Source organism: Chelon labrosus (genome assembly GCF_963514085.1).
Source record: "Chelon labrosus genome assembly, chromosome: 12".
NCBI classification, from domain to species: domain Eukaryota; kingdom Metazoa; phylum Chordata; class Actinopteri; order Mugiliformes; family Mugilidae; genus Chelon; species Chelon labrosus.
Genome location: NC_140345.1, coordinates 24011780 through 24083868, shown reverse-complemented (window position 1 = coordinate 24083868; position 72089 = coordinate 24011780). Strand labels below are relative to the sequence as shown.

Genomic DNA, 72089 nt, shown 5'->3' with positions numbered 1-72089 from the left:
TGATGTTGGTCGAGAAGGCCTGGCTCTCAGTCTCCGCTCTAATTCATCCCAAAGGTGTTCTATCGGGTTCAGGTCAGGACTCTGTGCAGGCCAGTCAAGTTCATCCACACCAGACTCTGTCATCCACGTCTTTATGGACCTTGCTTTGTGCACTGGTGCACAGTCATGTTGGAAGAGGAAGGGGCCCGCTCCAAACTGTTCCCACAAGGTTGGGAGCATGGAATTGTCCAAAATGTTTTGGTATCCTGAAGCATTCAATGTTCCTTTCACTGGAACTAAGGGGCCAAGCCCAGCTCCTGAAAAACAACCCCATACCATAATTCCTCCTCCACCAAATTTCACAGTTGGCACAATGCAATCTGAAATGTACCGTTCTCCTGGCAACCTCCAAACCCAGACTCGTCCATCAGATTGCCAGATGGAAAAGCGTGATTCATCACTCCAGAGAACGCGTCTCCACTGCTCTAGAGGCCAGTGGCGGCGTGCTTTACACCATTGCATCCGACGCCTTGCATTGCACTTGGTGATGTGTGGCTTGGCTGCAGCTGCTCGGCCATGGAAACCCATTCCATGAAGCTCTCTGCGTACTGTACTTGGGCTAATCTGAAGGTCACATGAAGTTTGTAGCTCTGTAGCAATTGACTGTGCAGAAAGTCGGCGACCTCTTTGCACTATGCGCTTCAGCATCCGCTGACCCCTCTCCGTCACTTTACGTGGCCTACCACTTCGTGGCTGAGTTGCTGTTTTTCCCAAACGCTTCCATTTTGTTATAATAGAGCTGACAGTTGACTGTGGAATATTTAGGAGCGAGGAAATTTCACGACTGGATTTGTTGCACAAGTGGCATCCTATGACAGTTCCACGCTGGAATTCACTGAGCTCCTGAGAGCGGCCCATTCTTTCACAAATGTCTTGTTTCACAGTCTGCATGCCTGAGTGCTTGAATTTATACACCTGGGGCCAGGCCAAGTGATTAGAACACCTGATTCTGATCATTTGAATGGGTGAGCGAATACTTTTGGTAATATAGTGTATGTCCAAGTGTCAATTTCTTGGATAAGTTTCGTTTTAGTTACTTATTTGACGCTATAGAAACAGGATGTTACCAGTTGCCATGCCAACCTCTCCATAAAGTGGTCCCCTGGGGTTGTGAGAGTTGTAAAAACTAGTTTTAAAAATAAGTACAGTGTATAACCAAACATTTCCTTGTAACTGGTGGAGGTAGAGCAGAGTTGTAGTATTAATTAAATGAAAACACAAGCGAGTCTGGAGGAAGTGTGCTCAGGTCGTCGATATCGTGGCTCCGCATGGCTCCACTTTCAAACCGTACTGCGCAGACTCAGGCTCCAAAGTCGCAAGATGCCCGAATCCCTGGGAAAATATTTTCAGTTTGGCCGATTCAAGGAAGTGGGCACACAGCGTCCATATTTATATACAGCCTATGCCCAAGACGATAAATCCCACTGAGTAGAGTGATCCCCTGACTTTCCTGACACCACAACTTGGCCACGTTTGTTTAGCAGAATCTCTCTATATATTAGTTCATGAATAAATAATGACATTCCCAATAGTGTTCACTGTAAAAAACAAACCAGGGGGATGAATTTTCAAAGGGTGGAAACGTCACAGAAGACATAAGCTAAATTTTTTAAATAAACGTAATTGCTGTTCCTAACCTTTCCACAAGGGGTCCCACTGTTTTAGTAAGCGTTGCGGACGTAGGACAACACTGAAACCTAGAACTAAACTGTAGAAAGGATAGTTCATTAAATATAAACACTTCCATCATGTAATTCTTTGCACAGTTCATTTTTAGGTTATTGTCCTGTTGTGTTACTGGTTCGGCCTGCTAGAGACCAAATTGAGCTGTATGTGACCCCTGAGCAAAATCGAGTTTGACACCCCTGTCCTAAACTGTTGTCTTCTCCCCTGCTCTTCCTTTCAGAGTGACTCTAGTTACACTAGTTACACATTGTCACCGCAGCCAAGCCTTCTACAAATACTCAAATCTGCCACCACCTGTTTGCCAGAACGTACCCTCTGTGGCAGTTATTCTGTGCGTTGAGTCTTTGTTTGCAAGTTGCTATGCTGCGTCAGAGCGTTTCCTCACGCCAGCGTCCTGACCCTTGCCTCTTCTCTTCTGCAGCTCTTTCTCCACCTCTTATCTCCCTGGCTCCCGTCACCATTCCCATGCTACCTCCTTCCCCGCTCCATGTCAGCACTTCCAGTCCGTCTCTGCTGTTCCCCAGCCTATCATCTTCAATAGATTGTCTGTTTCTTGCAACCTTTCTCCCCTTGTCTGTGCCTGCACCTGGGTTTAGTGGTTCAAAAGATCATGTTAACCATGTTTATTAACAATGCTAAATGGCACATGTAATCATTGCTGTGGAATACCAGATCTTCACTCTTGCACAGACAAAACCAGCCAAACTAGATTGTAAATCTAAATACATGACTGCGCCGCTTAAATAGAATGTTTCTGCGGCTGGTTTATTGTCTCTAGACTATGCAGAACTCTGCAGCAAAACCTTTTTTCTTTACGATGAATGAAAAAGATACCAGAGTCACATTTCATTCTTTATCGTTCTGTGTCTCTTTTGGGCTTTCCATCTAGTTGTCTGTGATCACGCTGTATAAGTGTCACTTTGTGGTTGCTTTGCTGCATCTTGTGTCTCTTTTCGGGCATAGTTAATCTCTTATCAGTTTTCTGCATCTTTTGGTAGTTTTGGTAGGTTGTTTTGATCTGATCTCTGGTCCCTGTGCCAACGCCAAGCCTATTCACTAATCAAACCATGGTCCGCGAACCTCTGGAACAATTTTCCCAAATAGCTGGAGGTGTCTGTGATAGTATCAGCTTTCCAAATCCTTTTCAAACTCCTATTTTTTGGAAATTATTAGAGTCTAATAAGTAATGTGGTATAAATGTGTTTATTCTCCCCCTTTGGCCAAGCACGTACTTTACGAGTGTGTTTGTGCGAAAGTATTGCAACATTAATATGAAAAATGTGCTTCGTCTCGACTGAAAACACATCAGTTCGGGATAAATGATACTGAGGCAACTTCCCGTAAGTTCCCCGCATCATCATCATTCAGGAGAAATTATGGCCATGTGTGCTCACCGTCTCACTTTCTCTCTTTATCTGCTTCCTTTGTTTCTAGACATTCGCAGACATTTTGCAACGCATGACAAATCCATAAAAGACGTGCCCAAAACTGAAATGAAACCTCCCCAGAACAGAGGCACACACAAACACACACACACACACACACATGTGGCTCGCACAATGAAATGCACATTACATCTGTTTAGCAGCAACTACAACACCCCGCATTGGAGGGGGTCGAGGAAGAACTTTTGCTGCACTGATTGAAAGATCACGTTGAAGTGAATGGAAACAGAGCATATAATTCATTCATTCATTTATCTTCTTTACCCGCTTAGTCCTGTTAAGGGTTGCGGGGGTCTACTGGAGCCTATCCCAGCTGTCATCGGGTGAGAGGCGGGGGTACACCCTGGACAGGTCGCCAGTCCATCGCAGGGCTAACAAAGAGACAGACAACCATTCACACTCACACCTACGGCCAATTTAGAATAACCAGTTAACCTAATGAGCGTGTCTTTGGACGGTGGGAGGAAGCCAGAGTACCCGGAGAGAACCCACGCAGACACAGGGAGAACATGCAAACTCCACACAGAAAGGCCCAGCCGGCCAATGGGTTCGAACTAGTGACCCTCTCGCTGTGAGACATCAGGGTATATCATGACTGACCGACTACAGGGCATGATATTAGATCAATGTCCATGTGCCCATACGTCTACTGAGGAATTCTTTTGAAGCTCAGTGTGGCGGCTCTGGATGTCACCAACCAAGCAGTACCTGAATAAGTCTAAAAGCTCTTTTAGAGTATTGCAGGACATAGACGCCGTAACTTGCAAATGTAGCCTACGCTGGTGCGAGCCATTTATACTTCCTGCTAGTCGGCGTTGTGTCTTTTTTGCCGGTAGGGTTAATTTTTGTGTCTACTTCCTGCTTCACCTTCAACAGTGGTGACTGAAACTCCTCAGTTAACCTTTCCTCTATATATTCCATCTTTATTAATGCAAAACAATCAATTCGAGCAGCCGGAAATACTGAAGCGGAAACACGCTACTACCAAGCGGACCAATCACAGCTCTTGCGTCGCAGTGGCGTGCATGTCAGCTACGCCGCTAGGGTCTGTGTATGCTCTGTGCTGTCACCATAGCTTCTGCATCGAGTCTAAATTCAGGCCGAATTTAAAAATGGCAAAATGGGTATAGAATCGGAATACTTTATTAATCCTTCAAGGAAATTGTTTTGTTGCACTCTGCCTACAACTTCCTCTTCACCGACCTATTCCTACAGCCTGACCTAAAGCCAAGAAATGTTGTGTTCAGTAGTGGCTATGAGTGTTAGCAGCAATATGACATGGGCCAGTGGACACAGCCCCACTAATGGCAGCCTCATGATGCTAGAGGATGTGGAGCTGACTCCATTAGAGTATCGAGAGTGTTTTCCACTGCAAAAGAGTTTCTTCAGCTACTACTACTGCAAGGTCCTAGTCCTCATGCAGCCCACTTTCTCATCTTCCACTACCAAGGTATGGACCACCACATGCCCAAGCTCAGAACTCAATGTTGCCAAAGAGTTTAGAGAGTTTAAGAATATTCTCACACAAAGTTTTAATCAGAGAAAGGCACCTTCCTCTTAATTATGCATAACTTAAAACCTTAATACAATGTAGACGGGTGAGTCATGTAAAGAATCAGCCCCTGTGCTTTTTTATGATTGAGGAAATAGAGGCCGACACTGCAATGTCTATTTCTGCTTCGGCTTAATTTTTAGCCCCAGACGTCGCTGCTCGCCAAAGACACAAGATATTAGGTGAAACCGAAAGACATTACCTATTTCCTTTTTTCAATACAAAAAATGGTATTGGCGTCCTCATGATCACAGCCTTGCTCGGACTGAAACAGCAAGGGTACAAATGCAATGCAGCACAAGCACTGCAAGTGTTCTTTGTGTGTGTTTGCTTCACTGGTGTTTTAAATAACTCCACCCTAAACTGATCCATGTTGTCACCATCTTGACCTCTCTGTGGAGTTACAGCCGGCCAGGTTTCACTAGGAAGAGATGACCCCGACCAAAACAAATAACCCCCACCAACCGCCACTACCTTCACCAGTCAGCCGGGGGAATAAATGTTCTCTTTCCTGTTACAAGAGGCCCTTCCGCAACAGCAATCTGGCAAGGTCGCATGAGTTGAACTTCTGTCTGAGAGTTTTTCTTTCGTGTTATATGTCTCACACAGGCTTTGTTTTATGTTTACCAACCCTTAAAAACCCATGTCACTTTCCCATGGTGAATCATTTACTTCAAGTACTTCCTCACTGCTTCCTCTCTCTCACTGCCTTCTCTATCCTACTTCCTCTTTTCACGAGAAATATCGGCCGAAACACCTCCATGGATGCAGACGTAGTCGAGGGCTTGTCACTACTAACTATAGTAAGAGCAATTAGAATTTTAACATCATCAATTTGGAATTTTAATATCATAATTTTCTATCATTTCGTATTAAATACATCCATGAATTATATATGCAACATAAACTGCACCGAATCCTTAAGATAGATTTATTTACCCCGTGGGAAACTCCAGTAGCGTCTGACCTCTGACCTTTCTTGTACACTGAGTCCATGTTACCTGACCAGTCCAGTTTGTGATCCAGCTGTAGACCCTGGTATTTAAAGGTCTGAACCACCTCCACACATCAGTCTCCCATTGATGGTTACAGGCTGCAGGTGTACCACACCACTGTTCCTCCTGTCTGATTGAAAGATCACGTAGAAGTGAATGGAAACAGGGTATATCATGAAGATTAATAAAACAAACCGACTACAGGGCATGATATTAGATCAATGTCCATGTACCCATACATCTACTGAGGAATTCTTTTGAAGCTCAGTGTGGCGGCTCTGGATGTCACCAATCAAGCAGTACCTGAATAAGTCTAAGCTCTTTTAGAGTATTGCGGGACATAGACGCCGTAACTTACGAATGTAGCCTACGCTGGTGCGAGCCATTTATACTTCCTGCTAGTCGGCGTTGTGTCTTTTTTGCTGGTCGGGTTTTTGCTGGTGCGGTTTGTTTGTACATATTAATCTTCATGATATACCCTGTTTCCATTCACTTCTACGTGATCTTTCAATCAGGCAGGAGGAACAGTGGTGTGGTGGTTAGAACTGATTCCTCACAGCAAGAAGGTTCTGGGTTTGAATCCATCTGGGGAACTTTCTGTGTGGAGTTTGCATGTTCTCCCTGTGTCTGCATGGGTTCTCTCCAGATACTCCAGCTTCCTCCCACCGTCCAAAGACATGCTCATTAGGTTAACCCATGATTGGCCGTAGGTGTGAGTGTGAATGGTTGTCACAATTGCAGGGTCGTCTGAGAACTTCTCCAAGTTATGCTTGAAGTCCAAGGTGTACAGGGTGAATAGGACAGAGAGCACAGTCCCTTGTGATGCTCTAATGCTGCTGACAACAGTAGACAATAGTCTCCAAATGCGTCTCCAGATCCAATGTCAGTTTTGCGCTATGTATGCAAAATAAACCCCGACATCATCTACGGCTGCTCCAGAACCTAGAACAGAACATGCGATCCAGACCACCTCCGAATGGGGTCAGGGAACGGATGTCTCAAATGCATCCTGGGGGGTGTTTACACCTGTCTTTTATGTGATTGTATCGCCCAGATCGGATCCTAATGCAAAGGCTGAACAGGCCCTTTGTCTCTTTGTCTCTCAACAGCAGTGGTACCAAGACCAAAGACATAACTAGGTATTAAAGACTGAAAGCCACAGACAAACAGACAGACACTTTGTTTGTTCATGAATCTCGGTATCTGTGGGACTGATGCTTATTACAGACATTGGCTAATAAAAATAGTTTTTTAAAGCTTCTTCGCATTGACTCTATGGTCGTTGTCATGCAGATGTCATAGAAAGAAACAATGTCAAAAATGTGCTGATTTGGGGTCTTGCAGAACCATCTAATATCAACTTTGATGTCTGGCACTAGGGATGTTTCAAGGGATTTAGACAATAGGAAAATTACAGAGCAGCTTCAGCTCCAGCCTTTGAATCCTGGTTTGAAAGCTCAAGAATGGTATGCTGTGTCTTCTGAACTAAAAGAAAAGCATACGCTCTTTAATTACAGACAGTAACGAGCATTAGACAAAAATGCAAATAGCGACACGCAGCGTGAACAAAAGGCCGTCATAAATAATCGAGCAACAAAAAACGTAACGAAACACCAGTCATATTTTGCCTTTCATACGGACTCTTCGTTTGAAGAAAATAAACACCATTCCTCTCACTGACTTTCTCTGTAGTAATGATGTGTGGCACAAATTACAAGTGATTTATTACGGCGCGTGGAAAACTTTCTCTGATCTATTGTACCAAAATGATTTAGGAAAATCAAACCAGGCTGCGGGAATAATTAAAAGCAAACTTGAAATCTTTAAATTATAGAAGAAAAGTCTGAAATTGAAGGCAGCGTGAGAACGCCCTCCCCTCCCACCTCGAGGGGTTTTGCTCTGGCTGCAGAAAGAGAAATGCAGAGGTTAGGCGGCAGATTAACAGCGGCAGCGGGGAAATCACAGGGCGGCACCTTGCGCAGATCATGTTCTGCTGACTGATGAGCCCCTGCTTCCCTGTCGGCTCGGCCAGTCTCTTTCAATTGTATAAAACTTGTGCAACATGCAGCATATTCCCTCCTCATATGTACAGTATGTCAGAGTCCTTTAATGTGTTGCTTGTCATTCTGAACCTTCACTGCTGGGCCTTTTATTCTCCTTTTTAATCTTTTCTCCTTCAGATCTCCACTTTAAAGATCTGGATCTTTTTTTTTTCTCGTTCCTTCTCCAGCAGTATTTCTCTCAGATCAAAACATCTCTTGACTTTCACTTACCACCATGACGGTTGAGTGTTTGAGCAGCTGTCCAGCTGTGTGTGTGTGTGTGTGTGGGTGTGTGTGTGTGTGTGTGTGTGTGTGTGTGTGTGTGTGTGTGTGTGTGTGTGTGTGCGTGCGTGCGTGCATGATGGCTTTGCCAGACGACCGTAGTGCACTCCTGTCCTGCCAGCTTGAGAAATGAGAGGAAGCATTTTACAAGCTGTGTGGTTGTACTTCCATAACCTGACTCATGCTGTACATCTCAGCTTCCACATCCAGCTTCCACAACTGAATGCAATGATTGTCTGGCACGTGGAAAAAATAAAATCTAACCTTTAAAACGCCACCCATCATTGCAGATGTGTGAAAATGCTTGCGCCACCTATTGTGACCCTGAAGACTTTTATTCAGTCTGTTATCATTTAAATCAAATGATTGATTTCCAAATTAGATATATGTTTAAGCTTATTTCAAAACTCAGAATGTATGGTCATTAAATGCCATTATTTAGTCACTTTACTGACTCCTGCTCCTCACTATTCTTTCCTAGTGCAATTGTTACCATATATTTTACATTAAAGCATTTCACTGGAGATATCCAGAGATGTCTGGCTGATTGTAAGGATCAAATCTTGGCTCATCCATGCATATTTTAATGGTTTGGTCAGTTAAAATAAAACAATGTGATCTCTGGAATTGGACTGGATTGGAAATGTGTCCTGGAGAACTACTTAAGCGTTTAAAGCAACCAGGTTGGGGCTGCTGAGGGAATTATATAACGTTCCCTCATCAGTTCAAACTTCTCCTGAGGCGTTTAATAGGACCGTTCAGCATTGATATTATTTAATATGCTCTGGTTTCATGAGTGCCAGAAGAACAAATTCCTCATCATCTGCAGCCCCAGGTACATCCAGCCTTCCAGTATCAAAGTGCACACGACTCCGAACCCAACTCACCGCGTTGAAACAGTGACGCAGCCTTTCAAACGGAACTTTTGAGCTCGTAGCTACAATTTAGGAAGTCGTGTACACAAAGTGTTGTTGCTCAAGTGTTCATACCAGCTGTGAGTGGTGAGAACGCCTCCGCTAAGCAAAAATGATGAAAAGTTTAAAGTGTGGTGTCATGACACAGGAAATGTGACTGGAGTGAGACTATTCATATGCAATGCTATGATATCATATAAACCGATCAGCCACAACATCAGAACCACTGACAGGAGAAGTAAATAACACTGACCATCTTGTTACAACTCAGTGTTCTGCTGGGAAACTTTTGGACCTGGCATTCATTCATGTGGATGTTACTTAGACATGTAACCTAGACCAGACCAGGCACCCCCGCCCCATAGCGATGACACTCCTTGATGGCAGGATGCAGCCTGACACAGACACACACACAAAAACGCTTAAAGAAGAACTAAAAAAAAACATGAAGAACAGCACAAGGTGTTGACCTGGCCTCCAAATTTACTAGATCCCAAACTGATCAAGTATCTGTGGGATGATCCACAGAGGCCCTTCCCCTCAAAGGACCCCCACTAACAACATTCTGTTGCCAGACATCACAGGACACCCTCAGAAGGCCCATGTCCATTCCCTGATGAGTCACAACTGTTTTAGAGGCACAAGGGAGACCTACACAGTATTAGGAAGGTAGTAATAATGTTATGCCAGATCTGTGTATATATATGATGTACTGTGTACAAGAGAAAAGAACATCACACAACGACTCTCCATGACGTCCACCATCCCAGCTGTATGGCTCCTCAACAAGCATCCTGTACAGTAAGTGGAGCCAGGAAAGGACTGGCTACACATGTTTTATGACCTGTGTGTGTCAGTCCACATGCAGGTACGTGCAGCCATGTTCATTCGTCACCACATTTGTTTGTGTGCAGACTACATCGCATTCTCTCCGGTCCATGAATCACGCTTGAGAGCAGACATGAGATTCCCTCACACCAGGACCCACAGTCTGCAGATTCCAAAAAGCAGAAGTGAAAGGTCAAACCTCTAAAAGCTAAGTCAAGCCGCGACATTTGATGTCTGAGGTGCACCGCAGACACACATTCACACAGCCCTCAGCCAGGGAGGAGGAGGAGGAGGAGGAGGAGGAGGAAGAGGAAGAGGAGGTAGCAGACAGTCAACGAGCATACGGCAGTGAAACATGGAATTACAGAACCACAGACGCAAGAGGAGTTCAGGCTCAGGTTTTGGATGAATGTAGCTACACAAAATCTTACAGTAATCACACAATCATTTCCTCAACCGTGTCAGTGTTCATTAGTGGCCTTTGGTTGTATAATGACAATCATCTGCTGCAGAGAGACTAAATACATTCCACATAGCTGAATGATCCTGAACAAGCATATTAAAAGCAAATGTTAAAACCAGAAGCATTATGAGAATCGCAGCAATAAGCACTTAACACATGCAATCACTTCAGCTGAACTAAATAAACAACATAAACAACATCTAACTTAAATTCTGTTTATATCATGGTGGATTTTAGTCAAACTGTTTATGCACGCACCAAACATTTGTGTTTTAGTCACATTATAAGCTTGTAAATTTAACCCAAAGAAGAATTTTATATCCAAAAAAAAAACAACAAAAAAAAAAACAAGCTGAAACAAAGGCGATTGGACTTGCAGGGCTTTTTTCACAACTCACCCAAGTAGCTTCTTCAGTTCTTAACCCTAATTTTATCCTCAGTGCTGAACAAATAAAAGAGAGAGACACCAGTGTCAGCTAACTACTAACTTCCTCAAAGAAAGCCCTTCTAACTGACGGACTAAGCAGTGTCACTGTGTTATTTAAAAAGTGTGAACACAGTAACGGTTGTTTGAGTTGCATGTGTGGGTGTTCACATGACATGCATCTTTCATATATTAACATTTACACTTTGGTGCTGAGTTAACCGCTATTTACAACTGGAAAATCTGGTGAGTTATATGACATTAGTTAAAGGATATGATTCACATTATAATCGCTGTGAGTTGGTGCAACAGTGTTTTGCTTCAGCTTCAGCCAACCACATCCACGTTCCTTACAAGCTTGGTGAAGTGTGTTCACCTAAACATCGCCTTCTTCTAATTATAACTAAACCCAACTGGAAGTATAAAAGTACAGCTGAGGCTGATGGGAATGTCGTTGGTTTAGTAGGTAAGTGAAAACTCTGAAAACCTTGATTATGCATGTTTGTCCAGTGGAGAACATATATTCATTCATTCATCCATCTTCTGTAACCACTGGGTAAGAGAAGGGGTACACCCTGGACAGGTCGCCAGTCTGTTGCAGGGCTAACACAGAGTGGCAGACAACCATTCACACTCACACCTACGGCCAATTTAGAATCACAGATGAACCTAACTGGAGACTATTGTCTATGTTGTCAACAGCATTAGAGGGTCACAAGAGACTGTGCTCTTTGTCCTATTCACCCTGTACACCTGGGACTTCAAGCATAACTTGGATAACTTGCAATTGTGGGTCGTATCAGGGATGGACAGGAGGAGCAGCACAGGAACCTGGTGAACTACTTCATTTCTTGGCCTTCAGATCATTCATTCATTCATTCATTCATTTTCTCTAACCGCTCGTCCTCTGGATGGTCGTGGGAGTGCTGGACGAGAGGCGGGGTACACCCTGGACCTGGACAGACCCTGGACCAATTTAGAATCACCAATGAACCTAACCAGCATGTCTTGGGACGGTGGGAGGAAGCTGGAGTACCTGGACAGAACCCACGCAGACACAGTGAGAACATGCAAACTCCACACAGAAAGGCCCCACTGATGCATGGATTCAAACCCAGAACCCAGAACCTCCACCACTGTTCCGCCTGGAGACCACGTATGTATGTATACGTTTTGTCCCAGTTGAAAGCTATTGTATTTTTGCAAAATAGTAGCAAACTTGTTTAAATACTGCACATCTTTGGGGGCCAAAATAACCAAATTTTATGGCAGTTCAAAGGTTTCAACCCAGACCAAAGGTTTGGACTGGCCAATCATGTAGCTAACACTTGCATAGGGTAATTCCTGTTTACCACAGTAATTAAAATGTGAGCTCCTTTCTAAAATTTGACAAGTAGACCTTTCCTTTTTTTCCCTTTCCTGTGTGAGTAAATACTGTTTTGACAAGCTTGCATTTCTCAGCAATTTTAGCCCATTAAACTTAATGATAATAGCCGTTTCACTTTGCATCCAAAGTCCAGCTCCTCTTACTCTTTTTTTTTTTGTGTGCGTGTGTGTGTGTGAGTAATGTCGTGTTTGGCACAAACTGCTCCACTCTATCTCTATCCAAAAAGACCCTGCCCTGCTCCGCTGCCTTTTCCAATAACGCCTCCCTCTGTGCTGCTGACGTCTGTCTTTCCTGCATCCTTGCCAGGAAAAGGATAAGTGATTAAGTAGAAGAGGAAATGCAGGAAGAAAAGATTATGTCAAATGGCTTTTGCTTCACAATAACACAGATAGAGGATAATTTCTATTAGAGGATTCTTTTCTACTGTCCAACATGAGTTGCTCAGATCATCGCTTCCTGTCTTGTTTTCCTCATAATACTAATGGTGGTTTATGGTTATATTAACAACACTGCTTCTAAGTTTTCTCTGTTTATGGGATAATCTGATGAATGTGTAGCAGAGAGGGAGTTTGTGTACTTGTTTTACAAATGTTATGAGGGTATAAATCTGTTTATGTGGTCGCTCATAATGTTTAGCTTTGGATTAGGATAAAAGTTAGGTTGGAGTAGTGGTAACTCCATGAAATCAAGGAATGCCGATGAATATAGGGGTCGTGTTCTTTGAAGTAATGCACATACTGTGTGTGCAAGTTTATTGTGTGTGCAGTGCAATGCATGGACGTATATATTCCAGTTTTTGCAGGGCCTGGACAGCTCCTGCAAGAACTGTGGTTGCCACATATAGACATAAATACAAACACATACAGAAACACGCAAAGACGCTCCATATGCTCCTCCACCCACTCTTATCTTATTTGTTCCCACACTCAGATTACTCCTGGCAGACTGACACAAGCTACTGTTTAATTAGTAGGGTTGATTAGGTTGGCTATACGTGGCGGCAACACAGGATCACAGGAAATGCCAGTGAAAGCTCGTGTGTGATTTTTATTTTTTCAAATGCCGCATCCATTGTCTTCCCTCTTTCCCGTCTGTGTTTACTCTGAACTGACTGATAACAAGGTGAAGGCCTAGCTGACATCTTTAACGCTCGCATTTGAGTTTCAGTCGCTATCATTTCCAGTGCAGTTACATAAAGGTTGGATCACATGACCAGCAAAGGGTGCTGGTAAAATAGTTTGGTGAGATGTCTGGGTCTTGGTACTTACACTCACACACAAAAATAGCCGCGACAAAATCAGACTGAAGAATGATTGACAAAGTTTAAAGAGCAACTTTCTAGTTCAACTCAAACAGGTCAGCAGGTTTGACAGTAAACTTGCTGTATCGGCTTTCTCTGAAACACCTGCCGGAGCTGAGGGGAGACTGAAACTCGGATTGTTGGATTAACCTTAGTACTGAGGACTGACCTTGAATGAACAGAGGCTGTTTGACGGTGGCATTAGCAAACTCCTTTTAACAATACAGATAAGCATTACTGGTACGTGCTAAAGACTAGCTAGTTGCATGGAGAACCTGGAGGAACTAGTTGCTTAGAGTTGGACAACCTGAGGCCCCATTAGCATTAGCTTCAAAACATTGCAGGTTAGCTGCCTAATCCAACACCAGCTGCAGGGGTAAAGTACAGAGGCTGTGAATGGGAGACGAGTTCCCTGTTGCAAGTCAAAAAGTTTCAGTTAATTCATAAATTGCTATAAGAATTTGGTTTTAGCCATATTTATTCCTAAAATCATTCTGGCATTGGCTTTGGCGCTAGCTGAAACTTCTTTTGGGGGGTTTAAATGTTGTTGTTTGCTTCACAGAATAGTAAGTCCAATTTAGAAAAACTCATAGGAAGTGGGCGTATCCAAGGGGAAACTCACATTAATGATTACTGAGAGTTTTAAATGTTTTAGATCGGGTGCACCACCTGTTCAATCCAGTTTGAAAGTTGCTATTACAATAAGCTAACATAGGCTGCATGTTTTGGGAAATGAGTGGCACCAACGGAAGGCTTTAGCAGGTGTTAGGGTTTGGCTTGAACGTTCAAAATTCCTGGTACAGTTTTTTTCAGAAAACTTGGTGATTAAGTTGACATCATGTTTGTCTGTGTGTCTCCGAAAGCACAAAAAACACATCCTGGCGTTCAATCATCAGTTCCTGTTTTCCAATAATTGCTAACTAGTTCTAATCCTCAAAAGACCCCATCAAAAAACAACAGAGGAAGCCAAGATGATCCCTGGATTACTTCTGAGGCGGCAGCTGCTGCGTTGCAGTTCTCCCCAGAACCTGCAGATTTAATTGCAAAAAAAAAGGGTAAATTTTACCCCCTCTCTGGTTGAAATAACATGTAAAGGAGTTTCTAGAAACAACAACCTACGATAAAAACCTTTAACATCTTTCAAATATATGTTCCCCATTAATTCCTCCTCCTTCTTAATTTTTTTCCCATCTCCCTCTTCTTTAGTGCTCCTCCTGTTTCTTGGCTCCAGGTCCGGCCCTTCCTGTCAGCAACATTCCTCTGGGCATACCGAGCATCCCCCCCTGCATAAGATGGTTGCTGTAAAGAAAAACACTCTCTTCCCTGGGCAAATACGGCCAGCATGCAGGGGTCAGTGCGGGAAGTCGATTCCAGTGTTGTTTGTCTTAGAAAAAAGCACGAGCTAGCTTTCTCACAAAGTTGAAATTATCAGATGGAAAACCATACTTGACGTCCTTGACCTTTGATCTACGCAGATTTCTCACAGTATCTTCAATCCGTGTTTGTTTGCCCTCCTGGCCTTTGTCCACCCACCTACCTCCCAGACAGGACAATGGTGTTGTGTAGCAAGTGCAGGGTGGTCTGGATGATAGGAGTGACCCTGATACACTCCAGGTTTCCACTTCTTCCTCTGCTCCCGGAAAATGCATCATTCCTACTGTGCAACACGATCAACTCCATCCACAGCATTCTCTGTGGAACGTTTTCCTGTCTTTCTGGAAATAAAGACATCTTCTGTCAGGAAAAAATGTGTGCAGACGCAGCTACTGCAACAACTTATTTCTTTGCTCAGACTATCTGGATGAGTCTGTAAATACAATCTTTATTTACAGTTGGTCACTTTGACAGATTTACTGATAATTATCGTGCTCTTACTTAACCAAGAAACTTAGGCTACGCTGAACTACTAACTAATTTAGGCTGCGGTTCAGTACAGTAGTGACAATACAAACTTAATCATCTCAAGCTGCTTCATGGAACGGCCTTAAGCCCCAGGAACAAACACATAATAACACTGCTCTGGATTTTACAGGTTGCAGATGAAGAGAAGCTGAAATATGATCTGATGTAATGTCAACTCATGCAGCATACACCGACCAGGCATAACATTAGGACCACCTTTCTAATATTGTGATAAAAGTCTCCCTTATGCCTCCAAAACAGTTGTGACTCATCAGAGAATGGACATGGGCCTTCTGAGGGTGTCCTGTGGTGTCTGGTAATAGAATGTTGATAGTGCAGGCCTTTGGGTCCTATTGGTTGAGGGGAGGGGCCTCTGTGGATCATCCCACAGATACTTGATCAGTTTGGGATCTAATGAATTTGGAGGCCAGGTCAACACCTTGTGCCTGTGTCAGGCTGCATCCTGCTGGGGATGGCTGCTGCCATCAAGGAGTGTCATTGCTATTGGGTGAGGGTGCCTGGTCTGGTCTAGATGGGTGGTACATGTCTAAGTAACATCCACATGAATGAATGCCAGGTCTAAAGGATTCCAGTAGAACATGATTTGGCACAAGATGGTCGATGTTATTTACTTTTCCTGCACTGGATTGTTTTGGGCTATTGTGTCATTTTGGTAGTGAAGAGTCTGTCTGTAATTTGATGCAAACTCTGGTCCCCTGCAGGAATGAATATTCAACACGCCAACCCACCATCCTGACCATTTCAGATCATACAAAAAGGGCACGCGATTTCCTCCATTGGCATCAAACACTAAATATGATAAAAACAACTTCTCAGTTACTGGGTTGTGTATTTCACATCTCCACGTTGCAAATATGAAAGCAGAAGGAGCTAGAGACAGACTTCCAGGATTGGTTAGAGAATGTGTTATACTTGCTTTGATAAAATGTGATATCCTAAAATCTTTGGCTATGCATGGTCCTCATAGGACATTTCCCTTACTGATTACATGTAACACATCTGGCTATTTTCCTGTTTGACTATTTTCACAAATATCATCTAACAATAGTGCCTGCAAATGCATGCATACAGGTACGTGCATGTTCCCCAGTGGGCGAACACTTTGTTTGATTTGTAACGCTTTAGTGCTGCCAAAGGGGAAACACATTTGTATTTACTTCATGCAGTTTGGAATGACTTCATGCAGGAATGCTACAAATGAAATGGGTTACAATTCTTTTCCACTGCATTTCCCACAAAGTCAAAGATATTTGACTGAACAATGCTCCTTCCTTAAAAACAGCTGGGTGGAGGACACTGATGGGTGGGAGAAGAATTAGGGGTGGGGGTGGAGGGTACTTCCCAAAGCATTAAGAACTGCTGAGTGAAGGCACGATGAAAGGGTATTGAGTTTCCACTGGAGCCAATGGGAAGTGAATGACCCCTAAATATTTTCTGGAGAATGACTCCATTCTGGACACGAAACAGCACCGTGAACAATGAACAGAGAAGCAAAACATGAGGGGGAAAAAGATAGAAAAGCAAGTATGTGATGGCCAGTGTCAGCTGAAAGCAATAAGAGTAGATTGTTGGACCTCTGCATTTTGTATTCTGGTCATTTAATTTTGGATTCTGTGTGTTTCACCGCAGAGCCATATGTTGCAACATTAACATTTCCTCAGCAGGACAACAGGTGGACATGCTCAGCTGTGCGCTTATCAGCACACTGCAAACGGCTGCTTTCAATTAGTGGTGTGAATGTGTGTGTGTGTGTGTGTGTGTGTGTGTGTGTGTGTGTGTGTGTGTGTGTTTATTTGTGAATCCAGACCAACCAGGACTTGCGTGCACGCCCATTTCCGCAACTCATGTGTCACACTAATCACCTCGGGGTGTGTAGATTAAAGAGTTGACACAATGACACAAACAACTGCATGCGTGTACGTGAGTGTGTGGACTCATGCCGCTATCTTTCTGATCACCGGTTTGAGTTTTACACCACTGGAGTGAGGACATTTGTGCAAAGTGAGGACATTTTGGCCAGTCGTCTCTTCTTTACGAGGGTGTTTGAGGGTTAAGACTTGGTTTTAGGGTTAAAAGGTTACAATTAGGTTATGGTTAGGGTTAGGGTAAGGGTTAGGCACTTAGTTGAGATGGTTAGGGTTAGGGTAAGGGAATGCATTACGTCAGTGAATGTCCTCGCTAAGTTATTTGTACAAACGTGCATGTGTGAGGAGGAGGGTGAGACGGAGGCAGTCTGCATTGGGTTGAGTAATAGAGACACTTTAGGAAATTTTGCTGGAAACAGCTGTTGAGTCTTATCTCAAGATCCTTCTGAGTTACAACAACGACACTCAGAACGAAGCTGAGTGTTTTCATTTTCTTTTTAGGCAGTTATTTAAATCCCCTCAAAACTCTCCTACTTCCTGTCGTGTTCAAAGAAAGACGAGGCACTGCACTTTCAAGACAATGGCATGTATGGACTTGTCTGGAAGTGGGAAGGAGTGAGCAAGGGAGTAGGTATTTTTCTTTTTCTTGTGAAAGTACAACAATCAGACATAACATTATATTAATGGTCTTGTGTTCATAAAGTGCTTTTGTACTTATTGGTACTAAAAGTCTTTTGCAGTCACAATGACACTTCTATATCCATTCATACAGACAAGTGCACACATTTTCACTCACCAGTGCATTGGGAGCAACTTGGGGCTCACTGTCTTGCTCATGTGGTGAATGTATCAGGGATCAAATCGGTAAAGGTCTGTTTTGTGAACAAGGCAAAGAAAAATAGGCAAGGGGAAGGATTAGAGCAACTTTCAAAAAGGGAACAATTCTGATGGCTCGGCATTTGGATCAGAGCATCTCCAAAACTGCCGATCTTGTGCGTTGTTCCCAGTCCGCAGTGGTCAGTACTTATCAAAAGTGCTTCAAGAAAGGAAATGCGGTGAACCAACATCATGACTCACTGATGCTCATCCAGGTGGTCCAGTCCAACAGACTAGCTAACGTATCTCAAATTGCTGGAAAAGTTAATGCTGGTTCTGAGAGAAACGTGTCTGAACACAGATTGTTGCGTAAGGGGCTGGATGGTTTGATCTTCCACGAAACAAAAATGGTGCTGGAATTGGTTTTAGGAACATATCTAGCTAAGGTCAGCACATATGTGGGATAAGTTGATAAACAAGACAGATCAAATGGAGACCCTTACCTTGCAAATTGCAGGAATTAAAGGACTGCTAACCACTTTCAGAGGTCCAACAGAGTCCATTCTCCAATGGGTCAGAGCTGTTTGGGTGGCAAAGGAGTGACCAATACAACAGCAGCCAAGAGGTCCTAATGTTATGGGTAATCGGTGTATATCCAGTGTCCGGAATACTGTAACCAAAACACTCGAGATGTAGCTCAAAATGATGACAGAAGGTATGTGTGCACCAGCCAGAAGCTTCACCAAAGACCAATTGTGTAACACAGATGTAGTGTTTTTAATTTAATTTGCATCCTCTAGCCCCCAGACCCTCTCCACATCAACTATCCGCAGAATCAGGCAGTTTCTGTGAAAACTGTAATCCGTTACTCCATCTTTCACCATACAAAGTCTTCAGTTCACCACAGTAGGACTTTTTCTCCAGTGTGTACCCGAGGCCAAACAAAACCAAACAAAACCAAACTCAAAACCACATTGGAATTGACAAAAAGTGTGGTAGAACAGTTCCTTGAGGCTGAAAGTGAATCATTCTACACAGACCACCATTTTAAAATGCTGTGTGTGGTTGGGGTGGTGGGTGTTGTGTAACTAGTGCATGAAAAACAGTTGGGAAGCCTCACAGGTAGCTAGCCATCAGTCTATCCATCGGCAAGATGGCGACAGCCAAAGTCGCCACACTGGGCTTCGAAAACCGCTCTTCAGAATCCCTTTGGGTAACGTCACGGGTTTCACCAGTCATTATAAAGTATGTAGTAATTGGACATAACATATAAAGGTCTAACTTTAAGGTCAGTTTATGTTTGTTTTGTTTTTTTCTTAGCACGAGCTGAAACACGCCCCATAATGAAACCCCAATGATGTGCTATCAGAGAGAGATCTGACTCCACTCACTGTGACCCTGACATGGATGGACACGGGCCAAGTGACTTGAACACAGATGAATTGATGGGATGTTTGCTCCTTTTTAAAATGTTTACACAGACTCAAGTGTTTTCCGTGTGTGGGTGTGTGTGTGGGCGTGCATGTGTGTGTGCATGTGCGTGCTTGTCTTACATCATGAGGTTTGGTTTCTGTGTAAATTCTTGATCATGTCCACAGCTGTTCTCAACATTCCTTATTGGAGTCTGCTGGACTTCCCGCATGCCCATACACACACAGACACACACAAAAACACACAAACACACAGACACTTACACGTATTGGCTCATTACTGCATCGTGCCACTATGCACCAAGGCTATCTGTGTTCTTTGGTAGCCATAGTTAAAGTAATACTGCTAATACTATGAATAATTGTAAATGTGTGTTTCCTTGTCAACCAGCAGTGAAGAGCTGGGGTGGTGCACAAGAGATTACTGCTACAACTGTTAATTAATTTGGATCAGCTGCTAACATACAGTAGATGATTTAAAACCGGGGCTCAGTAAGCAGCTACTTGTTGAGCATGTCGCCTCAGTGACAAGTGAGTACAACTTAAAGGAATGCAAGTTTGTCTGTAAAGAGAAACAGAGAGGAAAGGGGGCTGATCTGACTCATTCACAGTCATATCAGAGATGTGTGATCAATGTGTGTGTGCGCGGGGGTACGTGCGCGTGTGTGTGTGTGTGTGTGTTACATCTTGCCTACGTCGTCAGTGGGTTTATGCGCTTTGGCTGCACAAATAGGGACTTTACATATCAGATAGAAGCAACACACTTCACACCACATGTTCACCCGACCAGCACCAAAAAAAACCTCTGCAGCTTCCTGTAGACGTGTCTTCAGTTGTCAGCTCATTAGTGCCGACAGGTAACAACGTCTGTACACCTCGATCTATTTCCATTAGGTGCATGAAGACACTAAGACAAGTTCTGAGGCATGTCTCCCTTGTGCCTCCAAAACAGCTCATCAGAGAATAGACATGGGCCTTCTGAGGGTGTCCCGTGGTGTCTTGCAACAGAATGTTGTTATTGGGGGCCTTTGGGTCCTATGGGTTGAGGGGAGGGGCCTCTGTGGATCATCCCACAGATACTTGTTCTAGTGAATTTGGAGGCCAGGTCAACACCTTGTGCTGTTCTTCGTGTTTTTTGAGTTGTTCCAAACCCACGTGTGTGTCTGTGTCAGGGTGCATCCAGCTTTAGATGGCTGCTGCCATCAAGGTGGTCAATGTTATTTACTTCTCCTGTCAGCGGTCATAATGGTATGCCTGATCGGTGTATAATGTGTGGGCAGTTAACATTTAGCATCAGTTCAGTGTTGATGCAGCTCTCCAGTGTGTCGACCTCAGACCAACGTTCACAGCTAGAGTCTGGTGCACTCTGCTCTGTGGTCTACTAATGTTAGCTGCCAACGCTGTGATTGAGGCCACGAGTGTTTTGCTCATTCAGATCTCTATCTATAGCCTTAGATATCCTTGATAGAGGTTACGCCGTAGGACAGCGCAACGGCAGCAGATCTCTAATCAGATATATGCAAAAATATTCCAACAACAATAATACTTACTTGAAAAAGTGCATACATATTGGAGATCTCCCCGCCAAGGTTGACAGGATACTGAAGCACTTCCTAAACTAGTTTTGATCTGGGCATATGTAATTTAGTGTCCCACTTAGCCACACTGGGGGTGGGCAAAGTGAAACCCAGATGTATTTACCCATTTAAGGCTAAAATGGGACTGGATTAGGTTCTCTAAAAAGTCTCATCTCACTGTTCATGCGGTTGATTTGCAGTCTGCTTTTCTTATCCCTCAGAGGACTTTATAATTTGTACAATATGCAGCACTTGATTTAGAAGAAGAATAAAGAGAAGCAGGCAAGTCAGACAGAGGCATGGAAACTTCAGAAACGGCAGCAGAGGAGGGATCCCTCTTCCAGGAAGCATGTGCATGTGTTACATATACAGTCAGGAAGAGAGAAGAGAGAGGAGATAAGCGAGTTTCAACACCTACATTTGCAGAGCACGGTGAGGGAGGATGACGAGCTACATCCAGACGCTACCGAACAGTCCCAAGTCGTATGATCCTCTCCAACATGAAGAAACGGAAACAACCACACAGAGTGAGAAAGCGAGAAGACTAATATGCAAATGTGCACACAAGGGAGAAAGCGAGTTTTGTTTCTTTAAATCCAGTCTCTCTTCTGTGAAAGTGCTTATTTAGAAAGAGATGCCTCTTTTGCATCATCATCATCGTCTGTGGTCAGAAACACAACTTGCACAGGCATGAGGGGAAAGTTTTTGAGAAGCGTGTAGTTACAGTTTCACATGGGCCCCCGAATTGCAGTACAGTATGTGACCTGAAAAAAAAAGGGCACGACAGCGGCAGATGCTATCTAAGAGTGTAGTTCATAATGAGACTGCGATCTGTGTGATAAACAGTAATATGCATATCGCGCCTGTGACTTTCCACTGCTTCAGCTTTCTCTTGAAAATCCCTATGGCCGTCATCAGTTAAGAAAATGGCATCCTGTTATGATGTCACCCTTAAAGCACTCCGAACACATGAACACAAGAGCAATAAGACAATAACTGGAGGGAAGTGGGATCGGCAGACAGGGTTTTGGTTTTGGTTTTGTTTCGGCGCTAATAATCGTGATAGGGCAAAGCTGCCGTTACGACAGGAGAGGCAGAAACAGAACTGGTGGCGTATTCCATTTATAAATATCCCTCAAAAACTGAATAAAATTAAGTATGTAAACATTCACGAAACATTATGGTGCTCAGTGTTTCAGCCTTATTAGTTATTTTAAATTTAAAATTTTGGGGTAAATGCGTGTAGTTCCCGTCTAGTTGCTGTTGTGTAGGGGACATTAATTAGTGAGACACACCATCAGCGCACATTCTGCATCGTTAATTTGCGTTTTAGACCATGCAGCCTGTGTTCTTGGTAAGCTGTGATGATTTATTGCTGAAAATTCTGTAAAAATTGCAATTTTGTTTAATGTAACTGCAATTTTTATGTTTTTTTTTTTTTCCCGCCTTAGGGAATTTGCGGGAATTTGCCTACCGCTTCGTGTCGCTCACTGCCCCTTCAAGGTTCAAGGTTCAAGGTTCAAGGAGTCTTTATTGTCCCCGAGGGGCAAATTGTTCTGCACTCCTGTGGGAATACGTAAACGTAAGCGGGAGCGGGACGGAGCTGGAGATTGAATTAAAAAATTACGCATGTATAGCCTAAGTGTAGCCTAAATTTCCGAGGCAACCTCAGTGATTTGACCGCAATTAACCAAACATGTTACAGGGGGGCAAGTTGGGCAACAGAGTCTGATAACTTTAGACAACAACGGGACGGGATTTGGGAGTCTTTCTCTCGGGATTTTGAGGGACAGGATTTGTTGGGGGGGGCAGTCACGTGATTGGGACATGACGGGAGTCTTTTTGTGGGCTCAGGATGTTTGGGATGGGAGCGACAATTGAGTCCCGTGTCACCCTCTAGTTTAATAACACGTATTTCACCTACATGTATCCATGAGAGCGTATTGTTGACCTTAACAACAATGGTCCCATTTCCTTTGAAGCCATATCACGTCCAGAAAATGTTTCCGATAGGTTCTCGTAATCGTCTGCTGTCTGTTGTTGGTGTTTCAAGCAGTTCCAAGCAATTCCAGCCCAATGACAAATCAAGGACTTTCCAAGAATCCTAAAGGAAGCTTAAGTTGACTTGCCTGTTTCCTTGGAATCACTGTCCTTCTGAAAAAGTCCACTGATGATTAAGCTTCAGTTTATGCGCTTATCACAGTCTGGTATTTCAAAGAGTTCATAATGTCAGTTACATTATGATGTTTACCAGTTCCTGCAGAAGCAGAGCACCCCAACAACAGCATGACACCCACCTCCATGACAGTCCTACTTACAGCAGACATACAGAGTCGCCAATCCCCTGGTCCAGGCAGTTACAGTTTGGTCTCATTACTTTATAAAGTAAACTTCATTTGCACTGCCAACAAGGTCTTAGTCTTCCTATTGCAATCAACTAGGGGTTCAGTGGGTGCATATCAATTCCCTGATCGCTCCTTGCTCCTCAATCCTTGGTCCACACTGGTCTGTCATCATGAAGGCCATTCCAGTACACTGCTCTGAGAAGCTAGGGCGGATCTCTGAGGATTCATTCAATCACTGAAGTGCTTTTGCCAGTTGGACTCACCTCTCCGATGAAAGAACTGACCCCTAGAACTCTACGTGTCTCAACTTCAATGGGATTTTGGTCAAAAAGTGGAGTGTGGGGTGGTTTCTGTGCATCCAGTCCTTGCTCGAGTTGCTTATACAGAAACTTTTGTTCCCGTCTTCATCAGGTTCTCCTGCAAGTCTTTCGCAGTAATTTCTCCGATGTTGTTTTCAACCACCAGCCTCCCCTTGGAGAAATCGAGCTAATCCTTCCACACCCTGGAAGATTTGCCAGATTTGGAAGTTGCGTATGACACTGTGAGCTGTAGCGTTTGGATCTTAACGTGCAAATTTGTTTTTAAAACCTTTGACTTTTTCATCTAATAAAAAAACATTTATTGTTTTACTACTGACATTTATAAGATAATTGGAGTTGACTTATTATACCATGACTAAAATCCAAAAATACACATTCAAAGAGGCTATGTTTCATGGTTTTATTATCGGCTGCCAATGAACTATGCCACTCAGTCTAATTTAATCCATGCACATGTAGATCAGTACAGAACCTTTACATATGTAAACCCGTGCATGTTCAATTGGATTGAACCTTTTTGATTGCAAGTACCAATCTCCTCATTCTGATTAAACCAGATTATCATTCACCACATGGAACAAATGTGCTACAGAGCGCTAAATGGATGCTTTCTGTTTCAGAGCCAGTCCCTCAAAACATGGTGTGTCTGTTTATACACCTCCTGGGGCCAGAGAAACAAAGCAGATACCACATGAGTCAAAATAAAATATTCTTTTAATAGCTTTCTGAGCCTGCGTGAAAGCAAAAAGTCTATCCCATCTGTGTCCAAGTTTCCGTTATTGTGAAACTCCTCTGGTCCGGAGAGCTTCAGGATGTTAACCATCACACACAGCAAGGACCTGACAAACATGAAAACTCTTATGATGGAGAATGAAGAAAGTTCAAATGTGCTGAGATTCAATGAAGTCAGCTGGCAGTTATTAAAGAGCACATGCAGTTTAGTACAGTTTGGCATCTAACCAGCTGTGCAAATCGCGAGTGAAAAATTAACCCAATAATAGGAACAAGCTACGACTATTGCATTAGGTAAGAAGGAATTTTACAATAATATTATATAAAATATATAATACTAATATATAGATTGCTATATGCAGGATGGACAGTCAGTATACCCACACATATATACACAAATACATTCATACATACACGTATATACAAACACTGACACTGCATGTATACATCGTCCTGTCTGAGAATGTAACTCTAAACATCTTCATTTTAATTCATCAAGTTTTGACCACAGCTGATCCACAGCTGGAATATGTCGGAAAATAAATTGCTTCTTGGTTTCACACTCTTCGAAACCAAGAAACAACTGACAACAGGGTCCTTATACATTATTCCCCCCACCAACAATTACCTTAAATCAAACGAGAAATCAGGGAAATTTATAAATTATTACTGAGCAAATACAGTGTGTTTGGAGACTTCCTGCTGCTCAGGATTCAGATTTCAATGTTGGCATGAAAGCCAACAGTGTTTGCAGGGTAATGTTTGCTTGGAGCCTCATTGTATTGAAACTACACCGATCAAGCATTACATTAAAACCACTGACTGAAGTCAGTAACATTTACCACCTTGTGACAGTACAATGTTCTGCTAGGAAACCTTTGGACCTGGCATTAGTGTGGATGTTACTTAGACATGTAGCATCCACCTAGACCTAGACCTAGACCAGGCACCCCCAACCCATAGCAATGACACTCTTTGATGGCAGCTGCCATCCCCAGCAGGATGCAGCCTGACACAGACACACACACAAAAACGCTTTAGGAACAACTCAAACAAAACATGACGAATAGCAAATTCACTAGATCCCAAACTGATCAAGTATCTGTGGGATGATCCACAGAGGCCCCTCACCTTAACCCATAGGACCCATAGGCCCCCCACTAACAACATTCTGTTACCAGATACCACAGGACACCCTCAGAAGGCCCATGTCCATTCTCTGATGAGTCACCACACCGGAGACTTGCGCAATATTAGGAAGGTGGTCATAATGTTATTCCTGATCAGTATAAAAACACATAGTCAGTGCAAAGATACCTACATTCTAATGTTCCCAAACTAAAAGCAAAACAACAACCTTCAAATTCAGTTTGTAGTTGTTCATTATGTTAGAATCACTGAGAAGCGTTTCCATGCTACAGTAGACCAAAATAAGAACATGGTTGCAGATCAGAGAATTTCCCTTTCAGTTATTTTTTTAGACATTAAGCCAAACTCAGTTTCTTTGTAGTCCCAGGCTATATACCAGAAGTCCGGCCCACTGGGCCCTGACCCGTAACTGAAGGAGCTGGACTCTGGAGGATGCGTAAAGAAGAGGGGTCGACAGGGGGCTGTGAGACTCTAGAGAGAGTGTGGCTCAGTTCCAGTGTTGGTAGAGAGCAGCATGTTCAGACCTGCTGTGTCACATACGCAGACCGACAGGCTCGACTTTATCGCTGGGCTCGGTTTCTGTGCGCCCGCGAGAATGCAGCCGAGGACGCTGCCAGCGCTGCCACTCGTCAGTCACACACACACATGCAGAGGCACGCTCATGTCCCAGTATCCTCTCAAGTGAACCGTGCTATTCTAGAATGTCATCAGTCAATCACTTCAGGTGCTTAAATGACAGAATAACAACAGTAAATATAATATGTTGGATCAAGGCATTATAATGCTGCATGCGATGTACATGTCGTAGACAAGGATAGCATAGACACTTAGTTGGTCAACCAGTTTCCTTGACTGCTCATGATGAATTGCTGAGACTGGCAGATGTGGAAACAGTACACTGGATCAAGTAGTTTGAAGGTAGTAATTTGAAGGTTTAATTCACGTTTCTGGTGAAGTTGGACCCAAATGCAATGACGCTAAGGGGAGGCAGAAGCAGGAAACAAAATGACTTCAATAAAAACTATAGGGATATCAGGGCAATCCAAAAATTCTAACCCAAAATAAACTGGCAAAGACAAAATGCCAAGACGAGAACCATCTTCTTGTGAGTGTCTCTGGCCTGGAGTTGTGTCTTTCCTGTGGAGCTCCATCAGGTCTCATCAGCCTGCCCAGTCTTCATGGCCTCCTGCAGTTGTCCACTCTGACCTGAATGAACAATTCTCCAACCTGTCTATGATTCCTCTCACATTCTCAAACTGTCACGTAACATCATCAGGTTCTACATGTACGCTTTAGTCAGACGTATGTATCTATGACAGATGTGTGTTTATCTCGTTCCTCCTGCTGTTCTCTCTTGTCTGTCTCTACCCAGCTGGCCTTAGGCAGATGGGTCCCTCAGGGAGTTTTTCCATGCCACTGTCACCTTCAGGCTTGCTCTGGGGGTTTCAGGCTGGGTTTTGTAAAGACTATTTGTATTGATATTGATGCTATATAAATAAAATTGAAATTGAATGGTGAGACAAATAGGGTAACATCACAGACAACTTGACAGCAAACAAAGAGAAAGGCAGAGCTATACACACATGGGCAGAGGGGCTAATGAGACACAGGTGAAACTAATGACACGAAGAGGAAACAATCCAACAATCAAAGTGGGGGAAATACACAGGAAGTAACACAAGACAAGAAATACCAAGGAAGAACTTTACAAAATAAAAACACAAAGAAAACCAGAAGAGAAATCACAGAAAACACCCAAAAGATCATACCATAACAATACTTGTATATGATCAGATAAGGGATCAGTTTTCTAATCTATCAATGGAATGTGGTCTGACAGTTTGACAAGGGCCCAAACACCCCTTTCCACCAACATCTTATACAGTAGGAGAATCTAGGTGCTTAAAAGGGTACATGATTTTCTTTTTGGCACTTCTACTCAATCAAGTGATGCTTCTTCAGTTTGCATGTTCTCCCTGTGTCTGCTTGGGTTCTCTCCAGGTACTCCAGCTTCCTCCCACCGTCCAAAGTGTGAGTGTCTCTCTGTGTTAGCCCTGCAACCTGTCCAGGGTGTACCCCGCCTCTCGCCCGGTGACAGCTGGGATAGGCTCCAGCCTTATCCACGACCCTCCAGAGGACAAGCGGTTACATAAAATGAATGGACTGAATGAATGAACTTTTGATTGTGTATAAACTCCTGCTCCTCAAAATGCGCAGTGATATCACCTGACGTAGCATGTCACTCATAAGCTGTTATTTGATACAGGATGAACTTTGCACAAACTGCCTCTTCTGTGTGTGCACGGGCTGATACCTGATGAATCACTTTGTGCTGCACATTTCCAAGAGTCCAATGTACACAAATGCTTCCAAAAGGAACACTGACAGTCGATGGTATCAGTCAAGTATCAAGTATGTCACACATTACAACCGAGTCTTCAGTTTTGTCCACTCAAGTTTTATAAATTCACATATGTTTTATATTAATTAACGCCATTTAGCTTCATTACATTAGGATTGGCAGTGAGCTGTTCAAACACTTTTGTAAACTTTGCAACAAAATAGTGGTGCTCAGTGTGTTTCTCCTGTGGATTTAAAGCTGTAAGTCTACCATAGAAATCACTGGAGGCACTGTGATGCTCCAGAAAGCTGGCTGGCAACTTTTCACGTGTCTGTTTGCATAAATGTGTAAAAAGCTGTTTACTGTTCCCATTTCCAGTATTTGGGTGGAGAGAGAGAGAGAGACAGGACAGAGACACAGACAGAGAGAGAGAGAGAGAGAGAGAGAGAGAGAGAGAGAGCGCCTCCCTCCCTCCCTCCCTCCCTCCTCCTCCTCCGGTTTCCTGTCAGAGCAGAGTGCGCTTGTGTTTAGTCGGTGTGTGAATGGATGGTTCAGCAGTGACTCTCCAGCTGCTGAGCGGAGTGGAGCGCACGCCAAACTAATTTCCATCCGCTAGATTATCTTTTGACGTCCTCTTTGGTGTGAATGAGAACCTTCGGGCCGGACAAGCAGAAACATGGGAAGATACCGGTGTTCTATACCTTTATGGGGAACGTTATACGTCTTTTTGTTTTCCGCGCTGCTGGAGACCGAAGCTGCCGGTGAGTTAACGCGCGTCCTAAACTTTGACAAACTCCCTGCCTTTTCGCTGAGCTCTTCTGCCTTCTCCTAACTTACGCCAGCCTCGGCGTATTTCCTCCAAACTTTCACTCCTGTAGTTGGAATGGGGCTGGGGAAGCGCTTTACGCATGGCTCCCCAGAGAGCCGCGAAGAGCCAGGCTCAACAGGTGACTCATACGGCGGGGCTGATGCACCGCTCAGCTATGCTGCCCGCTTCTGGTTACTACTGCATGCAAGTGTTTGTATACACAGGCCGTTGCAAAGTTTGTTCTTGCACTAAAAGTGGGATGTAAATGCAAAATACCATTCGTGTGATGCCAGCTTTTATATTATCACCACCTAGAAGTCATCAGCTGTGTGTGCAGTTGCATAGAAAGCTACTTTTAAGCAAGGTTTCTAACAAAATAGGAAACTATGTGTTCCAAAAGTGGGAAAAATAGTGTCTCATCCTTACTCTTCTCTGCCATGCATTCCTCTGTGTCTTCTGTATCTTGCTGAAGCTACCCTGTGAACATAAAGTTTCTTACACTGAGCAACATCCAAGCATCCCTCTGCCACTTCTGTACATGAAGTTTATTCTGGACGGAGCTTAAGAACGTTTTAAAACACAGCTACAAACAGGGACATGAACCTTGAAATAGGAATGCACTCAACAGAGGGGTTTGATGATTGACTTGCAGTATGAAAAGTGAAATATCTAATAGGTGGATAGGCACGAGAGGACAAGATGTGGTATTTTGATTTCGGAGTCTGCAAACTTGATCAAATAGAAGCTAAACTGCAGAATTAAACACATCGCTAAAGTACATTGATAGGTCCCAGTTATTAATTCAAGCGTCATCGTGCATTACACTGTGTGAAATACTATTTTTATGTTTTCATGGCTGCACCGTTACATCAGATGGGAAGTCTTGTGCACCAGCCTGCACAATCTGAGTATACACCTCACTTCCTACACGGTGGCTGTGGTTTATGATTAGTTAGTGTAAGTTATTTTTTTTTTGTGTAACAGCAGTGCTTCCCTTCCACGTGTTAACAACGTGAATTTACCAGACGAGCCGCTTTCCATCTGTCATGCAGTGACAGCTCCCGTTTCAGTTAACCACAGAAACTTCCCCGTGCCCTCTGACAGGTGCTCAGACTGAACACAGCGCCGAGGGGGAGATAAGAAGCCGCCGTTAATAAAAAATGTCTCGCGTCATCCCCGTTAGACCCTTCTCCGCCTCTCTCTGCCGTTTGTTCCCGCACTCCTCCCACGACTGGGACTATTTTGAATCTGGAAATCCCACATACCAGAAGGACTGTGGGGTCCTGCTGCATTATGTGTCACAAATAGCCACACACATGCACAAGAACGCATACAAACGTCCACCCACATGCCCCCATGCTCCTCACCAAGTACAAATCAACACACACACACACACACACACTCCTTGGATTCTCCAGAGCACCTCAGGTTGCAGGAAGCTACTTACCACTCTCCCGGTTTTTGCAGCAGCTTGACATTTTTAGTTATTCAAACAGCAATGCCGGTTGTTTTTAATCTTTTGCATCAACTGATGTTGGTAGCCATCCGCTCAGGAGCGGAGGAGGGGTGGGGGTTGTCACAGCAAGGTTACGTCTTCCTTCCTTTCCGGGGAATCTTCATCGTGTCAGGGCAGAGACCACTGCGAGCTTGTGCATTTCCCAAATCATTACGGTTAGCCAAGACGGCTACTTTAAAGCTGTCAGTCACAGGACAAGGTTAAAAGGGCTTTTGAGAAAAGGGAACAGATACTAAAGAAGTCTCTTTTGAGACTTGTGTACAATGTATTTTGGAAGATACATTCAGTTTAAGCAGTTGGTGCCTCCAGAGAGTCATCTCTACTGCCTGCTGAGTTTACTGGGCTCGAGTGAAGAGAAGAAAAGAGGAAGGGTCGTCCACTTCACCCTCACTGAAATTACTTTTTTTTACCTTATTAGTCGACTTCCCACTCGATGCGCTCTGCTGAACCCTCCGGGTCAAAGAGAAGGAGGGATGGCGGCGGAGGGGAACCTGAGAGGGAGTCAAAGGGGAAGATAAAGACAGGGAGGAATGAGAAGATTAGGGCCAAGTTAAAGTGAGAGATGGATTAAAAGAAGTGGGAGGATAACTTTCAGGAGCAGAGGGGGAGAGCCAAGCCGCCTGCTGCGGCAGTTATGTAGCCCTGAGCAGTCTCTTGCCAGTTGTCTCTGCTCATTTCAGTGACAGGACTTGACCAGGAAGACGAAGGGTTTCTTGTTTCCACTCAGATGTTTTTCACGTTTTTATTTGTGGTGCTGCCCAGCTCCAGAAAAGTGTAGAATGATAAATTCTACCTCGGAGATTATACGGGCTTATATCAGGAGGAACTGTAGCTTAACACTGGAATGTGTTCTCAATAAACCAACAGGCTTTAGTACATGTAGACACCTGAAAGCACAGTTTAAAAGTCAACCTGCTAAAGCTCCTTAAAACTGGGTTTTCAAGTCTTCTTCAAACTTTAAAAAAAAATCGTAACACAACCTCAGAGCTCCTACCACATTTGTATTTCTCTTACTTAAACCAAATGCAATGACCTAAGGCCCATAGATGAAAGAATTTGACATATTCATGGAGCACTCTGTTGCTCATACTTGTGTTTGATTTAGAGCAGGTCCACTCAGGGCCTTTAAGTGACATAAATCCATAGCATATTTGCCTGGTGTGCAGATTTGAGCAGATTGGAGCGGTCTTTCCTGTGTACGGGTGATAAACTGCGCTCAGGTTTCCTGTCTGTCCTCCCATTCACTCTGAGCTCACATCCTCAGTGGTTTGGAAAAAGAAGGAGAGGGAAGGAGAAGCACAGGGGAGTTATTTCAACTGCTGGGATAAGGTGCTCTGTGAGAAATAGCCTTTTGTTGGTATTTGCAATTTGATGTTATCGTATTGGGGGACACTGGATGTGACGTGATGGCATGGGAGGTGTTGTCAACAATGAGTGCTTAAAGTATCTGAAATGTTTCATAAAATTTCTTACGCAGAATTAACTTGACATTTTGGAAAACAGATGTTAACAACATCTGCAAACCTAAAACCTGCTATGCATAATTCACAAACTATACAAGACATATAATAATCAATAATAAATAATCAATTGGTGGAATCTATTTCCCTAAACCGCCATGCTATTCTAAGCTAACATCTCCTGGCTTAATATTTATCATACAGGTGACATACTGTATATTTTTTTCTATTCTGGTGGTGATTTCCCAAAATGCCAAACATCATCAGATATAACCCGCCAGGACCTGGACTGAACAAGACCTCTGAAGGTCTTGCTATAAGGAAACAATATTCCCTACAATTCTTCTGGAACTCAATGTATTTCACAATCAATTCTTCATATACACACTTGTCTTCACTTTGCCTTGCACTATAAAGTCGGTATTTACCAACGTTATTCATTGGTCTGACTGCCAGATGGAAGCCGGTCACAGTAGCATGATTTCCCTCCTACACTAACAGGAGAAATCTCACATTTCAATTACGGCACCTTCAGGAGCCATCAAGTGTACAGTTAATGACAGTCCACACTTTCCTCCTCCACTTTCCTGTGACGCGCTGAGGTCACTTGTGTTTTCATGTTGTAATGACAACACATGGACTTGCTTTGGGAAAAATTGCTGCAGTAACAAGAGAGGTCTCTTTAGAAGTGTTTTAGCAGCTGGAACAATGACCATATAACGCCACAGACGTTAATGCACAGTTAGCTCTTTTTTTTACACTGCAAAACATTCTGAAACGTGTAGGGGTAAGGCTGCCAAGTCTAAATCTGTGATCACAAGTACTGTTATTTTGTTTGTACCAACTAAGCGTGTAAAAAACATAGTTTCGGATTTGAAGTAGAGTGACTGAGAATGGGTTCAGAGAAATGACCAAATTAAAGTCAAGGAGAAGCCAACCTTCAGGCAACATAAGGTGATACTTCTTGGGTTGATAAGATGTTTGCTATTTGATGAAAACCTTGATACATAGGTAGCCCAAATCCTGTGTTTGATTTTCATGTCTGTGTATTAAGTTTTGCTCAGGGCATGTCCAGCTTTGTTTTTGACACTGGCAGCAGCAGGAAAAAGCTGGTGTGGCATTCTTTAAACACGCAACACACAATTCACATGAATATTTTGTCAATATTATGAAATATTATTTTCATACAGCTGAACATTCAGTATATGGGTAAACTTTAAGATTATTTCAATGGTTGACTGTTTTAGACAATCACCTATTACAGGTGATTACTTTCAGTTAGCCTTTAATCCATTAGAGCTAAATAGCTCTTAGTTTTACATTGCTGTCACTTGTAACCAAACATCTATTACTTTTATGTAGTGTTAAACAGTTATCTCAGAGTGTTAAATAGCCAGCTAACCATTTCATACAGTACTTTTAACAAGAATTAAACAGCAAGCTCAAAGTGTTACATAGTTAGCTAGCTGTGTACTTTTAACAAGAATTACACTGTTAGCCCTTAGCATTGAATAGTTAGCTAGATGTTTAATGCAATACTTTTAACAATAAACAGCTAGCTCAGAGTGTTAGCTTAAAGGGTTAGCTCAAACCCTTCCAGGCGGGGTAGCTACACCCTGGACAGGTAACCAGTCTATAGCAGGCCTAACACAGAGAGACGGACAACTCATAGATTACTAATCTCTTTTATATACTGCCTACGTTACTAATGTGTGTCAAGTTTTATCACCTCTCAGCGTGCGAAATGTTATGTGTGGCGTGTGAACGTGTGAACTTATTGAAGTGCGTGTGTCCCACGCTCAATGCGTGAGACTTGAGAGCCCTGGTTTAATGCTGTACTTTTAACAATAGTTAAACTGTTAGCTCGGAGCATTAAATAGTTAGCTAGCTGTTTAATGCAGTGCTTTTAACAAGCGTTAAAGAGCTTAAAAGCCAATCAGTTAATCAGTTACTTTTAGCTAGAGTTAAACAGACAGTAAGCTAGCATTTCATTACTATTACTTTTAGCTTACCCTGAAATACATTACAACGTTTAATCAGTTAGGCTACTACTACTACTACTACTACTGCTACTTTAAACTAGTGTCAAACATATCTGTAATATTCTAGCTTTACGTTGCTAGTGCCTTAAGCTAATCATTTAAACAATAGCTTTTTCTTTTTGTAATTTATCTCGACTACACTGTAAACCCAGATTTTGTTTCTAATTAAACATCTGAGTGATCATTACTTATTCTTTTATGTTTTGTAAAAACCTGCTATCATTACTAAACAACATTAGTTCTTTGGACTATTTAGCTGAAAGATTCATTGCACTAATCATGTTTAGTAGAGATAACTTGGTATGTTAACTTTCATATGAAAAGGGAGGGGCCTAATTCAAAAACCTGCCGGGTCACGTGACAAGGCCAGCGTAACTGTGCGTCCACACGGTGTTCTACACTTGGCGGGACGAGCGGCTGCAGACTTAACGTTGGAAACAACCTACTCCGAGAGGAACGGTTAGTATGTAAAATAACTATTGTTATCTTTGTGGGAACTTTGAATAGGTACACAAAAGCTTGGAGACGACTTGTTGACGCAGCTTTTTTTTCTGTGTAAGGTTAACGTTACTGTTCGAACCTGTGCATGGTGTAAATAGGCTAACACTTGCTAATGTCCACTCAAAATTGTGTCGGCTAACAGTCTGAGGAGGTTCACACACGGCAGGTTTGCGCGACTGTATCATTAATATTGCCGTCATTTTACTTGGTAGAAAAGCCGTTCAATCGCTGTCGGGGCGACTTGTTGACGCGGCTTTTTTTTTTTTTTTTTTTCTTTTCCTTTCCTTGTGTAAGGTTACTGTTCGAACCTGTGCATGGTGTAAATAGGCTAACACTAGCTAATGTCCACTCAAAATTGTGTCTGCTAAATGTCAAAGTTAGCTTAGTGTTAACAGTCTGAGGACGGCTCACACACTGCAGGTTTGCGCGACTTTGTCATTATTATTACCGTCATTTTACACACACACACAGACAACACACAGACAACACACACAGACAACACACACACAGACAACACACACAGACAACAACAACAGACAACAACAACAGACACAGACCACAGACAACACACACACACAGACAACACACACAGACAACAACAACAGACACAGACAACAACAGACACAGACAACACACACAGACATCGACAACACACATAGACACAGACAACACACACGGACAACACCCAGCTTTTAATGATTTACCACTTTAATTTCAGGGGACATTTTTGTCTTGTGATTTTTGAGAATTCCCAAGATTTTGTTTTTCAGAATAGTACTCAAAGTTTGGTTCATAAAATGGTGATCTTTGTGATGGACAAAGCAATGGCTCAGAAATTAACTGTCCTTTTGGATATGTATATTTCTAATGACCTAATTATTGTTTCTATTCCCAAGATGACTGCAAACCAGAAGATGACCTTGGGGGTTATTCTAACAGAGGCGGACATAAGAAAAGTCATCCTAAATACAAGACCGTCGACAGTCGAGGATTTAATAAGCCAGTTTAAAGAATCACTGGGACTTACTCATAACTTCAGTCTTCAATACCAAGATCCGGATTTCAATAATGAACTATGCAATCTGACAGATACTGAAGAACTTCCAGAGAGACCAACAGTCAAAGTCATCCCTGTCCTTGAACTGGTTTCTGTCTTATCTGATGAAGTCTTCAGTGACACACCCAGTACAGCAGAAACAGAGATACTCTCACACTCACCTCTGGAGCGACAGAAACAGTGGCCAGAATTTTTCTGTTTTGTTTTGCCATTTTTCTTAAATAAAATGCAATGGAGCATTTAAAGGTGTTTCTTCATTTCCATCCACTTTAATTGAAACATTTCATACAAAAAATAAAAAATAAATTAGAGGAAAATACAGTGATTGTAATAATTATGAGTATATTAGCTAATTTTATCTTAATGATTTTCAGTACACACTACTAATAAATATAAATATAAACTTAAGGTTCTATGTTAATACAACTTGACATGTTTAGTTTTAGCTTGTGAAAAAACTAAAGTGGTATAGGGCAACGGGTTTCCACGCGATTTGCGAGTAAAGTCAACTAATTCGGGTTAAGAGTGTACTTTTGTCAACTCTTCAGGCTTTTTTGCTTCCTATCCAGGAAGTCAGTTTTCTTAAATGATTTTTCCATGTACCCTTTCGGAATTGGCAAGGTATCCAGGTTGGGAATCTTTGTTTTAGCTCTATTGGCAGCCTATAAAGATTCTGACTCTAGTTCAGACAACAGATTAACACGTTTATTTTTATTTCATTCCGGTAGAAAACAATATGAAAAAGAAACAAATGAAAGAAAAAGGAAAAAATGTATTTCCCAAAATGTTTAACTATATAGGAGAGCGGGGACACGTGCTAAAAGACCAAAATAAAGAGTTATAAAGAGTAAATAAACAGTTCTGCAAAAGCTTATGGTTAATAACCCCTAATGTGTAATCAGTATTTCACAATAGTGCAATAAAAAAAGAAATCAACACCACATTGAGCTCTGTGGCTGCGCAGAGCGTAACTCTGACCTTGTTACTCATTCAGATCCATATACCGTAAAACTCGGAATATAAGCCGCACCGGTATATAAGCCGCAGTCTATTTTTTAGGGCCTCAAACTGGGAAAACAAGGTTTTCTATTGCTATTTGTTAATAAAACATTACACATGTTATTTCAACACTGTTTCCATTTATTTTAATTTGAAACATTCAAAACATAACCTATTCAGCAGGTTTACTTTTCAGATTGCAGTTTTTCAGTTAACTTCTTAAGTAAACAGTAGTACAACATCTAAACCATGAGCTTAAATTAACTTAAACATTCTTTAACCAAGTACCTTAAACTCATTTTCTCTTTTTTTAATAACAAGACTGTTTACCTTATTACATTGTGGAGGCTGTAGCTATAAATGCTTACTAAAATCCCAAAAACTCTTCCTCAGAATCGTCACTGTGTCCAAACATTGTGACCAAGTCATCATAGCGCTCTGCCAGCAGATTCACATCACTGTCCTCCGACTCGGCGTTAGTCCCAGTTCCAGAGTCAAACAGAGCGTCGTCCTCGGTGCCATCCAGTCGGTTCGAAATTGAGCATTTCAGGAAGGCCCGTGTTATAAGCTCTGAGGGAATGTCCTCCCAGCTGTCTTTTACCCACCCGCACACTGTGGCCAGTGCGGGTCTCTTCAGATTACCCCGCGGTGTGAATGCGTGATCATCTCTTTGAAGCCAATCCACCCATTTCTGCCGAATCCGGTCTTTGAATGGTTTGTTCACTCCGACGTCCAGAGGTTGCAAAATCCCGGTCATCCCGCCAGGAATGATCGCCACATCTGTTTTCATGGTCTTAAGCTGTTCGCGCACAGACTTGTGTAAATGACCTCTGAATGCATCCATCACCAGAAGCGCCTTTTTCTTTAGAAGTCCACCGGGTCTTCTCCCCCAGACAGTTTTAATCCAGTCAATCATGCCCTGAGATAAAAAATTGAATAAAATGATATTATTATTTTTTTCATAAAAAAAAAATTTAAAAGCACAGCGCAAAGACATGGTTTAAAACAAACTAATAACCTACCGTTTCCTCCATCCATCCTTTCTTATGCACTCGTACACAGACACCTGCCGGCATGCGCTCTTTGGGAGCCGTCTTCCTTTTGAAGATGATGAGTGGCTGTAGTTTGGTGCCATCAGCGCAACATGACAAAACAACAGTGAAATGTGATTTCTCGTGTCCCGACGTCTTGATCTGCACTGTTTTTTCGCCTCGGTTATTGACGGTGCGGTCGGGCGGCATATCAAAGCACATCGGCACCTCGTCCATGTTTCCAATTTGGCCGAGTGCATATGAATTCTGCCGGCGCATTTTAATAATGAATCGCTGGAACGTTATCATTTTTTCTTCATAGTCCATCGGCATCTTTTGTGAGATGCGAGTTCTTCTTCGAAGGGACAGTGCTTTTCTTTTCATGAACCTGTCACACCAGCTGAGGCCACCACGGAAATCAGTCTCATCCAACTCTTTCGCTACCTCTATTGCTTTCATCCGAATCATGTTTTTTGACACGGGGACTAGTTTGCTTCTTTGCTCAGCGATCCACTCAAAAACGGCATCTTCCACCCGTGGCCACAGACATTTTCTCCCTCTGTTAGCTTTCTTAGTTTTCACCATGACTTCAAGTTTAGCTTTGTTTCTCCGCCACTCACGAACCTGTTTCTCATCAACATTAAACTCTCTCCCCGCGTGGCGATTTCCATTCTGTTCCGCAAACTCCACAACGTGGAGTTTTTGGGCTGCCGTGTAGCTCTTTCTTGTAATTTTCCCAGGCATGTGTAGTCGTACTGTCGTCGTGTCGGTGTCGTGCATGTGTCTGTGATAAAATGGCGTCTTACGCACACTGGCTGGCTATATGACGGCGCTACGTAGCTACGTAGCGCCATCTTGTGGGTCAAATTTACAATGTCAGCATTTACCCTGGTATATAGGTCGCACCGGTGTATAAGCCGCACCCAACTTTTTAGATGAAAAAAAAAGGAAAAAAAGTGCGGCTTATACACCGAATTTTACGGTAGTCTCTGTGGCACTTTGCTGCACTAAATCGGCAGTTTTTATTTGTCTCTGAGGTTTTGTGTGGGTGTTAACTCTCTGCTGTTTCACTCTCCCTGTCCTGCCCCAAACCAGACTCTGTGTGACGAAATGTGTCTTGAAAGGATATTAACTGTGCTTCCTGTTAAATGAATAACTCGACCTGTGCAGACGACGATCAGGTGTCGCATGAGCACACACACCGCCCATGTAAACACACACACAGACCGGCCAGGGTCCTATAAGGGAACTGGCGCAGTTGACGACATACAGGGTGGGTTATGAGAATCCATGTGTGAAGTCCTCCCCTGGTCTAGTTGGGTTTCACCATTGGCCTCTACGGGTGCACGGCTGATTCAGCTGATTACACGATAGCATAGACTGCAGTTGTCTCCATGATTTCAGACGTGTCTGGGCTGTTGTTGTCATTTGCGAGAGAGGCGCCCTTTTCATCACGGTGAACCGACTATTTGTCATATCAGATGAACTTTTTTTTCACTCACTCCGGAGAGGAATGCCTACTGGGGGATAAAAGGGGTAAAGTAAGGAATATCTGCACTAGTGTTTGGCATTAGTTCTGGGAGAGCGCTGATGTCAACTTTGCATTTGATGATTAGCATCAGCTGCTTCATTCATGTGGTACATCTTTGACACACAGACCCTAACCCTCTATAGCTTCCTTGCAGATACTCATACCTTAATGCAACCACCTTCAGCTCACCTTGAATCTGGTCTGCATCAACAGGCTCAAGCGACTGAGTGTGTCAGTTGAGGATATTCAACCTCCTTTCCCTGCTCAGCAGTTTGGTTGCTTTGACTGTCTGTATTTGTACAGAATAGTGAACTTAAGTCAACTCTGAAAGTCTGGTCATCATAAAATCACAAATGCCAGCTTGCCTGTTCCAATGAACATACATCTTAAAACTATCCAAAACATAAAAGAAGCACCCCTGTGTTTGGCAGATGAGGTGGCATGCTTTGTGTCGTGAGCTGTTTTTTTCCCCAAGGGGCCCTTCCTTCCTCCCACCGTCCAAAGACATGCTCGTTAGGTTAATTTGTGATTCTAAATTGGCCGTAGGTGTGAGTGTGAATGGTGGTCTGTCTCTCTGTGTTAGCCTTTAGATAGACTAGCAACCTGTCCAGAGTGTACCCTGCCTCTCGCTCAATGACAGCTGGGATAGGCTTCAGCACTCCTGCGACCCTCCAGAGGATAAGCGGTTACAGAGGATGAATGAATGAATGAATGAATGAAGCTGGCTGGACTGTTTTTATTTTCAAGTTTTCCAGGGGGTTTTCATCTTGTGCTGATTCCTCTGAGGACATGAAGTCATTTATTTTCTGTTGCCTACATTCTGGAAAGTAATCTTAACTTGCTGTGCAGCATGTGTTTACTGTGGACATGACAAGTCACTTATTACTTGGGATGCCTTTCACACTGTGTGTTCAAATTGCTATTTATCTTCCAAAGATGTTTTAATTTTGACACAAACCTCCTTAAATTAAAGCAGAGGCAATGTTTTATTTCAGAAAACGTGTGTATAAACATAAACCCTGAAGAAAAAAAATCTGTGTAGTGTTCCAAATACTTACGGTCAGATCTGTGCAGGAGTATGTATATGAAATTTAGTAAAACATAGACCAAATTTTTGCTTTAAGTTAAAGAACTCTTGAAGCAGAACCCAGCGTTTCTGCTCATTTAAATGTAATAGATAAACATGGCGCAGAGCTGCATGGAATTCAGGGTCCTGCTCAGTGAAGCTGAACCAGGGCAGATGCTTGACGACAAGGAGGCATTAAACTCGGACCTCCCTGCAAAAGGAGGATTTCCACTACTCTGAAACCACCCCTTTGCACCACAACGCAGTGAGCTCAGAGCTCCTTTCCCACCCAGCAGGTTAAATTATTTGAACACCAAAGCCGCATGGAGAAACTTCCTTCCCTTTCTGAATTTCTAAATAAATCATAAAAAGACATATTTAATCTCTATAAACCTCACAAGCTAACGTGGGCTACCTTTTTTTTTTTTTTGTTTACAGTTTTTCCTAAGCTAGCCGTCGGCTTGAAGTCAGAGACATGCCCGAGCAGGTCACAGAGCAGAGGGAGATCAGAGCAGCGTAGGCGGCTCGAGTCATGCAAAGGAGAATGACAGGGATAAGATTTTGCTGATTACGCTGCCAACCCAAGCAGCACGCGACTCCCTATACCGCAAGCACTACCTTCCAATCAGTGCAACCACATCTGAAAGCGGATGGTTCCTTTATTATGCGGCAGAAATAAATAAAAAAAAAAAAAGCTGTCGGTGACGCTTAATTGTACAACATATGATGGCACAAAATACCGAGTTCAGCTACAACCTGGTGTACATGAAAAGCGCATTCGCCGTATGACGAGGTCACATGGAGTTGTTGCGCACATCTAAGTCCGTGTCCACATTTAAAATTATCCACGTCATGTGTCATGTACTTTGGAAAACTTGTGAATCATTTCTCACATGGATTTGACGTTGATACATGCATGAATTGAAATAGAATATACTGGATTTAGGGAGGAACAGTGGTGTGGTGGTGGTTAGCCTTGATGGCTCACAGCGAGGAGGTTCTGGGTTTGAATCCATCGGCCAAGACATGCTTGTTAGGTTAACTGGAGTGTGTCAGCCCTGAGATAGACTGGCGACCTGTCCAGGGTGTACCCCACTTTTGCCCAGTGAAGGCTGGGATAGGCTCCAATCCCCCCTGCAACCCTCCAGAGGACAAGCAGTTACAGAAGATGAATGAATATACTGGATGTATTGCTTCTTTTAGGAAAGGAGTTTGCAGTCAACTTGAAGGCACTGAAGGAAAAATGATGATGTACTTCACAGGCTCTGTGTAGTTTTCAGTGCCACATGTCAAGATAACGAGATTCTGCGAACTTGAGTGGTTATGTGTCTAAAATCTTTTGATCTAAGGAACTGCTGTCACTTGGCATAAACTGGTCATTGATTCGGTGATGGTTGCCTGTGTTAGTCATTGTGTGTGTGTTTGTTTCCTTCTTCTGCAGAGCCTGCAGTTGCCCCAGGCCTCGTTTAGCGCATTTGCGGTGGTTGATCTAGAGTGTGGCTCAGAGGCAGAGGTGTTTTTCTGGTAGTGATTATCTTAGATAACAGTACATGGTCCCACCCATAATAAAGTCAGTCAGCTGTGGTCTTTTACACTGCGTAGTTGACAATAAGACTTGTATGTGCCTGTTTAAATCTGATGCTGCAGTTATTTGTATAAGGATGATGATGATGATGATGAGATTTGAAGTGAATCACTCAGCGTGATTAACCCAAAGAGAATTACAAACTCCTGAGCACTGTGGAGATTTTTACGGTCTTTCAGCTAAATTTTTAGGAAGTTTGGAAGGGGTGGGGACTATGACTGACCTAAAAGCAGCAGACATTCATTTATATCCAGCACCTTCATCTCCCACGTTTCTGTAAAGCAGATACATTTACATTTACGCTAAATACGACAAAAGTTTAGGTAAATTTCAAGTAGGAGTCCACCCACTTCACTTTATGGTGCTTTCGCGTGAACAGATTGCTGACAGTGTGAACGTACCATTACTGAGACGCAGTTTGCGACACGCTCATTGGTTTTACTGGCAGTGAGCTTGAGGTGATGGCCGGTGCCTGTGTTCTAAAACAGTCTCTACGTTAAGAAAACAAAAATTATTCACCGCTCATTACTGCGAAAGCTTTTGTTTTGCCAAAATAAGGGGCAATTCTAGTTATTTAATGTATTTCTGTAGCTTTTAGCCTGCTCTCTTCCTTCCTCTACCAAACAAGCTCTTGTTTACTTGGATTAATATACGTTTATGTGAGCACGCAGCACCTGTGTCAAAGTGTGTCTGTATGCATTTGAGGGTCTTTGTGAAAAGTGCAACTACCAGGAACCGTAGTTCCTTCTGTTCTCCTCCTGTGGAAACAGGTTTTATCGTGCCGACCCAAGACTGCATTGTCTGTTGCATGTCTTGTACCATGCCACAGAAAACATTCATTCATTCATTCATTTTCTGTAACCGCTTGTCCTCTGGAGGGCAGAGAGACAGTCAGAGATACAGACAACCATTCACACTCACACCTACCTAACGAGCATGTCTTTGGACAGTGGGAGGAAGCCGGAGTACCCGGAGAGAACCCACACAGACACAGGGAGAACATGCAAACGCCACACAGAAAGGCCCCAGTCGGATGATGGATTAGAGCCCAGGACCTCCTTGCTGTGAGGGATCAGCGCTAACCACCACACCACGACAAAAAAAAAATAAAAAAAAGTATGAACTTAACCTTATGTTTCTTTTTGTGTGTATCATTTTTCAGAGGAGTCTTTTTTTGACCGCATCATCAAGCACAATGTTTGTAAGTTCTGTGATCTGGAGCCTTCGTCGTGTGACGGCACCGGGACCTGCACGACCAACTGCTCCATCACATCCGCCTGTGAAAGCATCAGCGAGATCTGTGTGGCCATCTGGTTGGTATATGAATATGATTTACTGTGGAACTAGACACAGTTTTAATGCATTCACTGTTTATATATTACACCTCTGCTCTGTTTGTCTGTCTGTCTGTCAGGAGGGAGGGTGAGACAGGCTCCTCTGTTGAGACAATCTGCCACAACCCATTCCTGCCTCTGTACGGCGTTTTGCTGGACGACTACACCAGCCCCACCTGTGTGATGAAGGAGAGGAAGACAACCAACGGGGTGGCTCACGTCTGCTCCTGTATGGGGAGGGAGTGTAACGACGAACTCCTATTTCCCCCTGGTGAGTACATAAACCCAGCGTATTTTCTATCACATCCTCCACTACGTGACGACATGTCTGCGTTGTGCCTGCAGCTCATTCCAGTGTTCCCAAATTACCAAAGAAATCAGTCACTGCTACATTAAACGCAGGCATTACTATATAATAACTGAAAGCAACAGATGTTAGTACTCCCACCACACTCTCCTGCTAGCTTCTAGTTTGTGGAGACTGAGCTAGATTAGAGGGTAAGAAGTAATGCTTTTTGATATTTAAGCCATTTGAGCTATTTTTATTTACTGGCTCGTGGTAGTTACATTTTGGAGAGGCGATGCCCCCCTCACTGAGCCTTGTTTAGCCTTCACTCGGTGCTAGTTAAGACGAGAGCTGATGAGAGACAGGACGGATCATCTTCCCCGCTACTCTTACTTGTCAGGTTTGGTGGTTTGGGACTGAAAACAGCAAGAAACTAAAGGGGATGCATGATGTTGCGAAGTGCCAAGTTCAGGGGTGTCAAACTCATTTGAGTTCAGGGGCCACATGCAGCCCAGTTTGATCTCAAGGGGTCCGGACCACTATAAGTGCAGTTTCTGTATAGCTCTAGGTTTTATTGTTGTGTTATGTCCACAACTCTTACTAAACCCGAGGAATAGCAGTTACTTCAACTGGAAAAATTCATCCTGCGGGATGGATTGGGCCCTCTGGCGGGCCAATTTTGCACCGCAGGCCATGTGTTTGACACCTGTGCCCTAGTTTAAGGTAGCTAGTTACCTTTCTGCTGTCAGTTTACCAGCTCATTTAGGACTCTGACATCCAGGTTTCATCCCGTGGACCAAAGACCACATTGCCTGTTGCATGTCCTGTATCATGCCACAGGAAACAGACAAAAAAAAAATGTTTATTTTTGTGTGTATAATTTTCAGATGTGCCTCCTTTTCACAACACCTTCCAACTAAAGAAAATTTGTAAGTTCTGTGATCTGGAGCCTTCGTCCTGTGATGGCACCGGGACCTGCATATCCCCCTGCTCCGTCACATCCACCTGTCCTAACATCAGCGATGTCTGTGTGGCCATCTGGTTGGTATATGAATATGAATCTTACCATGCAACTAGACACAGTTTTAACGCATTCACTGTTTATATATTACACCTCTGCTCTGTTTGTCTGTCTGTCTGTCAGGAGGGAGGGTGAGACAGGGTCCTCCATAGAGACTCTCTGCCACGACCCACTCCAGCCTCTGTACGGCGTTATGCTGGACGACTACACCAGCCCCACCTGTGTGATGAAGGAGAGGAAGACAACCGACGGGGTGGCTCACATCTGCTCCTGTACAGATGAGGAGTGTAATGAAAAACTCCAATTTCACCCCAGTGAGTTCATGAAACCAGCATATTTGCTAACATATGAAGCATTACATCACGACATGTTTGTGTTGCAGCTCATTTAGGAGATTAGGATAAGTTTGTTTACAAAGTGTTCATATTTGGTAATGTGACTCTGCTCATAGTGTTGCAGATTAGAAGGATTCATCATTTTGGGAGGACTCGTGTCCATAGCAAGGGTTTCATTAGGCTGTGTTGTTTCCTGGTCATGTGGGGATTAGTTTTTTTCCTTATGTTGATTTTTAAAGGTCATGGGACACAAAAACACAATGTTTTATCCTCTGGGGTTTATACATGTCCACGGGAAAGTATCACAAGTATCAGAACTGTGCTTACAGCGACATCATCCTGTGAACCAAAAACCACATTGCCATGTTTTATACCATACCACAAGAAAATATCCCAGAAAAAAAACGTAATGTATGAAATGTGATTGTGTGTGTGTGTGTGTGTGTGTGTGTGTGTGTGTGTGTGTGTGTGTGTGTGTGTGTGTGTGTGTTTTATCCCCAGGTCTGCCCGATCCTTTCCGCTACAACAAGTTTTGTAAGTTCTGTGATCTGAAGCCTTCATCCTGTGATGGCACCGGGACTTGCATGTCCAACTGCTCCATCCTATCCATCTGTGAAAACATCAACGAGATCTGTGTGGCCATCTGGTAGGTGCCCAAGAGCAGAAGACTTCCTCCATCACCTTACACTGATTAACTTGGTAACTTGGTAGTTTTTTTTAATGCTCTGATTGTGTGTCTGTCAGGAGGAAGAGTGAGACAGGCCCCACTGTTGAGACTCTCTGCCACGACCCGCTCCAGCCTCTGTACGGCGTTATGCTGGACGACTACGACAGCCGCACCTGTGTGATGAAGGAGAGGAACACAACCGATGGAGTGGCTCACATCTGCTCCTGTACAGATGAGGAGTGTAACGACAATCTCCAATTTCCCCCCAGTGAGTACATGAAACCATCACGCTCTAATGAGGTTGAACTTCAGCTGTGATTAACACACAGAGAGACTCGGTCCTGCAGTCCCTCAATTTAGAACCTTTCAGCTCATTGTTTTGGTTTTTGCCAACTGCCCTTGCGCACCGTTGCAACAAATCTGTTTGGCTGCAGTCAAGACTAAGCAAATAACAGATATACAAAGCTGCCGAGTGTCTGGTAAATATATTCAAGATTTAAGCATCTTCGGAGCCAGGAAAAGGGTGGAGACCAAAAACAGAGCTGAAATGTGCGTTACATTCATCAGTTGGCCAGAAACAAAACTCCGCAGGATTTTTTCTCCATGCTGGTTGCAGGTCTAATTATTTGCTAACATATCCACCATTGCACGATGTTGTGCTAAGAGCTAACATTAGCTGCTGCAGCTTCAGTGTATGAAGAAGAGTAGGAGACTCACATCCTGGAGGACTGTGCCTTGGGCCTCGTGTTGCACTTGCCGCTAGTTTTGCAGAAGCCTGTTAGGCAGTTTTTTATTTATTTTTTTGTATGTGGTAGCTACGCTTTAGATAGGCCTTCTCACTAGGCCTTGTTTAGCCTTGACTCGGTGCTAGTAAAGAGGACAGGCAATGAAGACGAGAGCAGATCATCTTCCCTGCTACTAGCACTGCTTGACACACTGAAGGGGATGCATGATGTTGTGAAGTTTAGGACTTTTTTACAATGCATTTAGTAATGTGACTCTGCTCGTAGTGGGATTAGCTTTTTCCCTTATGTTGATTTTTAAAGGTCATGGGACACAAAAACACAATGTTTTATCCTCTGGGGTTCATACATGTCCACGGGAAAGTATCACAAGTATCAGAACTGTGCTTACAGAGACATCATCCTGTGCACCAAAGACCACATTGCCATGTTTTATACCATACCACAAGAAAATATCCCAGGAAAAAATAAATGTATGAAATGTGACTGTAACCTGATAGATGTTTTTTTGTTTGTTTGTTTTTTTATCTCCAGGTCCGCCCTATACTTTCCGCTACAACAAGCTTTGTAAGTTCTGTGATTTGGAGCCTTCGTCCTGTGACGGCACCGGGACTTGCATGTCCAACTGCTCCATCACATCCACCTGCGAAAACGTCGATGAGATCTGTGTGGTCATCTGGTAGGTACCCAAGAGCGGAAGACCGCTTCCATCACCTTACTATGAGTTACTTGGTAACGAGGTAGTTTCTTTTATAAGGCGTACACTGTTTAAATATTACCCCTCTGCTCTGTCTGTTTGTCGGCCAGGTGGAAGAACGATACAGGCTCCTCCATCGAGACTCTCTGCCACGACCCGTCCCTGCCTCTGTACGGCGTTATGCTGGACGACTACGACAGCCCCACGTGTGTGATGAAGGAGAGGAACACAACCGATGGTGTGGCTCACATCTGCTCCTGTACAGATGAGGAGTGTAACGACAAACTGCAATTCTTCCCCCGTGAGTACATAACATCACATCAATGTGATAAACCTGATTTGGTGCAGACAAGACGAAAAGCAAATGAAAAGTTAGCAAGAAACTGGTAAATATATTGAAAGTTTAAGCAACTTTAGAGTCAGGACAGGGTGGAGACACATCCATGGTTACGTCACCAAAGAAAACAGGCAGATGTTAGTCCATCCACATCACTCTCCTGCTAAATATCTTTTAAAACTACCACAAATACAGAGCTTCATTTTTAAAAAGACAGCTCACCGCTTACCTCAAACTGGGTCCTGTAGTTGAAACTAAAAGTGACTCATGAAGGTCTAGTCTCAGCAGAGTATTAATGGTGTTGCTTTCTCTGCAACCTTTCATGGGATTAGTTGAAGATAACCTACTGCAGATTGTGAACTTCTTCCAGTGAGAACAGACAAGTCGTGCTTCTACAAACAAAGGCATTCAAGCGAGAGAAAAGAAGAGCGGAAAATGCAGACACTGTTTACTCAGCTGTTAATGCGTGTCTGGTTGGCCAACTATGAAATCAACAGATTATCAGAACAACACATTCGAATTCCTTCCTCATATTTTAGTTGTAAATGAGCGACCAAGTGCTTCTGGTCATGTTTGACTCTCTGTTTTACCGTGTCAGTCAGCGTGTTGCCTGTTGTGGCTTCTTTCATTTACCAATAAATCATCATTCATCTTCGCTGTCATCTTCCCACCCCCCTCTTCCTCCGCCTCCTCCTCCTGTGACTTTCCCTCCAACCACTGACAAGGAAACTCTGTGTGTATTTCGGCGTACGTCTTTTTTTGTAAAGTTCACAGTGATGTAGGGTTTCTTTTTGGGGTGGGGGCGGGGTCTCGTTATCTCTGCTACTGTCCTGTGGAATAACTAGAAAATGCAGCGTCATCGCAAACAGGAAGTGGAAACGCATGTTTGTATCGCACGTAAACAACAGTCGGGGAATCCTCAGTGTGGTCACAGACCCACAGCTGGGTGCAGCGTACCTCTCACAGCGCTGAGAAGAAAAACTGCTTGTCTTTTCTCAGCCTCTGGATGTGTGTTTGCATGCGTGTGTGTGTATGTGCGTGCAGGCCAGCCACACTGGTGAGCTCAGACGTATGGTTTCCTGTCTGTGTTTAACTCAAATCTGAAACATCTTCAGCACATGGTGAACAGGCCGCATATGTACAGAACACCTCTGGGGTGAAAAACAGTCTGCTGTTATGGGACAGCTAATTTATTCATTCTCTTCTGATGTTGCAGCGTTATTAAACCAGATTAGGGTCCTCTTATAACCACCTGACTGACTACTTTGTACCATTTATGTGCTATGTGCTAGTATATGCTCTAGATTATGTGGGTTGGACGTGTTATAACAGATTATAGGTCCTTGTCCCGTATAGCGGTAAGTAGTCATGTGGAGAGTTTTGCTTATTTTTTGCGGTACAAAAATTTGCAGGTGAGACCCCATCTCCTTTGTTCTGGCACTGTAATTTCACCTTGTTGCACCTGCACCTGAAGCTCTTACATTCACTGATCAGGCATAACCTTATGACCATTATGTCCTAATATTGTGTAGGCCTCCAAAACCGTTGTGACTCATCAGAGAATGGACACTGGCCTTCTGTGGGTGTCCTGTGGTGTCTGGGAACAGAATGTTATTAGTGGGGGCCTTTGAGGGGAGGGGCCTCTGTGGATCATCCCACAGATGCTTGATCAGTTTGGGATCTAGGGAATTTGGAGGCCAGGTCAACACCTTGTGCTGTTTTTGTTTGTGCCTGTGTCAGACTGCATCCTGCTGGGGATGGCTGCTGCCATCAAGGAGTGTCATTGCTATGGGGTGGGGGTGCCTGGTCTTGTCTGTGGGTGCTACATGTCTAAGTAACATCCACATGAATGAATCCCAGGTCCAAAAGTTTCCCAGCAGAACACTGAATTGTCACAAGATGGTCAATGATTTTACTTCTCCTGTCAGTGGTTTTAATGTTGTGGCTGATTAGTGTAAATCTCAAATCGTTGTAACCGTGCCATTATAGCTAAACTATACGTCATGTTTCTTTTTACTGGTATACAGTTTTAGCTAGTTCATCTCGTGGTAACTAGTCTCACAGTCATGAATCTGCCTGTGTGCGACTATAATTTGGTTGGTTTGTGTTGCAAACTGAGCATAACCTCTTTGGTAATGGCCTCATCCACAAACAACTATTATGTGGGCAGTAAATTAGCTATTATTTTTATCTACATGGCCATAACCAGCACTTATGGGAAGTTTTTTCCCCATTTTGTAAAGGAGGTGGGGTTCTGACTTTCCTGTGTTCAGTTAATGAGTCTCTATTCTTCTGTGCAATCATTCACCGCCCTGCGTTGTTAATAAACGCTAACTTAGCTCTTCATGATGAAATTAACAAGTCCAGTTGTTCTACGAAGCAAACATACAGTATTTTTGTAAATCCTAATCTGTTTTGTGTCTGTCAGCCTGATCTCTCACTGAAACACACACACACTCACACACTCGGACCCCCTGAGGGTAAGGGCTGTGGTTCCTTCCTCCCATTGAGGATACATGCAGCAGGAAGTCCTTGTTTGTTTGTTGGGCCGCTGCCATGGCTTATTCCTCTGCAAATGCCTCGCATTGTTCCTCCCCTGCATTACATTCTTGTGACATGCTTGCAATAGTGTTGTTGTGCGCGCGGTTTATTGCCTGAGAGTCACACTTGTGGGTTCTCATGTGTGACAGTGAATGGGTTTGTACGATCAAACATGTGTTGGAAATGTCACAGTGAGGGAGTGAACATTATTATCCCACAGCCGTGAACACTGGCCGGGCTTGTTGGGTGTTGATCGACAGCTCAGCAAGATGCCAGTCATATGTTAATCAGACAGGGACAGACGGGGAGATGTATCAAGGCTCCATCTGATAAGATGGAACAATAATAATAATAGTAAATCATAGCTGCTGTTCTTCAAAGCTGCTCAACGTGGGAGACACAGCTGTGTCAAGTTTACAGATGTACTATGAGGCAATCGCCTTGATAATCCATCACAGAGAAAGAAATGTAGCTTTTAAAGTTATTTTTCTAACTTTGATTGAAATAATTAAAGTACTGTATGCAAATTGTGGACTATATAACTTAAGGATGAATGCACAGACAATTCATCAAGGCATTTAGCCTCTTTGGGTTTGTTGTTTTGATTTCAGGACGTGCAACTTTACTGTTTTTGTTCATTCTCTTCAACCGCAAGCTAACCCCACTATCTGCCCAACACTGAAAAATTAGGTCAATGTCTACAGCTATCTTCTGAATATAGTATAGGTTTTGGCAAGTAAAGAGCTTCTTACATCGATCAGCCACAACATTAAGACCACTGACAGGAGAAGTAAATGACATTGACCATCTTGTGACAATACAATGTTCTGCTTTTGGACCTGGCATTCATTCATGTGGACGTTACTTAGACATGTAGCGCCCACCTAGACCAGACCAAGGACCCCCAACCCAATGTCACTCCTTGATAGATGCGGCCTGACACAGGCACACACACAAAAACACTTCAGGAACAACTAAAAAAAACACGAAGAACAGCACAAGGTGTTGACCTGGCCTCCAAATTCACTAGATCTCCAAACTGATCAAGTGTCTGTGGGATGATCCACAGAGGCCCCTCCCCTCAACCCATAGGACCCAAAGGCCCCCACTAACAACATTCTGTTCCCAGACACCACAGGACACAGAAGACTCGTGTCCATTCTCTGATGAGTCACAACTGTTTTGGACTACACAATATTAGGAAGGGAAGGTGGTCATAATGTTATGACTGATCGAGGTATGTTGTCACACGATGTTGTCGGTGACCGAAAAAGAACTAGAGCGATAGCGCAAAGTGTGCTAGACTAGTCAGGGTGACAGAAACAACAAACACCAGTCTTAACGCTGATTCATGTGTGCAATGATGTGTAACCTGTTATGTCAAAGTAGTTACAGCTTCAGGCGTCAAAGAAAGCGAGGGAAAAAGAAGACAATTCATCTTTTAACCACTAATTTCATACGTTTCAATAAAAAATGGTATAATATAAAGGTCAAGGAAAGCTACAGAGACACATACTGTAGCTGCAGGAAACCATGTTTTGGCCAGACGACTTGGGAAACCTCTTCCTCGGACGAACCTTAAAGCATATTTACAAAGCTGGTATGTTTCAAGTTACAGGTTTGATTTGAGAGTGAACTATTTCGGATGGTAGGGGGAAAAAAATCCTTTTTGAGATTGTCTCCATGTGTACATTATAACATGGTTTTAAATCAGTTTAGAAAACTGTGGTCTTGCTGTAGTGTGTAATCTTTCAGCGTTCAGACAGTTGAAACGTACACAAAATCAAAACGACACTTTTTTTCACGTCTAACCGCATGCTTTTGTATCCTGGTTTTAGACATCCTGTACTTTCCCAGCCCTTGTAGCGAGGGCATAAAAAGTTATCGGTGGTAATCCCTCGTATACTCCGAGAGACCTGGACTGCTGTGACACGGCAGTTGTTTCAAATTAAGATCGTGTAAAAATGATTGAGAGCAGACGATCACCGCCTTTCAGTCAGAATCAGTTACACATGTGTTTTGGCGCTCGGGAACTAATTTCGGGCATTGATGCCGCTGCCTTGTCACAGTAACATGCTATTTGTTTCTAGCGCTGTATTTACAGCTGTGCTCTTGTGAAAGTCAGTTGTACAGGCTTGGAGGCTTTCTACATTATGACATGAAGGGGAGAACTAATTCATTTCTGACATGGATTCCTGTACTCATGCAGTCAGGGTTGTGGCACAGATGTCGGCTGATCTCTTCCAAGGGTTTCACGGGCTATTTTGGCATTGCTCGCGATGAATGCGGTTTTCCTCACGGCGCGGGGATTTTTGATGCCAATTGGGCGTTTCTATTTTGACGATGAAGAAGGGGAAGAAGAGATAAACATCGGGAAAGGGGAAAAATTGAGTGCAATGACTTCTCGATGCAGCCCGCAAAGAGGAAGAGGAGAAGATGTGCTCTGTACCAGGATGTGCCTTTTATTCATATTTTTACAGTTCCTCCTTCACTGTGGAATCTTGGCATGCCATCAGTGAGTACGGCGGTCGTTCAGTCGCAGAGCAGGCCACTTTATAGACAAAATGACTCAAACAGGCCAGCTCTTTTAGATGCAGGAAAGGAGGAAATGGAGGAAAAGGAGAAGAGTCCCGTTTGCCGGGATGGAGAACATCTCGATGGGCTGAGGAAGTCGATGGACAGGCGCAAACCAAGCAGAGGAGGAGAGATGTTTGAGGGAAGAGACAGGGAGCTGGAGAGATATGAGGCATGTTTATGAAGCAGTCCGGTTGTAAAAGCAGCGCTGTTACCATAACAAGTAAATAGTGAGCGTGATATTCACTTTTAGTCGGTGTTACTACCCTGCCTGTGGTTGGATTCCTCCACGCTCCACCATAATATGTTACCGGGCTGGATAAAGGCAGGTTATTTATATACATTACGAGGGTTCAAACTCTACTGGATTCAACTAGATCTGATTATATGACCAATATGACCATTAAATTCAGTTGTTTTTCTTTTATGGCTTGTGTGGACATCCATTATCCCATCAAGGAACTCTAATACATGGCTGTCACATAAGAATGGTCGTCAGAAATAACAGAAATAACAGAAATAACGTCATTCCCCGAGGCTGATATCAGTGTATCTGGGCATTTTGGCTTTCTGTCAGTTTGACAGATTGTTGAACTAATACCTTCAGCTGTATCGTACTAGTTGTATTCTGGGAGTTAGGGTAATGAAATTGCCTTGCATAATTAAGCTCAGAAGGGCCCATACATGAACATTTCGTCCTAATCCCTCCAGATATGGTAAGAGCCATGTGTTCCACAGTTGAAGCTGCAAAATTGCTGCAAGATACTTTGAGGAATCAGTCCAACGTGCTCTGCAGGAAATGTCAGTGCTTTTAATTTCCAAATGTGCAAATGTATGTAAAACTTATTTTACACTATTCATTGTCATGCATATCAAAATCAGCTTTACGGGGAACTGTCACAGAGCCACTATATCAGCATCTTATCAGCTCCGAGCTCTTACTTAGAGACGTCACCATAAACTTATCACTGGCTAAACATTACCTCACGTTATTGTAGTTATCTTATCACAGTGTTTTGCCACATGTGCCCCAAGAACAGGAAAGCACCACATGCTTCGCCGTGACAAAAATTCAATCATCTGACTCTGATTGATGCACAGCCTTCGTTTTTCCATGTTCCTCCGTGTAAACAAAATCTCCAGCTCCGAATGGAAATGATCAAGTCAGCATGAGCGCCGGTTCAAACGCTGGCGTGGTAGAGACGAACTGGCACGGTGTAGGCCTGTTGGACGCGTGCTTCAGCCTCCTCTGTGTTTATAATGGCTACCATCGATCTGGCCATCACCTGCTTCAAACATGAAATCATGTCTGGTTCCGTCGTTTTCCGAAGAAAGGAGTTCCTTTCTGTAATATGCGACTTGTGACTGAACAAACCGTTTTGAGGAGTCCAAGTAATTAACCGTTAAATGTGTGAGTCAGAGATGGCAGCGTTCAAGATCCCTGAATTCGCAACGGTACACACACACACACACACACACACATTGATGACGTGAGTAGGAATCGGAGGCCCGAGGCGGGGATCTCTCTATTAGTCGGAATGATGTGTTAAACCTCTTGGAGCAATGCTCTGGCATCCTGATTGGAAAAGGCAACATGAGTCCTATTACCGGTTTATCTTGGCACCGCCTGATTGGCCGTGTTCCTACCTCAAATACACACCCTAATCATGGCAGCAAGACAGCAAGGAAATAATCATAAAAACCCCAAAAACCTCAAAGCAATCCTAAAACCCTTAAAGCTTACACACACACGTACATCCACATGGAATTTGAGTCGAAGTGTCTGACTGTCTGGCAGCCGTTTTTGCAAAACATTTTGCTGGTGAACTTTTGAAGTTGCCTGCAGTCTGGAAAGATAAAAAACTGCATGTGTGTTCAAACTGTTTGATTCATTACCTCGGCGGTTTTGCCCAAAGCAATCTGAGCAAGATTTACTACTTCGTCCTCACACACACACACACACGCGCACAAAATGAAGATATTATTCATCATGAAGAGAAAGTGAGTTTAAGGAGTGGGAATCAGACAGCTTAAAGTGTGCAAATTAGACAGGTAATGACGGTGTATACGCTGCAGTTAAACATAATAAACAAAAAGGTAAAACCTCCTTGGACTTGCACGACTGATGCAGCAGACTTCAATTTTTTTCTGTGTAGTGGTTCAGTCTTTGCTACTTCACGGCACCTTTGCAAATTAAACTAGCTATTAAAATACTAAAACATGCTTTTTGACTGATTACGGCTCAGTTCAAACTGCGAGAACTCTCAAATGAAGGCTGCGAGAACAAATTAACGTAACTGAGTTTAATGCCTTCAAACTTACCTAACAGCTTTTACTCGGTTACTTCAGTTCTCTGTGATTTAATGATTAAGAAAGACCCCTGAGTACCATTAGCTAGCCTGTATTAGCATCAGCTTGCAAGCTAGTTAAATTAAAAACAGTTGTGGCTAAGTAGCTTGCTAATGTATTTATGTAATGGTAGTGTATTTATAGTGACTGCCATTGTTTTCAGGCGTGCTAGCCAGCTGTAGTCCTCTAGATTGCCCCACACATGATGAGCCATGGATTATCAATTCAGAAAGTTGCACCTCCATTTTCCTGTCAAATCCTGCTCCCTCAGGTTTGGCCACATGGAGCATGGGCGTTAGCCCTCAGGAAATGGGCACTGGGCTGAGTGGCAGTTTTAATACAGTGGTCTAACTGGTAATGTGCATGCTTTATGAGTGCATATCTTTGAAGGTGCGTGCAACATCTGGGTACTTCAAGGCAGATTGCAGTAATGCGACAGCGTTGCCAGATACAGCAAATGGTTTCCAGCCCGAAAGCTGTTCAAAAACCACCAAAATACAAGACTAATGTTTTGTTTGCTATTTCAACCACATGGATTATTCACTAGTTTAGGGTAGACTTTCATAAAAAGCGATGCAGCTGAGACAAAGAAATCATACAAGCATGCAGCAGCAGCAGCCACCCACAACAACTCCTACCCCTACTAACTACTACAAAGTCATTTGATGACGTCATGTAGTCCACTGATAGTAGAATTTGTAAGAAGAACCTTTGCAGAGGAGGCTATGCTCTCTTCAGCAGTCTGAGTGACTGAGGGAGTAATGCACTTTGGTTCAAATCCGCATTAAAAAGTAATTTAAAAAATGCCAAAAAGATCCATAACCAGCACAAATCTATATTTAACCACAAAACAAGATTCAAGTAGAAAAGTCGATGCAGAGTGGTGCTCTTTCAGCTCAATAGTCAGACCTTGGTCCGAGAACCTACAGCCTGCCACTGTGGCAACTTCACTCTGGAGGGTAATGTACCCTTGAGACACTGAGTGAGACACTCTTTGAAAAGCTGCCCAGCCAGAGCAGACCAGGCCGGGACGGGCCAAGTCTATGCAGACAGTCCTTCAACTGTTCTCTCGCCGCCGCTGCAGTTCTGAGGGTTGGCTGCCGTTCTGGCCGGACTGGCAGTCAAATTCAGAGGATCTAGTTAATGCTATAGCTCAGTAAGCTGTAGAGGCAGCTCACTCACTTTTGGCAGTGTCCACTGTAGATCTATTGACTGAGAATAGAGTCAGCTCCCTCCCTACTAAGATCACAAACCAAAAGATACAGGGCCTATAAATATATTTTATGCTCATTGTTAAGAGGGAATGTGCAAGATTTACAGCGCTCCGTGGAGCCAGGGCCAGCATGATGTTTTCATATCACAGGCTTAAAGGGTGATTACCCTGTGGTGGCCTAGCTCGTGCAGGGCTGTTAGTGTACGAGCGTGGAAGGCAGCAGCGTGCTGGTTTTTCATGCAAATTAGTGGCAGACACAAATTAAAATGAGTTGTCAAAAAGTCCATCTTCATGCCACTGCCTTCACTTAGTGTTGCTTTTCCTTGGACTCCTGCTTCTTTCTTAAAAATGTGTTGACAGTAATACGTACGGGGCTCCTGATTGTTCATGCATGTCAAGGGAGAAATTCAGCTGACGCACAAAAAGAAAGAACTGAAAAAAGAAATGAAACTGCCATTATTTAGATTTCAACGAAATTTTCTTCTTCTCTGGTAAATGCTAACCAACATTGCAGCCGAGGGCATTTTTTATGAAGAAGGCACTCGAGATGCTGACTGTGCATTAACAGTCTTTTAACTAGTCAAAAATGGTTGCTTCTACTACTCCTGTTGTTCAGCAGTAGCTTTGTAGCCGTGTCAGCGGTTACAAGCACATCTACATCCGCCCACCTTGGCTTCAGATAAGGCAAGTCAAACACGGCGCAGTCCTGTAGGCGTGACAACAAACTATTTTGACTCACTCTTAGTGTTGTTCAACCACATTCAGCACATGCCACATTATAAGCCTCTTCGTAGCTGGCTTTCATGACGATTTCAAAGTGATTCTTAATGTCATCAACAACCCACAAGTAGTTCAGCTTTTAGATGGGGAATTTTTATATCTTACATCTAGTAGCTAAATACTCATTTGGCATACCCTCCACTATAGACTATACACTTCATCAGGTGCCTTCATACTCTTGCATTCCTCATACTCTCCAACTTCTTATAATTTTCATCCTTTTTTTGTTTTTTCCCAGCTGTGGAAACAGATCCAGATGACCCCTTGTTGTCAGTGGTCCTGGTGAGCCTGCTGCCTATGCTGGTGATGGGGATAATGCTTGTCGGAATATTCTACTTTTACCGAATTCATCACCAACGTCAGCTCCAAAAGTGGGAGAACAGCATTAAGAAGCGCAAGCCAATACCCAACGGGCTGGACTGCAGCGACGCCTGCGCCATTATGATGGACGACGACAGGTCAGACAGCAGCTCGACCCACGCCAACAACCTCAACCACAACACAGAGCCGCTGAACATAGAGCTGGACCTGCTGGTATGCACAAAGTCATTTCAGAGTTGTTCTGTGCAGCCGTTCTGCTGCTAACGCAAACTCTAACTAGAATCTTTTGATGTCCCAGGTGGGGAAGGGCCGCTTTGCTCAGGTGTACAAAGCTAAACTGAAGCAGACCACCTCGGATCAGTTTGAAACGGTGGCCGTGAAGATCTTCCCCTATGAGGAGTACGCTTCCTGGAAGAACGAAAAGGACATCTTCTCCAACACGGACCTCCGACACGAGAACATCCTCCACTTCCTGACAGCTGAGGAGAGGAAGGTGGAGAAACAGTACTGGCTCATCACTGCTTTCCACCCCGGGGGAAATCTACAGGTGAGAGCATCACTGTTCAGTTGCACAGCATGAGTGGACCAGTATGAATTCCTGGTGTAAATTGTATTCATGCTTCTAATCCTACCATCCCTCTTGCCTCTAGGAGTACCTGACACGTCATGTGATCAGCTGGGAGGAGCTACATGTACTGAGCAGCTCTCTGGCCCGAGGTGTCGCCCACCTCCACAGTGACCGCCTTCCCTGTGGACGCTTTAAGGTGCGGCTTTGTAATTGACAGCTGACAGTGACAGAAATCTATATTAGCTATAATCACATCATATTCAATTCAATTACACCGATCAGCCACAACATTAAAACCACTGACAGGAGTAGTAAATAACATTGACCATCTTGTGACAATTCAGTGTTCTGCTGGGAAACTTTTGGACCTGGCATTCATTGGTGTGGATGTTACTTAGACATGTAGCACCCACCTAGACCAGACCAGGCACCCCCACCCCGTAGCAATGACGCTCCTTGATGGCAGCAGCCATCCCCAGCAGGATGCAGCCTGACACAGGCACACACACAAAAACAGTTTAAGAACAACTAAAAAACATGAAGAACAGCACAAGGTGTTGACCTGGCCTCTAAATTCACTAGATCCCAAACTGATTAAATATCTGTGGGATGATCCACAGAGGCCCCTCCCCCTCAAAGGCCCCCACTAACAACATTTTGTCACCAGACACCACAGGACACCCTCAGAAGGCCCATGTCCATTCTCTGATGAGTGACAACTTTTTCTGGAGGCACAAGGGAGACCTACACTACATTAGGAATAGGTCATAATGTTATGGCTGATCGGTGTAAAGTTAACATGATCAAAATCTGAATCAGAGCATAACAATGATCATTTCAGATTTCCTTGAAGCAGCGCTCAGGTGAAAATCGGGAGACTGGTTCAAGTTAATAAATCAGCTTTTGTTCACCATTCTTACTTATCACAAATATGGCTGAACCACAGTTTTCCAGTAAAATATACTGCATAATCGGTACCTTGTCTCAGTAGTGAAATAGGTATTCTGAACAAAGGGCATCAAATCAGACTAAGGTTTTCTAAAGGGGATCACTTGATATTAATTCATTTTGACCCAAACTCAAATCATCCTCTGTCGCGTCTGAAGGTGCCGATCGTCCACCGAGACCTGAAGAGCTCCAACATCCTGGTGAAGAATGACCTGACGTGTTGCGTGTGTGACTTTGGCCTGGGACTCTGTCTGGACAGCAGCCTATCAGTGGATGAGCTCGCCAACAGTGGACAGGTCAGACAGAATTTGGTATCCCAGTAGTGTTATGTTGAATGTATTATGTATTTAATTCCTCTTACGTAAAGTAGATCAGCATTATGAGCAATATTTGTGTAAATGGCTACAGCCCTTGTGTTCAAACTTGGTTATATGTTGACTATGTTGAAGCTGTAGGCTTAAAGAGAAGGCTGATTATCCGCAGTTACGGTAACTCTCTCTCTACGCAAAAGCTTCGATGTGGTTTATGGTGAGGAATGAGCTTGCCGTGTTTGTTTTCCTTCCCACTCCATAACTCCTTCTCTTGAGAGCGTGTTTTAAATGGGATACTACTGTGTTTGCTGACGGAAGAAAGAAATCTTACAGACAGACGGGTAATCAAGGGATAGAGGGAGAGGTAAAAGGCTTTGTTGTGACATGCAAGCTCTTCAGTGCCACTCATGACTCCCAGTCCTCTCTCAGTCTATCAGCGGGGCCGTGTCTTTCATGTGTAAAGATAAAGCGTACGATTCATCTCCCCGTCTCCTTGCCCGTGTACACCAGGCCGTATAATCGCGTCTTTTAGTTCCCCCGTGCTGTATGTGTCATCGTTTGATCCAATCACAAGTCCACACGCTGTCACTGTGTGTTCCATTCATATTTGGAACCTGGAAATTCCCAGTTCTTTGTGTGTGTGTTCACGTGGTCCACCGATTCTTTAGCGATGCATAAAAAATGTCGCCCGCCAATCAGTAGTCAGCAGTATTTTTGCATACCCAGTAAGCTTGTCTGACTCTCTGTTAAACCACAAAGGACTTTCGATAGTTTTAGGGTTACGCAATGACGAATTTGTTGCTTTAACCATGCACATTAATAGGGCTTAGACCAAATTAAAATGCCACAAGCCAACAGCAGCGCTTATCACGAGTAGCATTTACTGGCATGGGTTTTCCTGACGGTAAAATGCTGATTGAAAACATTATTCATGGAAAGGCGTTCCACATATCTGCTGCTGCTTCCTGCTCGTACAATACCTGTGGCAGAAAGAAGAGTCAGGTGGCTTCAGACATCTTTACAAGATCCAAAATGGAGTCGTAGCCGGAGAACAGGAACTTGAGACTTTGACAAATAATTGATAATACAAATGAAAGCTTCACACTGGGATGAAGATCAGCACCTCCAAGTCTGAGGCCACGGTCCTCAGTTGGAAAAGGGTGGATTGCCCACTCTGGGTCTGGGAGGAGGTCCTGCCTCAAGTGGAGGAGTTCAGGTATCTCGGGGTCTTGTTCACGAGTGAGGGAAGGAGGGAGCGGGAGATCGACAGGCGGATCGGAGCGGCATCTGCAGTGATGCTTAACCGGTCGGTCGTGGTGAAGAGAGAGCTAAGCCGAAAGGCAAAGCTCTCAATTTAACGGTCGATCTACGTTCCAATCCTCACCTATGGTCATGAACTTTGGGTAATGACCGAAAGATCAAGATCGCGAATACAAGCGGCCCGAAATGAGTTTTCTTCGCAGGGTGGCTGGGCTCAGCCTTAGAGATAGGGTACGGAGTTCGGACATACGGGAGGAGCTCAGAGTAGAGCCGCTGCTCCTCCACGTCGAGAGGAGTCAGTTGAGGTGGCTAGGGCATCTGGTAAGGATGCCTCCCGGACACCTCCTGGGAGAGGTGTTTTGGGCATGTCCCATCGGAAGGAGACCTCGGGGCCGACCCAGGACACGATGGAGGGATTATATCTCTCGTCTGGCCTGGGATCGCCTGGGGGTTCCTCCGGAGGAGCTGGCTGAAGAGAGGTGGCTGGAAGTACTTTTACTGCAGCTGAAAGAAAGCATCATGCTGACAAACCCAGTATTTTCTATTGCGACTAAAAGTCCAATTCAATGATTTAAAAGAAATATTGTGTTGAATTTTCATAGCCTGCCAGACTCAGTTCTTATCAGAATATGAGTCACGCCATTTGGATTTCATTATGGGGCGTGTTTCAGCTGATTCAGAGCACAATAAAAAATCTCGGATTAGATAGTCCTGCAACCAATCAGATCCATTTAGTTGTAAACATATTTAACTCCACTGAGCACAAGCCAGAGCAGTTTAACTTCCCAACGGAGAGACTCCAGACCAGATTTCTGCTTTGAAACATCTTTGGATGGGGGGTGGGTGGGGTGGGGTTCGTCTGGCTTCCCGGATTGAAGAATCTGGTCATGTGTTATGTGTAGGCATTATAGGAAATCTACAGACAAAAATAGTATGTATGTTTCTCACTTCCCCTGTTTAGTTTTTTTTTCGTCCTAATTTGGAATGAATTTGTCTTGAGTTAGGACGTGCTCGTTGTGACTAGTTTATTTGAAACTAACTTGGCAAACTCTGGTTGTCTAGGACTTTTCATTCATAGAACCGAAACAGAAACACTGTCAAAAAGCCGTGACATGGAAATAGTGTAGTTTTTTGCCGTGCATGATTTCTAATACGTGGGTGTTATTCCTGTTATTTTTCTTTAATCTGGTTGCACAATTTAAGAGTGTCCCTGTGCTCACTAGAGAGCAGCTGTGTACGTGCCTGTGTCCGTCAACCCTCTGCCTCTGCCTCTGTCTTGCAGGTGGGCACCGCGCGCTACATGGCCCCCGAGGTGCTGGAGGCCCGGCTGAATCTGGAGAACATCGAGTCGTTCAAGCAGACGGACATTTACTCCATGGCCCTGGTGCTGTGGGAGATGACGTCGCGGTGTGAAGCCATTGGAGGTCAGTACACACAAACACAGCAGGGCCCTGTTTTTTTTTTTTTTAGTCTGTGGGATGGATGAGGTAATGTGCACACACGGTATAAAACAAATCTGCTGAGGTGATGGGTCAGCCCTTAAGTAGGCTCTACAGTGACAACACATGCGGTGAGGGTCGGGTTATCACAACAGTGATGACGTCATCGTGTACAGTGCAGGTTTTTGTTAAGTATTAACAGCATGTTGCATTTGGCTCTGTTGTATTCATTATGACTCTGATTATGTTTTACTTTCTTATACGAATGTCTTTACAACAAGTGATTGGATTATATAAGGTTATTTTTTCATAATGTGTATAATATTTGGGAGAGTATAAATTATTGCATGTACACAACAATAAGATATTACTGAAGAGAGATCCGTGTTGCCTTCAGTTGCTTCCACATGGAGTGGAAAAGTAAAGCGCTTTCTTTTAGCATTTTCAACTTCAAATATAAGATATATGTTGATACAGGTCCAACAAATGTTAAGAGATTTATTCATTCAGTGTGTTGTTTGACCCTTTTTGAAAGCAAGAGTTTACACCGATCAGGCATAACATTATGACCACTTGCAGGAGAAGTAAATAACATTGACAGTCTTGTGACAATTCAGTGTTCTGCTGGGAAACCTTTAGACCTGGCATTCATTCATGTGGATGTTACTTAGACATGTAGCACCCACCTAGACCAGACCAGGCACCCCCACCCCGTAGCAATGACACTCCTTGATGGCAGCAGCCATCCCCAGCAGGATGCAGCCTGACACAAAAAAAAAGGAACAACTCAATCCCAAACTGATCAAGTATCTGTGAGATGATCCTCAGAGGTCCCTCCCCTCAACCCAAAGGACCCGAAGCCTAACCATAACCCTAACCCTAACCCTAACCCACTAACAACATCCTGTTGCCAGACACCACAGGACACCCTCAGAAGGCCCATGTCCATTCTCTGATGAGTCACAACTATTTTGGAGGCACAAGGGAGATCTACACAATATGAGGAACGTGGTCATAATGATATGCCTGATCAGTGTATTGCTTTAAAAAGTGGGGCATTGCTTGTCAGACATCTGGAAACAGGGAGAAACATTAATGAAAAGTTGTTGTAACAAAAAACACCTCAGTGTAAAAGCAGGTAAATCCTAAAATAGCCATAAATCTGAACAAAAGCCACCTTAAAACATGAAGCACGAGGAAAACCAAACTGGATATCATGACTCTGTATCGTGACACTGGTGATTTTGGAAAATTACAAACATTGGAGATCCCTGTATTGTGATTTTTTTTGTTGACAAAGATTAGGGAGTTATATAGAAAGTGGTTTGAGACTATAAAAACCCATATGGATCATTTCCTTCTTGAGAGTAGAAGATACTTTCAAATCAAATGTAAAACTAATAAGAATGAGAATGAGATGTTTTTGTTTGTTTTTTGTTTTTACCTGCATTAACAGTACGTGTGGTTTCTGAGCACTGCCCGTCTGTGTGCGTGTGTGACCTAGATAGTGCAGACAGTAGATTCAGGTCTACTGTTTCCTGTTGTGCAGAGGCGGAGGGTTTATATGTCAGCGGGGAGGCTGATGGTCTTTTCTGTCAGACTGAACCTAGATTTCAGCTCCAGGTCTGCGGCAGGAATCTGAGGAATGTCTGATGTGTGAGGGAGACAATCTGAACTCTGCCGCTGCCCTTCTTTGGGCAGGAAATCAGGGGGAGAAGAGAGAGCTGGAGTGGATACTGTACCTGCTTAAGCTGGCTGCGAGTGTGCAGTGTGTTTGTGTTCACAAGGGCTGAAACGTGAAAATGGAAGAGGAGGACTTCTTTCATTCTCAGACTGGAGCTCACACACACACACACATCTGTCTGGATGCTACAAGTCTGCTTCATGCTTGTCATGTTAAAATCAGATACTCTTGTGGTGGAGGCGTAAACTTTACTAGTGTGTTTTGCATTTAAATGCATTGTTCTGTTACTTGAACCGGACGTCCTGGAATGCATTTCACCGTCTCTCAGGCACCTTAATCAACCCCCCCCTTCACCCCGACAGCTCTCGGCTTTGTTTCAAGTCCTGTCCGACCATATTCAGTCTTTACTGATACTAGTAGAAAGAAAGTGACGCGTCTTTTCCACAGAAGTGATCTGCGTCAGCCTTTGGGTCCTCTACGACCCTTGGACAGCTCAGCCGTTCCACGCTTGACTGCAAACCTTCCAAGTGCAAATTCAAATTGAGAACACTTTATTTGTCCCTGATGGGCAATGAAAAGGCACAGAGAGCAGCAGCGTGGACCTGAAACACACAGGACATACAGATGTGCAAATTGCAATACAGGAGTCCACCGCGTCCAGCGCTTACGTGCAGTCAAGTTACAAAGAGGAAAACCATCTGTTGAGGGACGGAGCATCAGTACGATGCTGGAGCAGGGAGGGGTCAGAGTTCGGGAGGTGGACTGCCGTGGTGACAAAGGTGGCCCTCGTCCTTTGTGTCCTACAACCTGGACAATGGGAGTGCAGGATGCGTGAGGGATCTCGTAGGAGCCTGTGAGCAGCTTGGATAAAAAAATGCCGAAGGTCACGGTCTCATGAAAGGCAATTCTGGCGTCCCCAAAACCAGACACCCCAGCTGCTGCTCAAGATGCTGTCCATGGAAATAAATCACAAACAGAATCTGTTGACAAGGGAAAACTTTGACAGAGGCCAGCACCAAATTAGTTTCGGCTGAACTTCTTTTTTTTTTTTTTTTTTTTTTACAATGCAGTTGTGCTACAAAGGAATCATCTCGCAGTTAATATGCTCGTGAAGCCAAGCCTCCTCGCTTTCCAAAAACCTCCTCGGTCTCGGGTTTGAAATCTCAGACTGGACCTCACAAGCGTAGCAGCGCACGCACCACTACAACTTCGACGGTGTTTTTTGTTTTTTTTGTTTTGTTTTTTTCCGACCTGCTCTCATGAGAGTAGAGAGGGAGTCTCTGCAGCACGACTCATTCCCTCTGCCTCGTTGGCCCTTTCTAGACAGTCTGAGACATTTAGAATAAGACAGACACATTCCAACATGTGTGTGCGTGTTTATTTCAGAGAGAGAGAGAGAGAGGCGCTTAGAGACAGAGGAAGAGCGATAGAGGTACGAGACAGACACCCTCATCCACCCCTGTTTTTATGTCTCAGTCTGAGATTGTGTGTATATAGCCTATTTGTGTGTTTGTCTTTCTTCTGTTCCCACCGCAACAACAGGGGCCCAAGCGGTGGATCTGAAATACTAACCCTGCTCTGGAGTTGTTGTTGTGGTCCGTTATAGCACATTCTCTGTTTGTCCCTGAGCATTTTATTTACATATCCTGAATTAGCCCTGCAGGGTGAGGCAAGGCCTGCATGTTCTGTTTGAGCTGAGGGGTTATGCAGGGTAAATGGAGCGGGGCAAAGAGTTTGCAGCGCGCCAAGCAAAAAGCCTTGTGGCGCATGAAGTGAGACGGCCATTGGCAACAGCTGCTGAGAGGCTGATGGTCATGCCCTGCTGGGGCAAGTGCCGAAGAGCAAGAGGGGGTAACAAGAATTGTTCTAGTTCAGCATTTTCAGACATATGCTGCCTTGCTGAAGAAAGTGTCATGCAATTTTATGTACACACTGATCACGTGATAACATTATGACCACCTTCCTAATATTGTGTAGGCCTCCCTTGTGCCTCCAAAACAGTTGTGACTCATCAGAGAATGGACATGGGCCTTCTGAGGGTGTCCTGTGGTGTCTGGTAACAGGATGTTGTCAGTGGGGGGCGTTTGGGTCCTTAACAGGGGAGGGGCCATTAACAGGTGTCCACCTGGTGCCAACAGTGTGTGACACGCTTGGTGTGTCGCAGCCCTTTAATGTAGAAAGACCTTAAAATACAGTGCATTCATACATGCATTCAAGGAAACCTAACAAATTAAAAAACACATGCTGGCTGCTGATGACTCAAGTTTAAAGATAAATGCCAAGTGCATAAATATAACTCTGTTCACTGGTCTGTTGCGAAACAATCCTCCGGCCTTCCCTCCATCTATGCTTTTACAGCACCAGCAGCACTGACATTGACCTTTCGCCCTCAGCCTAATGTGCTAACCACAGAGCTGCCACAAGTATTCAGCCCACACATTTCTCTAAAATATGGACAGACGCTTTGTTAGGATGGGGTTTTGATGCCCGTGTGGTTTGTGCAGGTTTATTTATTTTGTGATTTGCAACACATCAGTATCTGAGGTCTTAAGGGCAAGCGAGGAGCTGTGTGCAGACAGACAGCGGCCAGCGTCGAGGGTTTCTGCTAACCTCCGGGATAATAAAAAAAGGTTTCAGACAGATAATCTGAAAAGGAAACTGTCGTAAAGTGCTTTCCGCCCCTTACATTGGATATACCGGGGTTTTTACTGGGGGCCCCAGACAGCTTTGGGAAAATGAGGCTGAGACTCTGGTTGCAGTCCGTTGTGAAATCTGTCCTCAAACCACGGACGAAATTCTTGTCATAGCTCTCAAATGTACATACACCTTATGTAGACTGTTGACAGTCATGATGTCTCATTCTTAGAAACATGTGGACAAGTGTATAAAAGCCAGTAATGGACCGTGAAATTAGACCTTTTCCACTTGTAGATGTCTTCAGGTTTAGAAAGCACTCCACCTCTTTTTATTTCTGTTTCCAACTTTCTCATTTTAGGTCAGCCCCGTCTCTGCTGTTCTCCGTTTCAGCTGTATCCATTCCAGGAAAATGTGTGGTATTTATACCAGCTCCGCAGCAGGAGATCTAAACAGCAGAGCACTGAGGACAATACCAGCCCTGGCACAAATAACCTCCAGGGGAATAGGTCGGGCCGGGCTGGGCCCTCTTTTAAAATACTAAAAAACGGGGGAAGTTCCACATGTCAAAACAGGAAGTGTTGGCCTGTAGAGTCAGCTTTTCTTTGCATAGTCCCAATCCCAGGCCTCCAACTTCCTGTCTGGGGGTTCTGATCCAACTTCCCCACTTCCTGCATTTGAGTACGCGGCAGCCTGACTTATAGGAAACGACACAGCTTTTCTTAGATTTCATCATACCACTGTGCTATAGCAGACCAGGGGCAGATATAGGCAGCGAAAATATTCCAGCAGCGGTTCAGGAAGCTTTAATCATAACACATGAGCATGTCCAGTGGTTATGGAATTATACATATATAGATGTATGAAATATACATAGAAAATAAAGGAAAATATGAACATCTAGCAGCTGAATCATTTCTTATATTTGGCTCGCCTGCTAAAATCACACCAGTTGCTTGCAGGATTTGTCAAATTTAATTAGCTAGATCATTTTTTCTAAGAGTTGGTTGAAAGTATAGTCTCCTGCAGAAATTTCAATTTTACGGCTGACAAATTTTGGAAAGGTTCTCTCCTAAAGGAGTGCTTAAATATACAGATTGTGGCTACATACAGTGGATGTACCAATGTCGAAAGGCAAAGGCTAAAGCTACATGCCCCATGCACAAAGTTTGCACCCCTACCCTTTCAATCATAGTAATAAAAGGAGCAGCACTGTTCTTGTTTTGTAGGACATATAACTCCTGGTCCTTCCTTCTCGTCATGGAAAGGGATTTTCACCTGTAGCCCTACAAACTCATACCATTTTTGTATTTCATTACATGTCTTAACTGTTGCTCAGTTACTTTTGAAACCTGGTTTTGGACTAGACTACTTGACCTGATTAGACTGGAATAGTTTGGGGCCACTTGGGCAGGTCTGGGTCAGATCTCAGTTCCTCGTAGGACTCATGAAGGTCCTCACTTTGAATCAATAACATAGGTGTCGAAATACTCGGTGTAAAATTTGCTTTAGTTCTTGATGCTTAAGATATTTGCACATCATCCTCTGGCTCGCACGGATAAACAAAGATGACTTTGCAGTGACGAGTGTCTCATTTCACGGCAACTGCGAGATCTTGAGAACCTTCTCTAGGGGCTGGAGACAGACTGCAGCTGTTGTGAGTTCGGTTTCATGAGGTCTGGACCCAATCCCAGAACTTTGTTTTTCATTTTTCATGGTTTCAGCGTGATGCTTCTCCCCCCACAGCTAGCCTTTCAACATGAAACAGAAAAACATACCAGAATGTGTTTCTGGTGTCCTACGGTCTGAGGTTGCGACTAATTGCTTGGTAGCGGAAGCTGATTTGTTGTTCTTAGGAGCGATCGTCGTTCAAGTGCCAGTACGGGCGTTTTCCCTCCCATGGAGACCTCATAAAAGACATTTTATTTCCCACTGTCAGCGATATTGGTGCCAGTGTACAAAGGTGACAGCTCCGGAGGAAATAACACCTCAGTGGTTTTGGGGTGGAATGATCTCATACCAGGATGCTTTCACACTTTCTAATCACACTGACTCAACAGGCTACTTGCTGCCATCTGTTTTCCTGATGTTTTTCAACCATCACATTTTCATTCAAATTTTGTGGGTTTGTTTTTGTCCGTGTACATGTTTTGACATTAAAAACTAACTTGAGAATGTCGCACAGACGACCACAGACACCATAAAAGCAAGGATGGGGTTAGATGTTTCTTCACTTGCGGCTCACATGAGCATCAGCGGTCCACGTCTGATCTGCGTGTTTGTGTCTTGCAGAGGTGAAGGACTACGAGCTGGCGTACGGATCTAAAGTGCGAGAGCACCCCTGTGTGGAGAGCATGAAGGACAACGTGCTGCGAGACAGAGGGAGACCCGAGATACCGGACAGCTGGCTCAGGCATCAGGTCAGACACCCAGCACTGCTACACTAGAAGACACAGACACTAACAATCTTAATAATCAATATTAAAGGCTGCAGTCTGCTAAAGTGTGTAATCATGGAGACATGGTTAAAATACAATGCCAGTCAAAGTTTTGGACAAACCTGCTCAGGCCAGGGTTTTTCATTGATCATTACTTTACAATAAACTCTTAAGTGCATTAGTGAAGAAACATCAAATCTCATTAGCACCATCATAGCAAAGAAGGGCAATGAGTTACCTCTGCTGCAGATGCAACGATTGTGCAACATCCAGAGTGAACTGTGTCAATAAGAGAAATCACTACACAGCTCTTCCTAGGGCACAAACGTGGATGTTTGATCACTAAGACTGTAGCTAATGTTTTATTCAATATGTTGACTGAAGGGAACATTCACAGCTTGTTGATTATTACACCCAGTGCGCCCGGTCACACTCAAAACAAGCACGTGGATATTTACCTCTTGTTCGCAGCGGGAGACTGCACACACACACAAGCTGTAAATGAACACAGCTAGCTCTCAGGACGTAGTTATTAGCTAATATTGAAACCCTGTGCCGTCACCTCCTCCGTTAATTAGCAGAGCGGCAGGAGTTTGCGCGCCTGGTCTGTAATTAAAATTGTTTAAGCAAAATAAATACGACCTCACGTTGTGTCAGAATCCTTGTCGGCCAGTCAGAGCAGTGTCCAAATCGGATTTTGGAAATTGGCGTTCGGTTTTAATGTGTGGTTCCAGTATTGCAAATACCACGCCTTAATAGCTGCAAAGAAGTTTTATTGGTAGACAGAATAAGAAGAGTCAAGGGGATGGGGTAAGGAGGGTTGAAGGAAAGACATGAAGGAGGCGGGGTGCATTGACAGATGATGGTAGAGCAACCCAGGGAGAGGAACCCTCAGGGTCTGGGCACATCCCAGGAAGCTTCGGATCATTGTCCCCACAGGTTCCTGTAATAACAGATGGAAGAGGAACAAAATAAAAGAGGGATGGGGAGGAGGGAGGTTGAGAACTGAGACGAACGGGGGGGGGGGGGTTAGGACACACCTTTATAGATGGATAAGAACAGGAGATAGAATTAAATGGGGCGTGGTCTTGTTCTTGAAGTATAATAACTTCAATTTAACCAACATTTTGTTGATTTTGATGCATTAGTGCGTCAATTTTTATTTCTTTTCTGTGATATTTCTCATGCATATCATTTTTTGGGGGGGTGGGCAAATGAGCTGTAGCTGGAGGTGCTGTTGGAGCCATTTAGAGACTTAATTTGACATGCATTAAAGACAAAACAAGTCAGAACAACACGTGTTTGGAATTGATCTAAAAAAAAAAAAAAAGATTCCTGGGTGATAAATCTGTGTTCTCTTCCTCCTCTCTGCAGGGCGTGGCAGTGATCTGTGCCACCATCACCGAGTGCTGGGACCACGACCCCGAGGCCCGCCTCACCGCCCACTGCGTGGCCGAGCGCTTCTCCGAGTTAGAGGAGGAGATGGACAAGCTGTCGAGCCGCAGCTCCTCGGCGGAGAAGATCCCCGAGGAGCTGAAGTTCCCGATAGAGGTGGAGATCCCGGAGGAGGAGGTGAAAATCTCTGAGATACAGAACATCATAGCTGTGGACTGCTCGGTGAGCGATAAGAAGTGAGAGCCGCTGAGGGTTTCTTTTTTTTTTTAATCCCCCCCTACACGACATGGGCACTTCCTCTTCTTCGACGGGACTGAGGGCAGAACTGTCGACAGTGATGTTCAGGAGCTGAGCTCTTGCAGGACTTTGAGCCAGGTTGAGTGTGAATTGAAATGTCTTACCTTGTTGTAGCCCAGTGTGGATGAACTCTGGGTGACGCTTTTGGTCTTCACCGCTTCTTAAATGCCGTAATCAGCTGAAAACAGAGCCAAAGGAAAAAAAAAATAAAAAGCCAAAGTTAACTGGAAGCTTCTCACTGAGCGTGGAGAGTCAGACGGGCTTCTCTCCGAGCAAACATGTCTCTTTTAGAGAAACAAACAAGACAATTCAGATTAAGCCAAAGATATTGGATGTGCACTTTACCATGTGATGCAGGTTTTTATCATTCATGTGTTTGTTTTTGTATTTTAACATGCTTTTACCACAAAGTGCCTTTCTGTGGTCGTTTTTGAGCCAAAAGAAAACAAATCAGCAGAGATGTTGCCTTAACACTAACGATGCTGTTGACTCCATCACGTGTGTGTGTGTCTGCGTGTGTCTGCGTGTGTGTGTGTGTGTGCGTCTGCCTTAACCTTGTTTGCCAGATAAACAAGCACAATGAACTGTACATAGAGACAATAAGTGTACATAGGAGACAAATCAGCAATAAAGGGAAAGTAATCCTACTACAGCGCTTATCTTTGACTGCAGGAGATTAAAAAGAAGTATTTTTTAAAAACAGTGTACGTTTCTGTCTATAGCAGCAGCAAACCGAGGAGAATGCCAAAGACATTTTGTCGTGTCTTGTGATGCAGTATGTGTTATATGTAAAATATTGTAAATCTCTTTTGAATTAAAGATGTTTCTGTGTACTGATTCTGTGAGTTATTCTTCGTCATTCAAACCCAAGATACAACTGTGTGCCTTCAGTGGATGAATTTGTTTCGTACATGCGTTGATATTAAGTAACTTTTCTCATGCACACTTGCATGCATTGGGTCTGCCATAGAGTAAATAACAATACAGAAATGTAGCTTTGCATAGACCGATCAGCCACAACATTATGACCGCTTAAAGCACAAGTAAATAACTTGCAGAAAAAAAAAATACAGATTATTGTTAGTTTACTGGTGAACGAATTAATAAACCCACACATTAGTGGTGCATTAGTGTGTGTATTGAGGATGGGACTGGTGATATTTAATTTCTTTGTGTTTTTACAAACTTCAACAAGGACTGTACAGGCGTAACATTATGACCACTGACAGGTGAAGGAAATAACACTGACCATCTTGTGACAATTCAGTGTTCTGCTGGGAAACTTTTGGACCTTGCATTCATTCGTGTGGATGTTACTTAGACATGTAGCACCCACCTAGACCAGACCAGGCACCCCCACCCCATAGGCAATGACACTCATTGATGACAGTAGCCATCCCCATCAGGATGCAGCCGCAAAAATGCTTTAGGAACAGCTCAAAAATAACATGAAGAACAGCACAAGGTGTTGACCTGGCCTCCAAATTCACTAGATCCCAAACTGATCAAGTATCTATGAGATGATCCACAGAGCCCCCTCCCCTCCCCCCCCCCACTAATAACATCCTGTTGTCAGACACCACAGAACACCCTCAGAAGGCCCTTGTCCATTCTCTGATGAGTCAAAACTGTTTTGGAGGCGGCAGGGAGACTTTCCATGCATCATGCACCATCACACAGGTGTCTGCTTGTCGCCATCTATGGGTTTGCATTTATATTTGTTTGGCTGTCTCCTTTTAGCCTCGGGTGTGCAGAGTTGAGCTGCTGCTGGTCGTTATGCTGAGGCTGGGCTGCTTTCTCACCTGCATCTCATTGTCCAATTAATCTGAAACCTACTTAAGGACTTTCTGCTCTCCCACTCATTGCTAGTTTTTTGGTTACATCTGTAGTAGGAGCCATCAGTCAATGTTTGATCTGTTTCTAAAGAGCTGTAGATCCTTTAGCTTCTTTTTGGAACTCTGCTCCAGGTTTTGTTAAACTTATTAAAGTCCTGTCCGTCCTTGTGCCTGTGTCTTTTTCCTTGAGTTGTCCACATCATAACAATATTTTACTACAACAGCTTCTGCACCTCCTGCCTTTCTCTTCAGCACACTCCATCAGTTTTTTGCTCCTCCTCCTCTTTGGCCTCTGTGAGAATGCCATAGGAAGTGCACCGCCCAGCCTGTCTGTAAAAGAAATGATTCCAGAGTCACACACTGGAAAGAAATCAAGCTTTATTTAAGACACCGGGCAGGATGAGGTCAGGGTGAAGAAGGAGTACTACAATCAGGCAGCTGTCAAATGAAAATACGGCCAGTTGTGGTGTTCTTTTTTTTTTTTTTTTTTTTTTACTACGGAGGAATGATTGCACAGGCTGAGAAACATTTTATCTTCATTGCGCATCAGTTGGATTATGATGTCCATTCCAGACCCAGATGTTTTCATGGATTTGAGTATTTGGAGTCACTGCACAGTGCCGTACACTTG

At 43.7% G+C, this 72089-nt stretch overlaps 1 protein-coding gene across 2 annotated transcripts; it reads left to right on the top strand.

The window, feature by feature from the left end:
- Positions 1-28398: 28398 nt before the first annotated feature.
- LOC311497314 (TGF-beta receptor type-2-like) lies at positions 28399-70442 on the top strand. Of its 2 annotated transcripts, XM_084557578.1 has the most exons (16): positions 28399-28616; positions 42614-42764; positions 42866-43056; positions 43959-44112; positions 44216-44406; positions 44929-45073; positions 45172-45362; positions 46372-46516; positions 46645-46835; positions 56567-56862; positions 56948-57196; positions 57300-57413; positions 58324-58461; positions 61019-61160; positions 67786-67913; positions 69306-70442. In XM_084557578.1, exons 1-16 carry the CDS (start codon positions 28532-28534, stop codon positions 69564-69566), a joined length of 2772 nt encoding a protein of 923 aa, XP_084413704.1. In that variant the 5' UTR covers positions 28399-28531; the 3' UTR covers positions 69567-70442. The 2 variants fall into 2 exon arrangements, with proteins under 2 accessions (XP_084413704.1, XP_084413705.1); XM_084557579.1 differs by lacking the exons at positions 44929-45073; positions 45172-45362.
- Positions 70443-72089: the final 1647 nt, after the last annotated feature.

Coding starts and splice junctions, on each gene's coding strand:
- LOC311497314 (XM_084557578.1), top strand. CDS start 28,532: ATGGGAAGATACCGGTGTTCTATACCTTTATGGGGAACGTTATACGTC. Junction 46,517..46,644: donor GAGATCTGTGTGGTCATCTG/GTAGGTACCCAA, acceptor TTTGTCGGCCAG/GTGGAAGAACGATACAGGCT. Junction 57,197..57,299: donor ACCCCGGGGGAAATCTACAG/GTGAGAGCATCA, acceptor TCTTGCCTCTAG/GAGTACCTGACACGTCATGT.